This window comes from Vitis vinifera, chromosome 16 (assembly GCF_030704535.1).
Source record: "Vitis vinifera cultivar Pinot Noir 40024 chromosome 16, ASM3070453v1".
Classification (NCBI taxonomy): Eukaryota; Viridiplantae; Streptophyta; class Magnoliopsida; order Vitales; family Vitaceae; genus Vitis; species Vitis vinifera.
In genome coordinates, this window is record NC_081820.1 from 25749730 (window position 1) to 25821562 (window position 71833).

The following is a 71833-nucleotide window of genomic DNA, read 5'->3' on the forward strand; positions in this document are numbered from 1 at the left end:
AATAATAGACATATACCAAGGAAAGGTTTGAGCTCTCAAATTGTTCCTTCTTTGTTAATTCTTTCTCTATTAAAATGCAACTTTTGATTTGAGAGCCTGATTTAAAGTGTGAAGGGTAAGATCAAAGTCCTAATTAAATTTCAACAAGGAGTAGAAATCTATGAATGGAGAAATCAAAGTGTCCACTAATTCGAAGAACCATATATGGAATGGTGCAATCCAATGTCCAAGAATGTAATTGTAACCTTTAGAGGGCCCAAGGACACTTCTCTAACAAAAACTATATGGAATTACTTACAAAAGAAATGTTGTAATTGGCACTATTGTTCCTTGAAAGCCCAGATTACTACTAGCAACAAGTTATAACAAAATAACTTACTTGAACATCTACAACCCTAATAATTATTTTTGTAGAATACTTGAAAAAAAAATAGAAATTCAAAGGAAATGGAGGATTTTCTTTGATAATTTTACGGGCAAGCAAGAACACTATTCAAACATCTAAAATGATATTTTATTACTTGTAGATAACCTTTCTTACAAGGAACCAAACTATTGTTTGAAGTAGAAACTTTATTTTATTACATACACTGATCTCATAGAAACCTTACACATAAGACACAATCACACATTATTATTGGATTACAAAATAAGCAACTAGATGGAGTAGGACTACCTTCCATTTAAGCTGATTGTACCCATGGAATTGGATGATGAAATTGGTACCTCTACCATGGATTGCTCATGATTCTCGATAGACCATAGAGTTGGCTTAGGAGGCATTTTCAATAGTTCAATATCTCCTTCAAGCATCTCCAATGTTTTGCTCATTGAAGGACGATCCACAGGCTTCATTTGTACACACCATAGCGCAACTATCACCATTTTCCTTACATACTTTTTTTCATCCTCAGTGGCATCTCCCATTTCCATGTCCTCTCCTTGATCATATCTATCATAAATCCATGATGGGAAATATATTTGACTTGAATGCCTTGCAAATGCATTCACATTCTTCCTTTTTCCCACCATTGCCAATAACAACATTCCAAAACTATAAACATCAGCCTTAAATGATACACCTCCAATGTTTTTGTAGAACAATTCAGGAGCAATGTAGCCCAAGGTTCCTCTAGCAGCAGTGACTGATACAATACTTTCATCTGTTGAGTATAATTTTGCAAGACCGAAATCTGAAACTTTTGGTGTGAAGTCTTCATCAAGAAGAATGTTGTGTGGCTTGATATCAAAATGAAGAATTTGCATATCACACCCTTGATGTAAGTATTCGATCCCACGTCCTACTCCAAGTGCAATCTTGTATAATCTTTCCCAACTCAAAGGAATGTTGTTTCCTTGATCAAGAAAAACAAACTTATCAAGAGATCCATTGGGCATGTAGTCATATATAAGGGCCCATTTTGATCTCTGTATGCAAAATCCAACAAGTCTCACCACATTAACATGATGAATTCTTCCAATTGTAGCAACTTCATTGATAAAATCCTGCCCATTAGCCTTTGACATAACCAACATTTTTACAGCTACAATGCGGCCACTTCGGAGTTTTCCTTTGTACACAGAGCCAAAACCTCCTTGACCCAATTTATGCTTAAAATTATAAGTCATCTTCTTTATGTCTGAATATGTGTATTTGATTGGTCGAAGATTTTGGTAGTTATGTAAGAATTCTTCAATATCATCATCTAATGATAAGTGTCTCCGTCGAAACTTGTAAATTAAATAGGCAAAGAGGCACAAAATACCAATCACAGCTCGTCCGATGATGATCATGACTACATATAAATCACATGTTAAAGATATGAAAAACGTCAGAGGAAGATTTATAATCATCTAACCACATTCAAGCATCAAATGCAACAAATGAAAAGGTCATTTTACCTATATCTTAGGTTTTGGATTTCCACTCAAACATGGTCATGTGACTCTTTTTCTTTTGGGTGACAGCATGATATACATAAAGGATGGAATAATCAATTGAGAAAATTTGTTTTGTTGTACAAAATTAAGGAATGAAATTAGATGCCAAATTCCAACTCTATTCTTCAATTTCCTTGTACTCTAACAAATCTGGGAATAATTTGAAATCAAATACATCACAAATTTTTTTTTAAAATAATAATAATTTTATTTGAAAGAAAATTTCTGAATTTCACAAATTGGAATTTCAATTTATGATTCATTTTGTACAACCAAATGCATTGCCAAACTTGATTGTCAGCTTTTATCTTGAATGAAAGGGTTCCAAAAGTGCCAGGCAAAAAGAGGTATAAGACGTGTGCAATTATATACTTATTGAGATCTGGAAGCCTTACCCATGAGTTGAAATATCAAGACTGCCCCAGCTGCAAATATGAGAGGAACAAAAATTATTAAGTTCAAGAAAAGAAAGATTCATACATATGACAGATTTAAAAATAAAATTAAGCACATACCACATATTGACTATTGTGGGATTGAATGTGTAATTTAGAATAACAGTTCTTTATTTTATTCATTTATTGTGAACTCCAAAAATAAATTATCATTTCATTTTATCATCAAATTAATAATTTATTATTATTATTATAAAGAACTTCTCAAAGCCTTACCAAGTAAAGTTGTTACGCCTCCATCCGAAAGATATCCGAAGTCTGCAGGTTGAAATTCAGTAAATATGGTCAATGGTAAAAGTAGAAGAAGCTTTTGCATTTTGCTCTATGTGACTGCCAACTAGACAATGATATTAAGCAGCCCACAGGTACCATGTTGAAATTAATGGAATGAAAATAAAAAAATAAAAATCTCTATCTTTCTTCTACAACAAATGGAACTAATAAGCCTTACATTCGATAAAACGGTCCACACCTAATATAGATCCTGTTAACAGAAAAACAACATAAATTGAATTTAACATGAGAAAGATAATAGAAGTAAAAATGAACATGAAAGATAATAAAAGTAAACTCCCAAAGTCTCACTGATATAGAGAGAGAACCATTTCAGAAAGTTCCGAGCTGCAAGATCAAACCAATTAAGCAAATATTATTAGTTATAAAATGTTGAAGGGACTTATGCTTGCAAGCAAAATAAATGCATGAATGGATAAAAATAAACATTGCTCATACGTTTGGTGCACTGTACGGTATGATTGCTATAATTCACGTCGCAGTTTAGCCCTTTCACCTCGCATTCGCTTTTGCAGCGGAAGCTCAAAAATGAAAGATCAAGCCCCAGAAGCAGCACTTCTTGCAAATCTGACATTGAAAGATTGTCGTGCTTCAAGAATCGAGTAGCAATAGTCCTGAGGATGGTGCATGAATACTTAATATCTCCCACTTCCATGTATTTTCCTCCGACTAGTGCATAAAGATGTGCTTGTGAGGAAGATGAAGTCACATTGCTACTGTTGCAAGGAGTGATAGGAATATAGTTGTCATCACTTATTGGCTGCTTGCAGTTCATCAAAACCGTTGTATTGCTCACTCCCAGTACCGAATAATAATATGAATCAAAGATGTAATATGGCAAGGAATAGAGAGGAGTTGAGAAACAGTTGCCCTTTTTCACCCCAGGATCCACTACCCGAATGGTAGAGTGATCGTAGTTGATATCAGCAACATCGTATTTGTCACCATTCCGGCTGTTTATCATAGTACGATTGTTTTCGCAGACCAATTCATAATCAGGATCACCACACCCAGATGGATCACCTTTCAATCGGAAAGGGTAGCTTATGTTTTGAATATCCCCACAAGAAGAGGGCCGGCATGTCTGGTTTCCATTAGCAGCACAAATTGCAAGGAAGAAAGTGTGGAAGAGCGCTAACACCACAAGTTTTGCTTCTCTAAACATCATAACATTTGAGAGAGATACGGAGCTGGAATTCTTTTGTTTTATGTTCAATTTAAGAGAGAGATATCAAATGAGCCTTATTGACTGTTATAGTCAACTACTTTGATTTTTCTATGTATGGATAACTTCACATTGAAGAAACGCATACCCACCCTCTGTTCATGATCAGGTTCAATCATTAGAGGCTCCTGAATTAGCATAATGAAAATGAAAATCAAGAATCACTATATTTGAAATTAATTTTTTTTTTTTATTAAAAAAAGGATCTTACTACTGAATTAGCAACTTTCCTCGACATGGGCCATAATGTATACCAAATTAACCTTGTACAAATAATGAATTATGTACGGTATCATGCTAAGTTACCATTTTTCCAATAATTTAAACTTCTATATGTTTTATATAGTTTTTTATTATTTGTATATTAAGTTTTATTTCTTCTAATCAAATGCCTACTTTAACTCAAAATTTGATTTTTAAAAAACATACAAAATAAATTAAGGAGGATGGTCCATTTAGATTTAAATTATAATAAATGAAGTATTATTAAATTTTAGAGTAGGTAATGTGACTTACATAAAAATGTTTATATGTATAAATTAAATGGAATACTTACATTTTGAAAGTGACAAACTAAACATATACATGTGATACAGGGTGAAAGGACATTGTTATAAAGTGAAAATCTATTAGTAAAATGTACCGCCGCAGTAATCCTCCTTCCTACAATTCTTCTCTATAAATTTTCAGGCTAATCTCCTCGCGATATTTGTATCTCCCCTCCCACTTTCTTTCCTATCCCAGAGACTTCTGTCCTTGGCAAAAATCACAAATTCCTTCCATAAAAATGGATCGATATCTCTGTTTGTTTTTGTTCTTGTTTCTGACCTTGTTTGTGCAGATGAGAGGGGGCCGAGATGAGTGCATGACATCGAATGGTTGTGGCGACCAGGGTCCACTCATCCGGTTCCCTTTCCGTCTAAAACACCAGCCACACCACTGTGGATATCCGGGATTTGAGTTATCTTGCACTGAGAATAATCAGACCATGCTAGACCTGCCAGTTTCGGTAAAGCTCTTGGTGAAGAAAATAGTTTACAAATCCCGGGAAATCATTATCCAGGACCCGGATAATTGCATTGCGAGACAGCTTCGAAACCTCAATTTAGCTGCCTCCCCCTTCCACTTCAAATTTGAACGGGACTTCATCTTGTTCAATTGTTCCGCAGATAAAACAGAATCATCTCGTTTTCAGTCCATCCCTTGCCTTTCTATCCCTGGTAACCCAGTTTATGCTGTTTATTCCTCCAGTTATGTCCAATATACGGATCTATCCTCTTGCCACAGGCTTTACAACGCTTCAGCTCCAGGTAATCGAGATTATGGGGATTTTATATTCAATGGAAGTGCATTTTCTTTGAAGTGGTCGAAATCAGTATGTGGAAGCTGCCCAGAAGGAGGAAAAATATGCAGACTGAAGAAGAGTAATAGCACGGAACCAGAAACTGAATGTATTAAAGGTAAAGAGACTCTGCATCTTAATTCCCCATTCATCTTCTTTTCATCTTTCATGCTCACCTCATATCCTCTACTATGATTTAATATACAAATGCTCCATTTTGGAATAAAAAAAAAAAAACCATTGTAAAGGATATGAGCTGATAAATTCTGCTGATTGAATTTGCGTTTTATTGGGATTTTGAAAATCTGAAAAAAAAAAAAAAGAAAAAAAAAAAAGAAGAAGAAAGGAGAATAATTTGATTACAAGGGGTAAAATAATCTCTAAATCTGAAAAAATAATTTAAAATAATTAGTGAAAATAATTTTTTACATTTTAAAACTCCTGTTAGATGAATTTTTGGTTAAAGTAATATATTGTTTTTCTTGCATTTCACCTCAAAACATCGAGCTAAACTAATGGATCCAAACTAAGGCCTTTTCTTTTCTTTCTTTGAATTTTTAGCGCTCAATAAAATTAAGGGAAATTATTGAACAAAGAGTTAAATGTTTATTTGGATTTAGTTTTTTGAAAAATTAAAGAAATAAAAGAAAAATGTTAAAAGTTCTTTTATAATGGATTCTTTCCTACCTACTTACAATTAATATTTTTCTTTATTTTCTTCTTATTTTTCCAAGGACGTGAACCTAAAAATACAAAGTAATACAATTGATATTCATTTTCTAGTTTTAATGGTTATCCACATAGATGACTTTTCCCTTATACCTAACATGAGAAGTTTGATGTTAATGGTCAATCGAATCGCCAAGTGTCATCGTACCTACCAATTGGATCACTGTATATAATGGTATAGAATAAGGATAGAGATTTCTTCACATTCCTTTTACATAGAGTTTCATTTTTATTTTTGTCATAAAATTGGATGAATTTGTGTTTAGGGAGTCATGAAGACAATACGGTATTATAAAACATAAAACTATGATACATAATAGGGATTAGAAGGGTATGTTTTAATTTCCACTACAAGTTAGGATAGAGTTAGTAGTAGAATTGGTATTGCCTCAAAAATGAACCATAGAATACAAGAAAGGGACCCAAAAAGATAAGGTTGAAGCCTAGAATAAAATTAATTAGATTAAAATCATATCACATGAACATGTAATTTAGCATGTTTTTATTAATTCCAAGAGCATAACAAGCTAATTACTTTTTTTTTTCTTAATTTTTTATAGGTGTATCGAAGAAAATAATTGTGACAGGTAATATTCTATTTATACATATTTTATTATAGAGATAAAGATTTTTAATTTGGTTATTTTACCTATTTATTTAAATAAAAAGTTTAAGTTTTCTTCTTTTTATTTATGCAGGTGCAATCTTTGGTTTCTTTCTTCTCATGTTAGTAATTGTTGTGCCTTATCGAGTCTATAGCTCAAATAAAGTAGAAAGAGAGAATAGAGTAAAGGTTAAAAAGTTTCTAGAAGACTATGAAGCTCTCAAGCCCTCAAGATACTCCTATGCTGATATTAAAAGGATTACGAGTCAATTCAAAAATAAATTAGGGGAAGGAGGATATGGAACAGTGTACAAAGGAAAGCTTTCAGATGAAGTCTTTGTTGCAGTAAAAATCCTTAACAATTCTCAAGGAAATGGGGAAGAGTTCATTAATGAAGTAGCAACAATGGGTACAATCCACCATGTTAATATAGTTCGTTTAGTTGGATTTTGTGCTGATAGATTTAAACGAGCTCTAATTTATGAGTACTTACCAAATGAGTCATTGGAGAAGTTCATATTTTCAAAAGTTGTCAAGAACTATTCACTTAGTTGGAAGAAACTTCAAGAAATTGCTATAGGTATAGCAAAAGGAATTGAGTATCTTCATCAAGGTTGTGATCAAAGAATCCTTCATTTTGATATCAAACCTCATAATATTTTACTTGACCACAACTTTAATCCAAAGATTTCTGACTTTGGTTTAGCCAAATTGTGCTCTAAGGAACAAAGTGCAGTCTCTATGACAATTGTAAGGGGAACAATGGGTTATATCGCTCCAGAAGTGTTATCTAGGAATTTTGGGAATGTGTCTTATAAGTCAGATGTTTATAGTTTTGGAATGTTGTTACTTGAAATGGTTGGAGGAAGGAAGAACATTGATGTTAGTGTGGAGAGTACTAGCCAAGTATATTTCCCAGAATGGATTTATAATCATTTGGATATAGGGGAAGAATTGCATATTCGAATTGAAGAAGAAGGAGATGTTGAGATTGCAAAGAAATTAGCAATTGTGGGACTTTCATGTATTCAGTGGTGTCCAATGGATCGTCCTTCCATGAAAATTGTGGTTCAAATGTTGGAAGGAGAAGGAGACAAGTTAACCATGCCTCCTAACCCTTTTGCTTCAACAGTTCCAACAAACTTGAGCAAGCCAGGTAGAGTTTTTCAACAAGAGTTGGCAATAATTTCAGAACTAGAGTAAAAATAATTGTCTATATGTTCAACTTATTATGAATGTATAGTTTAATAAAAATTCATATTGTAGTTGTTCATCATCATAGCATCTTTATTTATATTTCTGTTAATTGAACATATGATTGTATAAAATGATTATACCAGTGGCTCAATTGATGTTAGATTCCAGAAGTTCTTATTCCCATGTAATGTATTTCTTGTGTATTAAATTTTAATGAATATGTCCAAGAATATTCTCGCAACCCAATTTATAGTTCAGCTACACACAACTCTATAGATCACCTTTCAATCAAGTAAGAGTAACTAATGTCCATCACATTCAAGATAGAAAGTATTGCACGAAATGGTAATAGAATTAGATCTAGGAAACTTGAAAATAAGAGTCCCATCCACTACACCCATATAGAGTTTTTTTTGTTTTTTGTTTTTTTTCTTTTTTGCCTTTATCACTTTTTTATTGGACTGAGAAGTAAGCCTAATTAGTTATGTAATGACTAAATTATACTGAATGGTGAAGGCTCGTTGGAGAACTTTGCATCGAATAAAATGGAGATCGATTTCGATGTGTTTACTCCTTGCATGAAACACTGGATTTGCTGCTAGCTAAGTACCACTTTGGTTATGACACCATATCAATGGTGAAGATAGGGCAGGTATCCTAACAATAAAGGAGTTAGAGAGTCAGGTGAATGCTTGATCTTGAACTTTATCAATACAAATTACCAATGGACCATATGTACTAGACCACAAAAAATATTAGATTGTGGGAGAAATGAACCATATGATCTGTGACCATGTAGTAATCATTGAGAAAGGAAAAAAACATGGACTCAATAGATTATGTAATAATAATAATAATAATAATAATAATAATAATAATAATAATAATAATAATAATAATAGACTCAAACTCTCTCAATATATGGCATATATTGTTTAACCTAAACAAAAAAAAGCCCAGTGGCTGAGGACCTTGATGCAAACAAGCTTGTCTTAGCCGAGAGGTCTGAGGGTTCCTCCATGTGTTTAAGATTAACTACATTTAGGCAGAACATCAAATCAATGGAACAATCTACTCTGTTTCATTGGGTCAGGCCCAATGGTAGGTCCATAGGCAGAGCTTGGATCATGTGCTAGTCAGGCTGGGTTAGGCCTGATACAGACCTAATTTGATCATGGCAGCCCAATAAGATAATTATTTTCCTTGTTTTGTGTTTTTCTAATTTTTTTTGTTTGTAGTAATTAATTATATTATAATCATAGCAATCATTGTAACTATTTTTGTTATTAAATTTTTTTGTTCCATTATTTCAGAAAATCTAATTTTATTTGATAAATTAATTCTTCTTTATCATCTATTAAATCTTTACTTAAACTTATTTTATTATAAATTTATTTATTTCTTTTTCTTCCATTTTCTTCTTACAACTTTCGTGTCCTTATTTATGTTTTCCATAAATATAACAATAATTTAAACAAAAATAATAATTACTTGGAGATATACCAAACAAAACATACACTTCTTCAATGAAAAAAGTGACACAAAATCAAGATATAAATTCTAAAGAATTAAGACTAATTTAAAACAAATTTAGAATTGTAGGATTTTAAAAAAAAAATTTATGATAAATTTTAGCTTTTTAAGCTATTAAAGTAAAATGAGGGTTTATCCCTTATTCTTTAATAATATATGAAAAATTATTTATATAATAATGAAAAAAACTTTGGAACATTTTCTTAGTTCTTTTAAAAAAATTTCTAGTTGAAAATTATTAAGGTAGTAATGAAAACTATAAATTACCATTCTTTCTTCTTCTTCTTATTCTTTACCCTATTGCAAATTCTTTATCTCCATATCCAGTGAGTCAATTCTTTTGAGGGTTTTTCTTTGCATTTGAAGGACTTTAATTCTTTTACAATGAGCAATGTGGAATAGGCTAGATGAGGGAAGAGGTCATGACCTTCTCAACTCAGCTTCATCTTTATGGAAAAGTAGGTAGTTTATTTCTAGAAAGGGAGAAGGAATTTTTTTTTTGCTTTTGTCTTGCTTAACTGACCATAAAGGCCACCAAATTGAAAAATGAAGCACTACGTTTGATGATGCATGTAATGCTGTTAGTTTGCAGGAAAAGGATAGCAAGGAATTAAGCTAAATTTATCAAAAATTATATTCAAAGGTTAAATCCCGAATATCATGTCTTTATCTTCGTGTAGGAAAGGAAAAAAAATGTAAAATGAATTTAAAATAACATATAAATATAATTTATTAATTTTAAATTTATTTTTAAATTTTTTTTCTCAATTTTCTTTTCATCTTGTTCTCTCAAATTTTCTAAGAACTAAATATTGCTTTAGTTTTAGGAGTTTCTAACTTTAGTTTTTATCCAAAAACCTCAGAAGAAATTGAGCACATGAAATAATGTTTTTCTTAAAAATTCCTCATATATACTAAGTGGTCATCATAGAAAATAAACTATGACTTGTAACTGAAGCATAAGCATTCCAACAGTAGAAATGAGCAAAAGAGGGGGACGGAAATTCCCAACCTAATCCTCCCCACAAAAAAAAAAGAAACAATAACAATTGTCCAATTGCTTCCTGCTTTCTTACTTTTAGGGTTTGCCTTTCCTGAGAGGGCTCCATTTGCAGACCAGATTTTCCGTTTTTAAAGACAGGGTCTCTAGAATTAATATGCAGTATTTGGTCCTTAAAGGCCCAGCAGACCCATGGGCTAGTTGGCAGGGCAGGGCTAGCTAGCTTGGATTTGGGCTAACCCAGCACGTTTGAGGCCTAGCATCATCAGAGCCCAATTTGGCCGAGGAGGCAACTTTATGGTCAACACAAACTATTTGGGCTAGAGCTTTTTGTTTATATGAATTGCTATTATTACTATGTCTATTTGTGCAATTAGAAATCTTGTGCATGAGATTGATGAAGACTTGACCATTATTGATATTGGAATATTAATTGAATTTATAGATAAAATAGAAATTTAATGTTGGGGATAATCACGTAGACCACTTGTTCATTCTTTTCGAGGTAGTTCCATATATTAAGTAAGGATTAAAATATCTGAAATTAGATAAATATTGGTTGTTGAAATCTATGTACAAAAATAAAAAGTATTTGTAGTAATTTTGTTTAAATTTAGATAAATTTTGATAATTAATTTTTTTATATTTACAAATAATATTTATATTAACTCAAGAAAAAAGAACAAAATACAATACTAATGGCTATGAATGTTAATTTCTTATTTTAAACTTAAAAATTATTAAAAAGACAACTTCACACTACAACATTAAGTTATTGGAGAAATACTCAATTTAAAAAAATAGCTTTCAAACAAGTCTTTCATTTTCTTGTTTTATAAAAGCAAAATAGGGTAGTAGAGCATATGAATGGAACTTTGTCAGAAAAAGTTCCATGTATGTTGTCAAATGGTAAATTGAGCAAAAAAAAAAAAACATTATAAATTCCCGCATCATTATGGTTGAGGGAGGAATGGATCGCTACTATAAAAGCTCATATAACTGGGGAAGGAATGGGTTGCTGCTATAAAAGCTCTTATAGGAATATATGGCCCAATAGGCACAACCACATGGGCTGGGTTGCTGCTATAAAAGCTCTAATAGCAATATATGGCCCAATAGGCAGAATCACATGGGCTTGTCCGCGACCATAGAGCCACGATATAAGCACAATCTCTCCTGCCCAATTTAGACTACTGAACCCACTGAGAGCCATGTCTTTTATCATTCACTCTTCTTAGCCACCATTAGAGACCATTGAACTCTTCTCCCAAAGCCATAACACCCATCCTCATCACTGTATATTTCTCCGACTAGATTGTTGTCGTCACTGACGTCCTCATCACTAATGGGGCTGAGATCAATGACCAACTCGCTTAACGACCAATTTCTTTAGCCACTTCATCGCCCACATCTTCCAAGTATTCTTTCGATTCCTTCCACGGCTTCACACTCTGTTATTTCTTTCTTTCTTTCTTTGATTTCAAATTAGGTTTCTTTTCATCACTTCTATTTCCCCCCATCTCTCTTTTTCTGGTTAGGGTTAGGGTTAGGGTTTGTGTTTGGATTCCCTGGTATATATTTACTAATTATTATGAGCATCAATCTCTCACCATACTTTCACATACCTCATCTCTGCACTCTTATTCTTCTTTCCATTTTCATGTGCATCGAAGCTTAGCTTGGAAGCAATGATTGCTCGTGCCCCTTCTCTTTTGTGTTTTTTTGTCTTCCGTGCATAGAGGAAGTTGAAAATTTTAGTGATATGAAATTCAATGGAGTCTGCTATTATTATAGTGCCTTGTCTGCAGCTAATGAAATCAAAGGCTATGGAAGCTTCGGATAGAGCAAAGCTCTTCATTTTGCACCCTAATTTGGATTCTACACTTTGACTCATCTTAATCTTGTTTCCTTTTTTTTTTTTCATTTTATTTATCTATTTATTTATTTTTTATTTTGAATCCATCAAAGTAGTAAACCCCCTTAGACTACTTTTGTTCTTCATGTAAACACTCAAAAGAAAGGGAAAAATGAATATTAAGTTTATCGATATTAATGGGTATCAACTAGAAGCATTTTGTCAAAAATATGAAAATTCAGATGTTGAAATTCATGTCATTTAACTATATTTATTTCATGTATAATTGCTATTCAGGAGAAATATTTGATAGGTTTTGGGGTTTATGCAATTTTGAAGGAGGGAAAAGGCTTCCTAATTTACCTCCCTCAATTTTCATTTCTTAGGATTCAAGTGGTAATCTAAAATGGACTTCAACATTTGTTTTTCACCAACCATTCTTTTACTTCTATACAAATCCTGTTATCTCATGTATGGGGCAAATGCAATTTTGTGATTTTCTAACTTCTTAAAAATCAGGAATTGATTTTTTAGGCTCATTTTTTCATTTTTAATTCAGCTGATTGACATAAGCTTGATATTTGTTCTTTGAGTGGAAATTTTGATGCTTACAGGAGAGACACTTTACTAATTTTATCTACTAGGTTGAAGGCATTTGCTTTTTCTTCCTGCCAATTTACTAATTATCGAACTCCTTTTCTTTCTGGTTGGTTTTTCCCTTTCCTTTCTGTTTTCATTTGAGGCCACCATATCTCAGGCAATTCACATCTTGAGAGAGTTAGCTACAAATCAAGGTATAATAGCCAAGATTGGCTTATAAATATCTGAGAATGATAATCTTACCATTCTTTCATTCTCTTTTATTGAGCACCCCTTTTCCTTAATGTAGAATATTTGAAACTCAATGGTACAAAGAGATACAAAATTCAGAAGCAGTTTTATATTTCACATATGTCATAGAGGTTTAATTGAAAGACCAATTGAAAGAATCAAACTTTGAATCTTAGGTGTTTAGTTATATGTTATAACATGTCTGACAGGTCTAATCCGCCTAATTTGGCAAATCAGATGTTAGCAAGATGAGGGTTAGCTTAGGAGGTCCCACAACACAAGACAAGCCACTTGTGAGATTAAGCAGTCTGATTTGGAATACATTGTTTGGCTTCACAAGTTAATACAAGGCAAAATTAAAACATTAATAATTTGATTTTAACCAAAATTGATGTCTTAACCACCATGTTTCCTTTCTAAATGGATTAAGATGGTTCAATTTGAATGGATCCTAATTAATTGGGAGATTCAAATAAGGTCACTTGTTGTTAGAAATCGTTGCAAAGAGGAACTAACACAAACTTTTGATCAAACTTTGCCCTACATCATGTTTGGCCCTCGAACCCATATTTCACCTAATTGATTTGATGGAAGAGGCTTCAATGTATCTATGCTAACTATTTGGGGTTCATCTTTCTTTTGTTAGATCATTCTCTTTTTTGCTTTTTTTTTCTTTGTTCCTTTTTGGTTTTCAAGTTACAAATCATTTAATCAAAGAAATGATAAGCAAATTTTTTTTTTTACTTTTATTTTAATGTACCTTCATTTTTGGGTGCTAGGAGTCTTGTCTAGTGTGTTTTTTTTTTTTTTTTTTCCTGTTTTTCATGTTTTTGGGTTTTCTCAAAATATAATGTAAACTTCAAAGTTCCATCAGAGAAAAAGAAAAAAAAATGCAATCCCCATCAAAGAAACAAAGATTCATTTAATGATTTCATCTTACTAGTCCCTCTATCCATATATCTGAAAGGGGTTTACTATTAAGCTTTTTGTTTAGCTATTTGCTAACATCAGCCAATTGCCAATTGTTTAGAAATTGGGGTTGCCATCTCTCCAACCTCATCATACAAAGGTGGACAATTTGATATCAGCTTACTGGTCTGGAAGAAACTCAATTTTTTTTCCCTTTTGTTCCTTTTTTTCGTTTTTGATATTGAATATGCTAAAGCTAAATGTGATTGCTATGATAGTGCATTACTTACAATAAGCATAAGAAAATTTAAAAAATGAATTTGTTTATTAACTTAATCTGTTCTATAGAGCAATTTTATCATGTAATGATTTTTCCTTTCTTTCTTTCTTTCTTTTGATCATTGTATGAATTATTACAATAATAATAGTAATAAATAACAAGTAATAGTTTTTATAATATAAAGTTTTATGTGAAAAGAAATGCTTAAGAAATTAAGTTTTTTCTAAGAAACAAATGAAAAAAGGAGTGAAACAGAAAATACTTTTTTTTTTTCTTGTATTCACATAATTGAAGTATCCTAAAAAGATAATGAAGTATATAGAGCATCTTCTTGAGTCAATTTTGGTCTTCAAATATTGAACTTGTGAATTTACTTGTTGGCTTTGTATTTAGTCTACCCTGAACTCGATGATTTGAATCTGAAATCCTATTCAAATTTCCATGTAGGTAGTAGTTTGATGCATTTCTGTGAGGTTATGATCTTTCCAAAATCCTCCCTAGTTAGATCATAAGTCGAATGAAAATTTTAGAGTCCTAAGTATGGCCTTTCAAAGGTTCTCTTTTAAAATACAAGTTAATAGGTTCATTATGTTGCATCACTAGTTTGTTATCTCTTAAATTCTATTATTATTATGTTTGCATTCCCTATTTTGACAAATTGAAAAATACCAATAGACATTGCTTTATATTTTTCTTATAAAGCAACCAGATTTTTTATTATACTAAAAACAATCTTTATATTTTGGTTTTTTAAATTATGTGTTTATTACATGTTCTAGGCCTAAGCAGTTTAGTAATTTATCCTTTAAAGATGGTTTGTACTTATAAGTAGCTATCCAAGTCAAATAATCAGCAAATTAAGCTTAAGGTGAAAATTTTCAAATTACAAAAATTTTACATTTGTCAAAAGAAATGAAAAAAACCAAGTTCTTATGTGGAATGTTTATTTTTATTGATCTTAAAGGCTAAGTTCTTGGCCTGACTGCTGAAAAAGTTGTTGGACAGGTCTAAGCAGGTGAAGTTTGAAGCATTTAAAATAAATTAGAAGACCTGCAGAATGATAATTATTTGCTAGTAATAATAGTTGTAGCCTCAACCTTCTTTTGTTTATGATATTAAGACAATCGGTTTTTGTTGATCAATAAAAACTTTAAACTTAATTTACAAATTTATGTAAGAAGATATTTTATGTATGGGGAAATTTTTATGGTACTAATATTATCATTCTAAAATTATAATTTTGGCTTTACCTTTGACTTCCAAACAAAACCAAGACCAAAAACTAACCCGAACTACATTTACGTAATTGATTATTACAATACTAGAATATTAAAAGCCCATTTAAAAATGATTTTGAAAGGGACTAAACACGCTTCTTAATGTTATAAGTGTTTTCTTACAAAAATCATAGGTAATATTTGGTAATTGTTTTTTTAAAACAGTTTTCTATTCTCATGAACAAAACAACTGAAAAACATATTTGACAATCAAAAAGCAAAAAACACTACTTTTTTGTTTTTAAAAACAAAAATAAAGGTATTTTAAATAACATCTTTTAATTATTTTTATTTGTTTTTTGAGGATCATTTTAAAAAATAATCATACAATGAAAAATGATTAAAAATAAGATAATAATATACATAAAGTTTATTTTTTAAACATATTTAAAAATATAAAAAATAAGTTAAAAATATTTCAATTACTACATATACTTTTGTTTTACAAAACATTAAAAAACAATTTTTAAGAACTGTTTTTCATGAAAATACTTTTCAAAATTAAATGGGATCATTTTCCACGGCATTATTGTTGGATTGACATGAGACTTTTCACTGAGGATTCATTAAGTTAATTAATTTCCATGGAACAAAGCTGAGGAATGAAAACATGAATTTCCATTCTTTGGCATTATAGCTAGGCATGTTCACTTTGATTTCATTAATCTCGTAGCATTTTATTAGATTAAAGTATGAATTCTGCCACCGACAATCAGAAAATTTAGGCTGTCTTCAATCATCCAGGAAAATTTCTTCACTCTTTTAAGAAAACAGTTCCTCTGTTGACTGACCTATTAATTCGTGTTATATTCATTGCTTTTTCCAAGGAAGAACAGATACTTGTTTAATTGTGTGCTTTTACTGATTCCCACTTTAGATTCTGGTGGAAGAACTAGATAATGTATGTATGTCAATGAAGAGGCTGCATGTCTTCTCATCCTGTTGTACTTAGCTGACTAAGAAGGCACTAGTCAATGCTCTTTGGCATCGTCTCCAAGTAGGTAATGTTGGACCCAGACTGACCAATTATGAGGAATTGCAGAACTGATTGTTTTTAATTTGAAGTCCAATAAAAGAGCAGAAAAGAGAGAGACCATCTTCAGGTATGTTGAGAAGGATCTTATTTCCTGGTTTTGCAGCCCTTCTTCTACTTCTGTTAGTCCCTATAACATGTAAAGCCAAGCGGAATCATCAGGTCTGTACCTCTTCCTGCGGGCATATTACCCTTCCCCACTGAAAGATGATCCACAGAGCTGCGGAGAAAGCGAGTATGAGCTGGCTTGTGAGAATAACCGCACAATCTTATACTTGTATCCAGGAAAATACAAAGCAGAAGAAATCAAGTATTTTTGAAAACACAAAAAAAAATAAATAAAAAAAAAATCTATTTTTAAGAACCATTCTAAAAACTGTTCCCAAAACACTCCCAAACAAAGCTAAAATTAACCTTTGTCATTTTGTTTCTTTATTTTACATATTTAATATCATAAATGACAAGAAAACTAGTATATTACTGGAAATCAACTCTAGCCAAAGAAGGGGATGTGGAATCGGTGGACATCAAGAAGGGCATTACTACAAGGGTAGGGCATATAATTACTAGGGAAAGCTGATAAATAATCTGTGGCTAACCTACCTTTCAATGTTCAAGAACAACTAAATACATGGGTAGAGCTTTATTGAAGTATCAATTTTCCTAAAAATTTAAAGCATGTAGAATTTGGGTTCATATTGTATATCACACTCTCCAACAAAGCTTGCACTATCATAGATGGGGATGGACATCAAGAAGGCTAATGTGGCGTACTCTTTTGAGTAGCTACACCAGTAGTACACACTAACTGATACTAATTCATGATATTTCTGTTGTGTTCGTTTTCTTTTCACGATCATCAACTTACACCTCTTGTGGAGTTAGAAAAGGGTTTGAAGGCATTTGCAGTTGGTCAACCTTTCCTTCAAGCATCTCTATAACTCTGTGCATTGAAGGACGTTCACTGGGCTTAAACTGTATGCACCATAAGGCTACTAGGACCATCTTTTTTTCAAGTTTTTGTTCTTCCTCTGTGGCATCTCCTATTTCTATGTCCTTTCCTTCATTGAATTGATCGTAGGCCCAGGAAGGGAAGTAAATTTGGCTTGAATGCTCAGCAAACACATTCAAATTCCTCCTTCTGCCTGCCATTTCCATCAACAACATTCCAAAACTATAGACATCAACTTTGTATGAGACTCCTCCAATGTTTTTGTAGAACAGTTCTGGAGCCATGTATCCCCTTGTCCCTCTTGCTCCAGTTAAAGACACGATGCTATGATCTGCTGGATAAGATTTTGCTAGGCCAAAGTCTGAAACCTTTGGAGTGAAATTCTTATCAAGAAGTATATTATGGGGCTTTATATCAAAATGTAGGATTTGCATATCACAACCCCGATGTAAGTATTCAATCCCGTGGGCCACTCCTAGAGAAATCTGATACATTTTCTCAAAGCTCAAGGAGATATGTTCTTCCTTTTCAGGAAATATGTACTTGTCAAGAGATCCATTAGGCATGAAGTCATACACAAGAGCTCGTTTTGATCCCTCAACACAAAATCCAATTAGTTGCACCACATTGAAATGATGAATCCTTCCAATTGTAGCAACTTCATTGATGAAATCTTGTCCATTAGCTTTGGAATTGGCCAGCATTTTTACTGCTACAAGATGGCCACTTGTCAGCTTTCCTTTATATACTGAACCATAGCCGCCCTCACCTAACTTTTCTGTGAAGCCTTTGGTCATCTTCTTAATGTTCGAGTAAGAGTACCTAATAGGTTTTAGATTATTGTGGGTCTGAATGAACTCTTCGATGGCATGGTACATGGATAAGCTCCTCCTTTTCCATTTGTAGATCAGAAATATTAACACACATGGAACCCCGAAGAAAATCTTGGCTGCAACAGCAAGAACTGGAAAGGAGAAATACAGAAAAATCATCAGGGAATCTTAAATTATTCTGTGCAATACCATTTTGTTAAGTTAAACTTAAGGTTTTCTTTTGTTTTTATTTTCCCTTTTAGTTATTGGGTAACAGAAAGATGCTTTTGAAAGGCTTGTGTTTTCTCCTTAGGTGTCCTATCTTTCAAGACCTAAGTCATCTTTCCTAGTCTGTTACAAAATTCATATTACCGTATTTCTTTGGTTCAAAACCTGAATGAGGAAAATACAACGTGTCTTACCAGTGAGCTGGCTTACAAATTCAACAAGGTCTGTTCAAAATAACAAAATAAATTAAACCAAGTTAGAGGTGATACTGAAACATTCTATAGACAAGCCTATAAAAGAAGGAAGCATTTGGAGGTGGAGAGAGAACTCTCACCTTCTGCAATGCAATATAACTTGTCCATCAAATTGTCCTTACCATCTGCCTCAGCATGATAAAAGGAGTAATTAAATCATAAAGCTGGAAAAAGTAGTTCAAAGGAAACAATACAGCATGTTAAGGTGGCAAACAGGTTTACACGATGTCACATTCAATTACCAATCGGAACATTTGCAACATTTTTTATAGTGCTTCTTAATTTCCCAAAAAAAAAATAATAATAATAATATTTTTAAAAAGTTTATTAATACATAGAAAAATTTTAAATTCTAACATCTCACCGCATGAAGGGCAGAGGAGGAAGCCGAAGCAATTGAACCATCTAAGGTCAACCCCATACAGCAGCCGGTTGTGGATGTCTGGAAGAGAATTATCAATCTTCTGCCCTCTGGTCGAGAAGCCAACAACCAAGCCTACGCTGCAAGAGTCCTCTAAATCTAACAGGGCCATGTGTCTGACTACAACATATGAATATGTTTGCATCGAAGATAAAGAAGAGTTGGAAGAACTGTTTCTACTGCAAGGTGCCATGTCGATGTAGAGAGGAGAATTTATTGGAGCTTCACAATCAATGAAATTTACATCTGAGGTCTCATAGGACAGCCGATATGGATCTCCGTAACTGAAGTTTGCATAAGTCAAAGAATGAAGAGGCAGAGAAGAACAATCATCTTTCTTTAGGCCAGTATCAACCACCCTTATTGTCTCCCTAGTATAATTGATCTCTTCTACATAGTATCTTCCAGAATTTAATTGTAAGATTGTGCGATTATTCTCACAAGCCAGTTCATACTTCCTCTCTCCACACCTGGGTCGGTCATCTTTTAGTCGGAAAGGGTAGCTTATATCCGGAATATTCCCACAAGAAGAGTGACAGAGATGATGATTCAGCTTGGCTTTGCAAGTTGTTGGGAGTAACAGAAGTAGAAAAATGGCTGCAAAACCGGCAAATAAGAGCCTCCTCAACATAGCTGGAGATGGTCTCTTTCCTCTTCGTCTCACTCTTTTATTAGACTATACTATAGATTAAGAACAATCAGCTCTGCTTTTCGTTATAAATGTTCAGTTTGGGTCCAACACATGGTTTAGGTAAAACATGACCTCTTACCCACTGGGAGAAAGTGCTAAAAAACATTGACTGGACACATCAACTGCCCCACAATGTTGGCGTCTTTGCAGTCAACTAATAGAACAGGATTTCTCCACTTCCTCAGATAATTTGCTTGCATCCTTTGCCTACAAAGCATGTAGCTTTACCTTAAAGAAAGGCCCCATAGTAGTGGATAACCTTTCTAAATGGTTATTTATAAAATTTTAATTTTCTATAATGCTGACTTTTCAACTTTGTGACCTTTATAGTCAGTCAAGCAAGATAGAACCAAAACAATAACCTTGTGCTCTTTCAAAAATACCTTGTCAACTTTTCTGCAATATTCATAGTTGAGAAAGTCATGGTATCATCGCTCTATCACATCTAACTACCTCATTGCATTTTTGTAATTGAAAAATAATCAATTGTTGTCAAGAAAATTAACTCAGTGGTTCCTTATTTTAAAAGTCATATCTAGTCATTAAAAATCAAGTAAAAAAGAATTAGGTGAGTTTATTGATACTACAAAATTTCGAAAAATGTATGCAAGTGATTTTGAAAAAATGTATGCAAGTGATATAACTTAGATGAGTTTATTGATCCTACAAAATTTTTAAAGAATGGTTGGCAATTTGAATTGTTTGGCTAATGCAAAACTAGATATTAAATATGGAGTTGGGCTTATAAGTAGATTTAGGATTCTCGATGTTAGTCTCACTTACAATTAGTAAAATAGATCTTATGATACATTGAAGGTTTGTAAAGCAATGATATATATTCTTTGTGCACATGCTAACAGAGTTGAGTTTACTGGATACATAAATAGTGATTCGGCCTGTGATATAGGTAAATGAAAAAGTATTTTGGGTTATGCATTTAATCTTTGTTTGGAAGTTTTCTTTTGGAATCAAAGAAACAATAAATGATTGTTTCATCAATAGTAAAAATGCAATATATTATAGCTACTAATGGTGCTAATTAAGCAGCCTGATTGCATTCAATGATTTCTAATTTAAAGCATACTCAAGAAGAATCTATAAAGATTTTGTGGGATAATAAATCAACAATAACATTGACCAAAAAGTCTAGTTTTTCATAAAGAAGTAAACAAATTGACATCACATTTCATTATATTCATGAATTGATGAAAGACAAAAAAATTATGCTTGAGGTTTGTTATTTTGAAAATTAAATTGTAGATGTCTTTACAAAATCAATCAAGGTGAAAGCAATGTAAGAGTCCTAATGAAATGAAGATTTATTTTATTAATATTTGAGTTGTTTTTTGTTGTTTAAGATTTGGAATCCTAGTTCTATTAGAAGTTGAGTTTCTATTAGAATTAGATTTTTTATGATTGGTCATATCTATATCTATATGTATATGAAATTAAGTGGTGTAAGGTAATATTTTCATATAATCATTTGTTTTCTTTTTATATTTTTTTTATCCCTCTTGTGGGTGATAAATCGTTCATCGGCTAAAAGGTTTTTTTTTTTTTTTTTTGCTCTTAATTTATAGTGACTTAATCAATATGAATTTTCAAGTAAGGACCCTCCATGTCACTGTTAACATTAAATGGAGGTTTGCCCTTGCATTTGGAGAACTTGATTCTTTTGTCTTTAGAAATGTGCTATAAGCTAGATGTGAAAGAGGAATGAAGGTGTGAACTTAATGGTGGATATTTGTGGAAAAGCTTTATATAAGAGGAAAGGAACAAACCGATTTCTTTTCTTTTTTATTTTACTTTATGTTTTACTTGATTGACTATAAAGGTGGCCAATGTTGAAAGATCAATGAACATTGGAATCTACCAAGCAATGTAGAACAAAAAATTGACTTGGCCTCTTCCTCTTGTACATAATACGCTTTTCCACAAAAATCCACAGTTGAGAAGTCCACACCTTTCCTGTATCACATCAAGCTCCTTGCACATTTCTAAGGAGAGAGGAATGAAGTCCTTTGAAGGTAAAGACAAACTTCCATTTAGTGCTAAGGAAATTAACTCAATGGTTTCTTATTTTAAAATTCAGCCAATAGAAATTAACATTGGACTACATATGAATTATTGAAGGAGTATGATCATTGCAACATACCATTTGAAAATTTTGAATTTTTATGTACTTTTAAAGTTTTACACCAATAATGAATTATTGAGAGATACTTGGGGGTGTATTATCCAAGGCAAAAAGAGCTCAATGATATATTTTGTAAATCTACTTACAGAGATTTAGAAGCTATACTAATGAGTTGTACCATCTAGAATATCCCATCTGTCAATACGAGAGGAGCAAAATCTATTAAATTATCCAAAAGTCAAGGCAACATCTTCATATCTTCATAGTAATATGGTGTTGTTTATTATTTCTCTATTCCTTAGAAAAAATATTATGACATTTTTTATTTATTATATTTTCATTTACCAAAACTTTTTCATGTGGATGGATAAAGATCACAATAAATTTAAAATAAAATACATAAATTATACTTTAGGAGACCAGAAGAGACTAGGGATATAGATTAAAAGCAAGATTAACATAGCTTCAATTGAAATTGGAAGCTTTATATTTTTACATATGAAAAATAAACTTTATATATTGATCTCAACTTGGTAATTTTTTCTTTATTTTTCAAGATAACTTATTTTTTCTACAAGAAAATACAATATAAGATATTTTGTGCAATATCTTTACCTAAACAAATAGAAATGAAATAAAATAATAATCTTATTCTTTTCAAGAATATAAACCATAGAATGAATATCTTAATTAAATGATACTTGTCAAGTTATCGAGAGTCCATAGAACAAATTAACTAGTTAAGGATTTCAAGTTGGTTTTATTAGATGTAATGGTTAGACTTAAATAAATGTAATGATCGGACTTAAGAGTTTCTTTCATGCATTGTTTTATCAACTTAATAAGGTTATACACAAAAAAAAAAAAAAAAAAGGAATTTTGCTTTTGATAAAAGGAGTTATAGCAAATTCTAATTAACCAACAACAAATTTGTAGCCTCATGAACCTTCAATAATTCCAATGACTTTTTGTTTACATATGGTCCATTATGTACATGTGAAGTCATTATAATGTGTGGTCCATTGTTCTTACATATGGCCCATTGTTAATTTATGGTGATGGAATCTATATATATGACTTTTCAAATGAAGACCCCCTAGTCAATCTTCACATTGAATTGAGGTTTGTCCTTACATTTGAAGGATTTAATTCCTTTGCCTTAGATTTGTGCAATGAGCTAGATGTGATAGATGGAAGGATGTGAGAACTTCTTAATGGTGGATTTTTTGTGGAAAAGTAGATAAATACATATAGGACAGGAGCAAGTCAGTTTTTGTTGTCTTGCTTCACTATTCAACATTGGCAACCCTTATAGTCTACCAAGTAGGTGGAATAAGAAATTAGCTTACCCTAAAAATCCACGGATGAGAAATTCACTCCTTCTATCACATTAAGCTCATTGCATATTTCTAAAGAGAAAGAAATGAAGTCCTCCAAATGTAAGGACAAATTTCCATTTATTACCAAGAAAATCGACTCAATTGGGTTCTTACTTTCAAAGTCAATTTAATCAATATGGGTTCTTATTTTCCATATAGAAATTCTTGAAGGAGCATGATCCTATGTTGAAGGCCATTTGAATATTTTGAATTTTTTTTACTCTAAAAATTTTACACTCAGAATGAATAATAATACGACTTTTGACTTGATAGCATGATTTATTCTTACATGGAGTGGAAAACTAGTATTTGAGAAACCAAAGCATCCATTAATCTCAAGACCATGAAATGATGCAATCAAACTGTCCATGGATGTTATTGCAACCATTGAAGAAACTTAAGCTATACTAATATACTTCTCTAAAAAAAAGTATTTGTATTTCTGTAGATTTTTTCTTGGATTATTAGAAATACTAGAAAAGAAAGCAAATAAAGTAAAGACAAATCAAAATTTCCTTCTTTAGTTTATCATGTAAAGTACAAAGGAAATCATATATAATAATAGTAATAATAATAAAATTTATACAATTTTCAAAATTTTTAATCTTTAAGTAAAAGAGAAAAGAAAAGAAAAGAAAAGAAATATATTTATATTATTTTTGACTTTTTTTTTCTTTCATCTTTTCACATTATTTTTTTGGTCACATTTTCTCTCAAACTTCTATAATATAAATAATTAAAAGCCTTAAGGCTTATATATCCTATTGTTAACAATTAAAAGCCCCAATTCTTAAGCAACACTGCTCATCTCCAGAGTTTTTCCACTGTTTCTCACCCACTTTACACACACTAGATTTGAAATTTTGAAATTTATCCAATAAATTATGACATGCTATTGAATCTATAACGGAAAATCTTGTTAGAAACAGAACAATTTTGTTTTTTCCCCAAAGATAGACTGCTAGACTTCTTGCTGAAATTTGGTAAAATAAGCTGCCCTTTTGCTAGTCAAAGGTGATCCACAAAGCTTTGGGGAGCTGAACTGAACTAGGTTCAGACTAATCATATATTTTTGCTTATACTACAGAAAACATTATGAAGAAGATAAATCAATTATGTGAGAGAGAACTTTTGAAACATATTGTAAGTTGAGCCTCAAAATGAATATTGTAGTAAAATTGCTGGTACATGATAATAGTAAAATTATAAACCTACATTGATGAAGGATTAGTACATCATATTTAAATTACACACTTCTAAAAATTGAAAAAGACGGGATGACATCTTTTATTCAATTTCTGAGATGACTGTTAACTCTTGTTGGGGGTATCTTTTAGATGTGCTTGCATTTGTTTTTGTTGGAGTAGTGCAAGTGAAAGGATTGGGAGGCGTGGATAAATTATGTTCTCCTTCTAACATTTGAACCACAAGCTTCATAGAAGGACGATCCGCTGGGAACCATTGAATACACCAAAGTCCAATAATTGTCAATTTTTTTACTATTTGAGTATCTCCTTCTTCATTAATTCGAATTTGTAGCTCTTCACCTTGATCTAGATGATTATAAATCCATTATCGGAAGTAAACTTGGCTAGTGTTCTCCACAGTAACATCAATATTCTTCCTTCCTCCTACCATTTCAAGTAATAGCATTCCATAGCTAAAAACATCTGACTTGTAAGACACATTTCCTAAATTCCTGGATAACATCTCTAGAGCAATATAGCCCATGGTCCTCCTAGCTGTAGTCATAGAAACTGCACTTTGTTCCTTGGAACATAATTTGGCAAGGCCAAAATAAGCTATTTTTGGATTAAAATTGTGATCAAGTAAAATATTATGAGGTTTGATATCAAAATGGAGGATTCTTTGATCACAACCTTGGTGAAGATATTCAATTCCTTTGGCAATACCTAAAGCAATATCTTGAAGCTTTTTCCAACTAAGTGAATGGTTTTTAATTGTTCTTGAAAATATGAACTTTTCTAGCGACTCCTTTGGCAAGAACTCATAAATAAGAGCTCGTCAAAATCCATCAGCACAAAAGCCAACTAAGCGAACAACATTCACATGGTGGATTCTATCCATGGTTCCCATTTCATTAAGAAACTCCTCCCCATTTCCATTGGTGTTGTTCAGGATCTTGACTGCAACATGAACTTCGTCAAACAACTTTCCCTTATACACTGTTCCATAACCTCCTTCACCCAATTTATCTTGGAATTGGTTTGTGATCTTCTTAATATCAGCATAAGAGTATCTTGTAGGCTTGAGAGCTATGTAATCTTCCAAAAACTTTTCAATCTTTATTTGATTGTTTCTTTCTAATTTCTTCCAGCTATATACACGATGGAGTGCAACGGTTCCAATAATAAGAAGAATGAAACCAAGGGTTATACCCATGGAGGAAAAAATCGCGAAATATCGGCGAAATATCGCCGATATATCTTGTATCGGACGGCGGCGACACGGCATATGGAGGAGAAAAATCGAAGGAGGAAATTTCGCCAAAAATCGCCAATAAATCGGCGATAAATCGGCGATATATCGCCGAATCTCGATAAATCGGCGATTTTTTCATTAAATCGCCTGTGGCCGCGGGAAATCGCCGATAAATCGGCGATATTTCGGCGATAAATCGCCGATTTTTTGCCGATTTTTCGCTCCTCTCTCCAGCACGATCTGACGGCTTAGATGTCCCCCGCGTTGATCCAATGGCCCAGATGCGATTCCAACGGTAATAATGTGATCCAACGGCCAGATTTGTCCCAGATTGTGATCCAACGGCCAGATTTGAATTTCAACGGTAAATTGGTGTTCCAACGGCTATTTTGGCCCAAATTTCTTCTATAAATTGCCATTTTTCCATCAATTTCACCCATTGTTGCTTTCATTCTTCATTTGCTCTCTCATTACTCCAATTTTAAGGTATGTTTATTTTAAATTGTAATTAATTTGTTTGCAATTATAATTAATATGGATGATTTAATGTTATTTTTATATTCAATAGTAATTAATTTGTATATTTTTATTGAATTGACTTAGGTTAATTTGATTATTTAATTATAAATTGATAAGTTTATTTTAGATGATTATTTGTGATTTAGTTTCACATTTAATTAATTTAATTAACATGCTAAATTATTTAATTAATTTAATTAACATGAACTAGTATATTTTGAATATGAAATATGTTTATTTTTATGATTATTGGGATTTTTTTTCATATGCAATTATGATTAATTTTTAATTTAGTAAATTTATCATAGAATTAGATCTAGATTTAAAAAATTAACTTAGCTAAATTATTTAATTAGTTTAATTAACATGAACTACTATATATGGAATATTAAATATGTTCAATTTTTATGATTATCATGATTTAGTTTTATATCCAATTATGATTAATTTTTAATTTAGTAAATTTTTCATAAAATTATATTTAGATTCAAAAAATTAACTTAGCTAAATTATTTAATTAGTTTAATTAACATGAACTAGTATATTTTGAATATGAAATATGTTCATTTTTATGATTATTGGGATTTTTTTTTCATATGCAATTATGATTAGTTTTTAATTTAGTAAATTTATCATAGAATTAGATCTAGATTTAAAAAATTAACTTAGCAAAATTATTTAATTAGTTTAATTAACATGAACTACTATATATGGAATATTAAATATGTTCAATTTTTATGATTATCATGATTTAGTTTTATATCCAATTATGATTAATTTTTAATTTAGTAAATTTTTCATAAAATTATATTTAGATTCAAAAAATTAACTTAGCTAAATTATTTAATTAGTTTAATTAACATGAACTAGTATATTTTGAATATGAAATATGTTCATTTTTATGATTATTGGGATTTTTTTTCATATGCAATTATGATTAGTTTTTAATTTAGTAAATTTATCATAGAATTAGATCTAGATTTAAAAAATTAACTTAGCAAAATTATTTAATTAGTTTAATTAATATGAACTACTATATATGGAATATTAAATATGCTCCATTTTTATAATTATCATGATTTAGTTTCATATCCAATTATGATTAATTTTTAATTTAGTAATTTTTTCATAAAATTAGATTTAGATTCAAAAAATTAACTTAGCTAAATCATTTAATTAGTTTAATTAACATGAACTACTATATATGGAATATTAAATATGTTCAATTTTTATGATTATCATGATTTAGTTTCATATCCAATTATGATTAATTTTTAATTTAGTAAATTTTTCATAGAATTAGATTTAGATTCAAAAAATTAACTTAGCTAAATTATTTAATTAGTTTAATTAAATATATGGAATATCAACTATGGTCATTCTTTATCATTATTTTGTACATTTCTCATATATTTAAATTTAAATATTGACTTGATTTTTGTTTACATTGAAATCACATTCAAGTGTATTTTTATTGCAATAGATTTAGCATGGCTAGTGAAGGTGGTTCTGCCCTGCCAGGGCGAGATCCGGCTTGGAAGTATTGTTTACCGATTGAGGGTAACCGAAATGGAACAATTTGTAATTTCTGTGGGTTGGTGATGAAAAGTGGAGGCATCACGCGATTCAAGTTTCATTTAATGCAAAAAGACCCGCATAACAACACCAAAAAGTGTCCGAGAGTGCCGCCCGAAGTGAAAGAAGAGATACGATTCCTAGTGCATGACAAAACAAAAGCAAAAGCAAAGAAAAATGCAGATATTGAAGAAATTCGTGCTCAATTACGTGGCACAATGGGGACTCATCATACACATTTGGTAGACGAAGATGATGATGATGAAGATGTTGAGAATGAAGATGTGTATATGTATCCGGCAGATATGAACCCAGATGAGCGGGATGCATATCGATCTGCAGTTCGTGCCTCGAAAGCATCAGAATGGGAACGTGAACAATATGAGAATATTGTAGGAAGCAAACGCAAAACAGGGGAGTCTTCACAGTCTCCTGGATTACCGTCGATGATGCGAAAATCACATAGTATGCGACATTCGCAACAATCACCCCCTCTTGCCCCTTCACTTTACAAGTCTTCTGCAGCAAAACAAAAAAATATCAAAGATATATTCAAGGGTGGTGCAATTAAAGAAACGATGGGACGCTTAATTAGCAAATTCTTCATTTATGAGAGCGTCGCACCCGCAAAAGCAAAGTCTCATCACTTCAAGAATATGATTATTGGTGCACAACAAGCTGGTAATTACTAATTTTTTAAATGTTATATTGTGTTATACTTTTAGTAAGTATAGTCTTTTGTGACATGTTTTACATTTTTTTTTTATATGAAGTGCAGGAATGGGAATCGAACCTCCATCTCCATTTGACATAAAGAACAAGTACTTGGAAATGGAGTACAGAGAAATGGAAGCTTATGTGAACCAACAAAGAGAAAAATGGAAGACATATGGGTGCACAATAATGTCAGATGGATGGACAGGGCCCACGAAATTAAGTATTATTAATTTCATGGTTTATTCTAAAGGGAGCACGGTCTTCCTTAAGTCAGTTGATGCATCGAACTATATCAAAGACCACAAGTATATATACGACCTATTGAAGACTGTTATCAAAGAAGTCGGTAAAGAAAATGTGGTCCAAATTGTCACAGATAATGGGTCGGCGTTCATGAAAGCAGGGAAACAATTGATGAAGAAGTACAACTTATACTGGACTCCGTGTGCGGCGCACTGCATCGACTTAATCTTTGAAGACATTGGTAAAAGACCCAGTGTTATCGAGGTGATAAACAATGCTCGCAAGATAACTAACTTCATTTACAATCATGGTTGGTTACTAGCACAAATGAGACTGTATTGTGGTGGAGACATTGTTCGACCAGGAGCTACAAGGTTTGCTACCAATTATATTGCTCTTGACAGTCTTCTTAAAAAAAGGGTTGATTTGAAAAAATTGTTTATGAGTGATGATTGGGCACAACACAAGCTGAGTCGAACAAAACATGGACGAGAGTTGGAGCAATTATTGTTTGACCATGCGTATTGGGACAGAATGACAAATATAGTTTCATTATATGAGCCATTATACGTGGTGCTTCGACTTATGGATTCTGAAGTTGTTCCCACAATGCCATTTGTGTATGAGCTTATGCACGTGATGAAAACGAACCTTACGCGTCAAGGAGCTGGAGATTGGATGTTCAAAATAATACAAGATCGTTGGGAGAAAACACTAAAACATCCACTTCATGCAGCAGGTACTTAAGTACTATATATCTTTATAAGTTTTTACTCTGTATTTAATTTTGTTTTAAAAAATACTAACTCTACTTAATTTTATTGTAGCATACTTCTTGAATCCAAGATTTCAATATAGGCGTGGAGTTGGTAGTGATCCAGAACTACTTCAAGCGGTCCATGATGTTTTTGCAAAATTAGATCCAACTACTGAATCACTTGGTCAATTTGGAAATGAGGTAAATAAAAAACTGTTATTTGTCTATAAAACAATAATTTCATTCATCAATTTATTTGAACGTTTACTAACAAATATGATATTAACAAATTAAATGTTGAATACATAGCTTGTGCTTTTTCGAGATGCAAAAAGAGGATTCGGTGATCGAGCGGCAATTGCAGCAAGGTCAACCATGGTGCCCGGTGAGTCTTTGTAGGAAAAAATTGATTATCATTATTGTAAATTCACCACATAAGTATTTATATGATTATCAAATTGGTTGCAGCTGAATGGTGGTTTATGTATGGGAATCAAACACCTACATTGAGAAAGTTAGCCATCAAAGTTCTCTCACAAACTGCGTCATCTACTGCCTGTGAGAGAAATTGGAGCACGTTTGCTCTCATCCACACAAAGCAACGAAATCGTTTGGCTTACTCTCGATTGGAGCAATTAGTTTTTTGTTACTATAATATGAGGCTAAAGTTACGCGATATGGAGGCAGAAAATGATCGAGTTGCTGAAAAAGATTATCTTGATCTTCTTGACATTTCAGCCGAGGTGGGTGAAGAAGAAGATAATCAGTTGTTCCAATGGGTGAGGCCTATACATTTGGATGACGAAGTTGGAAATCCCGATCCACGAATTGCTGCTCATGCTCGAGAATTTGGAGTTAATGTTGAACGTGTGTTGTCTGAAGAAGTTCACTCTGAAAGTTTTAGCAAAGATACTGATGATTCCCACCAAGAGATTGACTCCACAAGTGCTGGCCATAGTAGTAGACCTAGTGCTGCAGGTACTTCTGCTTCTGGTTACGATGGTTCAAGAGGTGGAACTGATGATGGAGGTGATAATGCGGGAGGAGATATTAATGAACGTCAACATAGTCAATATCCAGTCAGCCAATTCACCTGTGAAAATACTTTCACACACTGCACACAGGATGAAGACCATGGCTCTAGAAGAGCTGGTCCAGGCATAGGAGCTATTGGGAAGCCTTATAGAGGAAGAGAACGAATGATGGAACCATATAATGAGGAGTTACTTTCAGGGAGTTTTGAATCTATGAGTATAGGAACTCAATTTAGTGACTCTTCGAATGAGACTAATGTCTACCCTCCTCATGTGATGAGTTATGGTCAACCTTCAAGTTCAACAGATGAAGAGTATGGTATGTCGCGTTATTCACCTTCTAGACAAATGTCTTACCAAATTCCATATCAGATGGAAGGAGGATTGGGCATTAACACATGGGTGAACTTTGAGTATCCTATCCATGTAGAGGCAGTGGGCAGGACTCAAGAGATATATGCATGGCATGTTAGAATTTTTAACCAATATTATCGAGGCTCATTGAGTTGGTACCAATATTGTCTCCAACAGCAAGACGGCGTTCCTTCATCTATCAATCCCATTGAACCACATCGATCCTCATTTTGGTATTAAAGGGACATTGTAATGTAATGTGTACAAATTATTGTTATTTAATGAAATGAAGTATTTTATGTGACTTTATAATGAGAACAATTACAAAATTAACATTTCTTATAGATCGACATGATATAATTACATTTAATATCGCAAATTATATCATATGTATATCAATTTTTTCTACAAAACAACTTTAAAATGTCTATTATACTTCTAATTATATTATTATGAAGTTTTCTTTACATTTCCATGAGTTTTTAACAATTTTAAGCCTATCGATATTTTTTTCCAAAATATCCGCCGATATATCTCCGATATATCCGATATATCCGTAAAATCGAAGTACCGATATATCCGTGATTACCGATATTTTCTTCCATGGTTATACCTGCATAAAGAGAAAAATATCTTTTTCTAGTAAATGAAAGGGAAAAATATGCAAGTTGTGAAACCATCATTTCTCTATTTTCTCATGACAGATAAAGCATGAGCAAATAAAAATTACTTGTAACCATTGGTTTTTTTTATGCACCTGCAAAAGATGTAAAATTATCAATTACTTGTGGTGATAATTTCTATCTTATTAAAAAAAAGTAGATATCTCATGGGTTTAATTTTCTCCATTGGGTATGGACTAGAAGCATTTTGTCAAAAATATGAAAATTCAGATGTTGAAAATCATGTCATTTATCCATATTTATCTCATGTATAATTGCTACTCAGGAGAAACATTTGATAGGTTTTGGGGTTTATGCAATTTTGAAGGAAGGAAAAGGCTTTTTAATTTACCTCCCTCAATTTTCATTTCTTAGGATTCAAGTGGTAATCTTAAATGAACTTCAACATTTGTTTTTCACCAACCATTCTTTTACTTCTATACAAATCCTGTAATCTCATGTATGGGGCAAATGCAATTTTGTGATTATCTAACTTCTTAAAAATCAGGAATTGAATTTTTAGGCTCATTTTTACATTTTTAATTTAGCTGATTGACATAAGCTTGATATTTGTTCTTTGAGTGGAAATTTTGATGCTTACAGGAGAAACACTTTACTAATGTTAGCTACTAGGTTGAAGGCATTTGGTTTTTCTTCCTGCAATTTACTAATTATCAAATTCCTTTTCTTTTTGGTTGGTTTTTCCCTTTCCTTTCTGTTTTCATTTAAGGCCACCATATCTCAGGCAATTCACATCTTGAGAGAGTTAGCTCCAACCAAATTGGCAAGAGAGTTAGCTATAGATCAAGGTATAATAGCCAAGATTGGCTTATAAATATCTGAGAATGAAAATCTTACCATTCTTTCATTCTCTTTTATTGAGCACCCCTTATCCTTAATGTAGAATATTTGAAACTCAATGGTACAAAGAGATACAAAATTCAGAAGCATTTTTATATTTCACATATGTCATAGAGGTCTAATTGAAAGACTAATTGAAAGAATCAAACTTTGAGTCTTAGGTGTTCAGCTATATGTTATAACATGTCTGACAGGTCTAATATGCCTAATTTGGCAAATAAGATGTTAGCAAGATGTGGGTTAGTTTAGGAGGTCCCACAACACAAGGCAAGCCACTTATGAGATTAAGCAGTCTGATTAGGAATACATTGTTTGGCTTCACAAGTTAATACAAGGCAAAATTAAAACATTAATAATTTGATTTTAACCAAAATTGATGTCTTAACCACCATGTTTCCTTTCTAAATGAATTAAGATGGTTCAATCTGAATGGAACCTAATTAATTGGGAGATTCAAATAAGGTCACGTGCTGTTAGAAATCGTTGCGAAGAGGAACTAACACAAACTTTTGATCAAACTTTGTCCTGCATCATGTTTGGCCTTCGAACCCATATTTCACCTAATTGATTTGGTGGAAGAGGCTTCAATGTATTCACACTAACTATTTGGGATTCATTTTTTTTTCTTTGTTCCTTTTTGGTTTTCAAGTTATAGATCATTTAATGAAAGAAATGATAACCAAAATCTTTTTTACTTTTACTTTAATGTACCTTCATTTTTGGGTGTTAGGAGTCTTGTAGAGTGTTTTTTTTTTCCCCTCCAATTTTTCATGTTTTTTGGTTTTCTCAAAATATAATGTAACTTCAAAGTTCCATTGGAGAAAAACAAAAAAAAAAAAATGCAATCCCCATCAAAGAAACAAAGATGCATTTAATGATTTCATCTTACTAGTCCCTTTAGCCATATATCTGAAAGGGGTTTACTATTAAGCTTCTTGTTTAGCTATTTGCTAACATCAACCATCTTCTTCATCCATTGACTACCCTATGTATCAATAATTTAAAAAACTCTCCTTTCAACACTTCGTTGTGTTTTGCTAGCATAAAAACAAGTTTATAGCCTAACTCTCCACATGATACAATGAGCTATAATTCATTGAATTCCAATCTCCAATCCTTTTACTTTCTTTTATGTCATGTTCATTTGATTTTTCTTTTTCATTCTTTGACTTGGTGGGGGCAATAGGCATCTCTCTCATTTGGCTCCTACATTTTGAAGATAAGGCATTTCCTTTTTCTTTCTTTGTGTGGATGCACCTTCTATGCCTAGGTTTCTCTTAAGTTGAATAAAAAGCCAGTCTCCAATAGGGCCAATATCATCACTCCAACGACATGTTTGCTTATTGGCAGGGTGAACAAAGTGAGACTTTGGCAAGACAACAGTAAAAAGAAAGCATAGAAAAGTTGAAACCTTCGGAGTAGCTTTATTGTTATCTTGAAAAAAGAAGGAAACAACAAGATATTAATGAAAAAAAAAAATCTTTCCTATTTTTCTTAGAAAATGTGATAGAAGTTTGATAAAATTAATAATTAATAGTTTCCTATTTTCTTTCTATAGAAAAGGTAACAACATAAAACTGTTTCAGAAGTTTTACTATTAAGTCTGGATTTTATCATGCAGGGGATTAACCTTAAGCATGATAGATAACAAGTAAACCCTTGACTAAAACAATAGGATTGCAAATGAGGCTGCCATCTCTCCAACCTCATTACACAAAGGTGAACAATTTGATATCAGCTTACTAGTCTGGAAGAAACTTAATTTTTTTTTTACCTTTTGTTCATTTTTTTCATTTTTGATATTGAATATGCTAAAGCTAAATGTGATTGCTATGAAAGTGAATTACTTACAATAAGCATAAGAAAACTTAAAAAATGAATTTGTTTATTAACTTAATATGTTTTATAGAGAAATTTTATCATGCAATGATTTTTCCTTTTTTTCTTTCTTTTGATCATTGTATGAATTATTACAATAATAGTAGTAATAAATAACAAGTAATAGTTTTTATAATATAAAGTTTATGTGAAAAGAAATGCTTAAGAAATTAAGTTTTCTCTAAGAAACAAATGAAAAAAGGAGTGAAATAGAAAATAATTTTTTTTTCTTGTATTCACATAATTGAAGTATCCTAAAATGATAATTAAGCATATAGAGCATCTTCTTGAGTCAATTTTGGTGTTCAAATATTGAACTTGTGAATTTACTTGTTGGCTTTGTATTTGAACTGCCTTGAACTCAATGATTGGAATCTGAAATCCTGTGCAATTTTCATGCAAGTATTAGTTTGATGCCTTTCTTTGAGGTTATGATCTTTCCAAAATCCCCCTTGGTTAGATCATGAGTAGAATGAAAATTTTAGAGTCCTAAGTATGGCCTTTCTAAGGTTCTCTTTTAAAATACAGGTTAATAGGTTCATTATGTTGCATCACTAGTTTGGTATCTCTTAAATTCTATTATTATTATGCTTGCATTCCATATTTTGACAAATTGAAAATACTAGTAGACGTTGCTTTATGTTTTTATTATAAAGCAACCAGATTTTTTATTATACTAGAAACAATCTTTATATTTTGGTTTTTTAAAATTAAGTGTTTATTACATGTTCCAGACCTAAGCAGTTCAGTAATTTATTCTTTAAAGATGGTTTGTACTTATAAGTAGCTATCCAAGTCAAATAATCACCAAATTAAGCTTAAGGTGAAAATTTTCAAATCACGAAAATTTCACATTTGTCAAAAGAAATGAAAGAAAGCAAGTTCTTATGTGGAATGTTTATTTTTATTGATCTTAAAGGCTAAGTTCTTGGCCTGATTGCCGAAGAAGTTGTTGGACAGGTCTAAGCAGGTGAAGTTTGAAGCATTTAAAATAAATTAGAAGACCTGCGTAATGATAATTATTTGCTAGTGATAATAGTTGTAGCCTCAACCTTCTTTTGTTTATGATATTAAGACAATCGGTTTTTGTTGATCCTTAAAAACTTCAAACCTAATTTACAAATTTAAGGGTTGGCCAAAATCTTTGGGAAAGTAATAATACACTTGGAGACTTAGTTATCTCCTTACAAGGGTTGCAAATGAAGTAATTATCATTCTTAGTCTATTTCATGCCTCATTTCAAATCTGAATTTTTCTTACTTGCTTTATTGTTGCCCAAATTTCTTAATCATTTTTCATTCTCTAATTATTCTGCCCAAGAATTTGAATAGAACTTCCAAATAATCATCCAAATTTTCAACTCTAGACAAGCAACCACACTTGGACACTCATAGTTCCACTCTCCTTACAGTATAAGATTCTAAACTTAAGGAATTTTGATTTCTTGTTCAGTCTTACTGTCTACTTTGCATGTTATTGGTAAGATTATGGTAGCTCCACACAAGTGGAATGACATGAGTAAGGTACATGTTGCTACAAGGATGAGATGGAGACCAAAATTTTTTTGTCATGATTTGAATTGTTGCCCAAAGAAGGTTCTCTAATTGCCAGGGTATAACTCTCAAATTAAGCTCATTTGTAATGTATGGGAAAATTATATGCTAATAATGTCTGAAAGCTGATGGCTAGTGACGTTTGTGTCTATATGAATGTGCTTTTGAGTTTGGACCTTAATTTTCAATTTAGAGATTAAATATGGAATCTTGTTTTTTCTACAAATGTTGGAGATGTTACAATATTAGAACTATTGATTTTCTATGATGCCTTGATGTCTTTTGATAAACTTAGAATGAATTGTGGACTTGGGAAGGGAGGATTTCATCAATAAGCATGTAAGAAAACACCATAAGCACACGTCAGTATGAAAATGACTAAACTGGGGCATGGATACCAAAAAATGTAAACCTTGGACCTATAGTAAAATAATGGAAGTTCAAACTCTGGAAATCATGTGTTTTTCCTTTTTAAACTGATCCATGCATGGAAACATGAAAAAGATTGCTGAGGTTGTGGCCATTAACAATATATCCCTAGAGGGATAAAGCAACATCATGAAGAGAAAATTTGGAAAATGTACACCCTTCGGCTAACCTAGAACTACAAGCTAGAACAAGAATTGGTAATAACCATGTACCTACAAAATCTACTTATAATTTCTAGGGAACTTCAGAGTATATAACACATGTGTGTGTGCATGTTTGGATGTATATATATGTTTACAAGATAAAAACAAAACCTTGTACTAAATGTAGGCAAAGGTATTCACTAGATATGAAAATTTCCTTGTGTCATTTGTTGAGACCAAATAAATACCTATTTGGATGTGGTGATTATATTTCAACATAGCCCTCTTGATGGTTTGGTTCTTGAATTATGAGGCGGTGGTGTCTGTTGTACCCGTAAATTTTACTCTGTATCAAGTAATTACTAATTTATGGAAGCAAAAATTCCTTGTATCATGAAAGTAATATCAGTTTCTTGTTCATACTATTTTGTTTGGATGTTGGGTTCCTATATTGTTCAAAATGCGATTTTGATTGCTTGATTGTTGCAACTCATATTTCATATGTTGTTTGTATTATGCCTACAGGGTAATAAGATACCATCAAATATTGGACTTGCTGAGAAGCGAATATATCATTCTACTCTCAATGCTAATAATAGTATGCCTAGTGTTTTGCATCAGAAACACAATTGATAATATCATGGCCTCGCCTCCTAGTCCCAGTTGGTTTCTTTAGTTTTTGTCCATGAATGACACTTTATTCAAACAAGCATTGGTGTGTTGTTATTCGTGTAATCTTTTTTCTTATTCATAGAAAGAAGTAACTATTTAAATATGTTGTTCTATATCCTCATGGATCTCTATTAACAAAACATCAAATCTCAGAGCTTCTTGGCCTTTCTTTTTAGTGTCAAGTCACTTTCTCAATATGTTGATCTAAAAAATCTCTTTTGTGTTCTTGTAGGTTTGTTTTGTCCATGCTAATTGAGACTCACCATCAGTGTATATCCACTGTATGATTCTATTATTTTTTTGTGGAAAAAAAGGTTTATAATAGATATCATGTTCAGGAGAAACATTTTTGTTGACCTATGAGTTTTGTATTTCTCCAAATTTTGGAATATTACCATGAAGCTTTTGTGCCAATCTTGAAGGGGTTAGCCCTTTTCTTTTTTTGTTTACCCAATCTACACTTGCTATTGGCGTTGAAAGGGATCCAGAAAAAATTGCCATTCAGTTATGAGGTGGTTGGTATAAGGTCAAGCTGCTATTGCAGCATGAAATTGAATGTAACATCAAAAGAAAGATTATGCTTACTCAAATTCTCAGAAGAATTTTTTTTCTGATCCACACCATTTTTATAGTGTTTTGAAGGATTTAATGGGCAACTTCAGAAATGAGCCTAAAAAAAACTTAATAATAATAACCTATAGCTGCGGCCAACTCCAAAATGCAACTATATGCCATTTACTGGGGGCCAAAAACAAGATGTAGTTGTAAGAACCATTTGCTGCACTTTACTGTAGCTGCTACTATTGCTTTGACTTTTGTTGCACTTTACCTGTGGTTGCTACTATTACTTTAACTTGTGTTTACGGTCACCTTCACAACTGCAACTATAAGAAATAGTTGCACCACCTATGGCTATGCCATGCGGTGGTCAGCTTGGTGTGCAACCATAATTTGCAGGCACACCATTTCTGACCTCTAGTGAGGGTCACTAGCCGCTGCTATAAGACATTATTCCTGTAGTGCTCCTTCTTACTATTTGGACTTGGTTAATATCCTACAAGTTTGAAAATTTTGGGTATATGGTTTCTAGAGATGCATTTAAAGTTCATTCGTTGGAGAATATTTGAATTTTGAGAGTTGGTAGTGGAGTATTAATTTTTCAAGGTTGAGATTTGTTGGTTTTTGGTGTAATTAGTATTCGTTAGTTTAGGGATTCCTTGTCCCACATGGATTATGAATTGGTTTGGTCAATGCTTGGAGGCTTACATATAAGCCCATGTCCTTTTAGCTATCTTAGTGGCTTTAACCAATATTAGTATAAAGAAAGCTCTTTGCCAAGTAAAAGCCTCCTAGTTCGATATTCTTCCAATTGTGTAATTTTCTAATTTAAAAGTTAATGAATTGATTGCTATTTCCCATGGACATAGGTAAGACACTCGTATAGCACATCATAAATATTGTGTCCTTTCTTTTATCTTTGTTAATCTTATTGTTTTTGTTTCTATTTAGAGTTAGTTTACTTTGTTTTCTATTATATATATTTGGTGTTATTTAAGTCATGTGAGATTATGCAATACAACAATAATCATTTGAGTCCTTTGGTGTGCATTAAAGCAATAATCATTTGAGTACTATGGAATTAGGCCTTAAAACATTAATTGGTATTCCTGTTTGGTGCTATTTGAATCATATAGGACATAGGTAATAATTATTACATGTTTATATGCTTGTTGCTAGGGTATGGTGCCAATGCCTCGAGACAATATTACATTATATGGACCTTGCAAGAGGAGTTATAACTCATACATCTAATCCAAATTACAAACATATGATGTCATAGGAGATAGCATGCAAATGGAAAAATGCTACACTACCTTCCATCTAATGTAATTGTACCCATGGAATTGCACAACGAAATTGGTGCTTCTATTGGATTGCTCATATAATCCTCAACTAACATTTCCTCAGAGTATAGAGTAGGCTTCGGAGGCATTTCTAATAGCTCAACCTCTCCTTCCAACATCTCTAAGGCTTTGCTCATTGAAGAACGGTCTATGGGCTTCATCTGTATACACCATAGTGCAACTATTACCATTTTCCTAACAAGCTTCTTTTCATCTTCGGTGGCATCTCCCAAGTCTATGTTATCCCCTTGATCATATCTGTCATAAATCCATGACGGAAAATATATTTGACTCGAGTGCGCTACATTTGCATTCACATTCTTTCTTCTCCCCACCATCTCCATTAACAACATTCCAAAACTATAAACATCGGCTTTGTACGAGACACCTCCAATATTTTTATAGAACAATTCTGGAGCAATATATCCCAATGTTCCTCGTGCACTAGTGAGAGACACCATGCTTTCATCTGTTGAATACAATTTTGCAAGGCCAAAATCTGAAACTTTTGGTGTAAAGTCTTCATCAAGAAGAATATTGTGTGGCTTTATATCAAAATGTAGAATTTGCATGTCACAACCTTGATGTAAGTATTGAATCCCACGTCCCACTCCAAGTGCAACCTTATACAACCTTTCCCAGCTCAAAAAAGTGTTATTTTCTTCTTTAAGAAAAATAAACTTATCAAGAGAACCATTGGGCATGAAGTCATATATAAGTGCCCATTTTGATCCTTGTACACAAAACCCTACCAGTTTCACCACATTAACATGATGAATTCTTCCTATTGTTGCAACCTCATTGATGAAATCTTGTCCATTAGCTTTTGACATGACCAGCACTTTCACAGCCACAATGCGACCACTTCGAAGTTTTCCTTTATATACAGAGCCAAAGCCTCCTTGACCTAATTTATTTGCAAAGTTATGAGTCATCTTCTTTATGTTTGAATATGAGTACTTGATTGGTTGGAGATTTTTGTGACTCCGTAAGAATTCTTCAATACTATCATCTAATGATAGATGTCTCCGGTGGAACTTGTAAATCAAATAGGCAAATAGGCAAAACATCCCGAGCATAGTCCTTCCTATAACTAAATACAAATCAAATGTAAAAAAAAAATGGATATTTTAAGAAAAAGGAACAAGATATCAAAAACAAAGTTAAATCCAACAAGTACAGATGGTAGAAAAAACTATTCTACCTTCATATCAAGTAAAACACTAAGTTGTTGTGTTGTTAGAGAGCCATATGAAATAGCTACTTTAACAATCACTTTACAATGTACTGTTGCTTGGGGAGCAATTTGACGGAACTATTGGGGCCTTGGATAAGAAGACCCCAGTTTCAATTCCTTTGTTTTGACTTCTTTATATGTTAGTGGAGTTGAATTACACTTAAATTTGGGAGATAATTTTGAATTACATCTAAATTGATTTTGCTTTGTACAGTCAAACAAAGCAAAATCAATTTGAAGTTCACTGTACAACCTTCAAATGCAAGAATTCCAAGAATTTTCATATCAACTCTTTACAATATTGTTTTTACAAAAAATTAGTAGTTGGAATTTAGGAGGCTTACCAATAATACGCAGTATCCAGCCGCCTAGTAAGGAAGAGATGTAACAAATTAAAATTATGGACTAGTATAAGTGAGAGACATAAATAACATTAGAAGAGAAGACATGTAAGTGAAGAAAGCCTTACCAATCATGAAGGGGTTGCAGGAGGGATAGTAAAGATTGCAATGACTAAGTTCTTCTTGAAGTCCTATATTAAACCATCCGTGCCATGTTAGTCACAAGGAAGAATGCCCTCGATTGCCTAAATTTTAAATTTTTTGAGAAGCAAGAAATGGTGAGATTAATTAAGATGAAAGAACTCTAAATAAATCTTTTGTCTTATTCTGATGAGAAAATAATAATTGCAAGTAGCAACCTTACCTCGGAATTTTAAGGTTTTGGGATAAAGTAATCCCCCTGTTAACAATGAAAGTTAGATTTGTAAAAAATTAGGAAAAATGACAAAAATAAAGATTTTATTGAAAAGCAACTTCTAATTGGAGCCTTACTAATAAAGGGAAGGAATAAATCATTGGTTATAAGGAAATTAGGGATCAAAATTGAAGACTTCTATAAGGAAGATAAGATGGTTAGTATAAAATCACAATTCCACGACAGCATGCACTGTAACCCCAACTCCAAAGATCAAGTATGAAATCAGGCACTCTAAGATTATAAGATGGTTATCTTGTAATTTCTTTACTCACAATTTTTCTCTGAAGTGTCCGGGATATGTTCGTTCCTTGATCGGTGGCATCCAAAGCCGACATTCCCAGTGGAATCTGTCGATATAGTGGAGCAAACTTGCCCTTTCATTTCGCATTGGCGCTCGCAGAAGAGAGGCAAAAATGAAAGCTGAAGCCCCAGAAGCATATAATCTTGCAAATCTGACATCGAAAGATTGCTGGGCTCTGGAAGTGACTTCAACGGTTGAATAATAATAGATGTGCCGATGGTGCATGAATACGGAATATCTCCCACCGACACATATTCTCCGACAACTGCATAAGCGTATGTTGGTGAGGAAGAGGAAGAGCCTGTAGTGTTGCATGGAATTATATGAATGTAGTTGTCGTCCCTGATTGACTGCTCACAGTTCATCAAAACTATTGTATAGAATATTGATTCAGAAGGCGAAGAATAAGCAGCACTCCATTTATAAGGCAAATAATATGGAGATTGATATTCAGTGTAATATGCACCAATGGAATGAAGAGGACTGGAGATCAAACAGTTGTCCTTCTTTTGCCCAGGATCCACTACCCGAATTGTATAATTCTGGTAGTTGATCTGGGTAACTAAGTATTTCCCACCATGAAGGTTTATCATAGTACGATTGTTTTCACAAATCAATTCATACTCAGGGTAACCGCAGCTGGGGGGATCGTCTTGTAATCGAAAAGGGTAGGAAATGTTCCTCATATCTCCGCAGGAAGAGGGGCTGCATATCTGGTACTTGTGATGCTTAGCAACACAAACTGAAAGGAAGCAGGCATGGATGACTACTGTCATGAGGCCTACTCCCACGAGTTGTGCCTCCCTTAACATTATCAACTGAGAGAGAGAGAGAGATGCTCTGTTTTTGGGTTGTGAGTTCCACAGAGAGAGAGAGAGATACTCTGTTTTAATTGCAGCTTTCTTCAACATATTATTCTTCCCCAAACTGTTTGATTTTTCAACAGGGACCACACTTTCATCCTATCACATCCAGCCAACTGTGAGCTTCCCATTATTTAGAATCACTATGTTAAAAATGATGCTTGAAGTTATTATGGTTTATATTCGAATTGTTTATGTTTTAAATATTACATAATTTTTAGGTTTCAACAATGGGAAAAGGATAAAGAAGTAAATAGTGATAGACCAATTTTCTACAATTTTTTCAAGTAAATTTTAAATTCTGAGATAAAACTAAATTTTTATTGTAGCAGTCCTCCATCTTTTTTGTATTCCCTAAAAGCACCTGCTTCCCAAACAAACAAAGTTCTTCTCCCTTTGCACAAAATTTTCAAATCTAATTACATATATATAAAGTAGGGGAGAAGCAGTGCAAATTACAACTATAGAGATAAGCAGTTGCTTAAAAATGGGCATCTCTTTATTCTTCTTCTTCTTGTTTATGAGATTGTTTGCAGAGATTAATGGAGGGAGCCAAGATGATGAGTGCAAGGCGTCAAGGTGCAGTCACCACGGTCCAGTCATCCGGTTTCCGTTCAGGCTAAAACACCAGCCAGAACACTGTGGATATCCGGAGTTTGAGTTATCATGCTCAGAAGAGAAGCGGACCATACTAGAGCTGCCCTATTCAGGAAAGCTCTGGGTGAAGGAAATAAATTACGCTTCTCAGGAGATATTTGTCCATTACCCGGATGATTGCCTTCAAAGGCAGATTCTAAACTTTAATTTATCTGCCTCTCCCTTCCAGTTCACAGGCGACACAGACGACTTCTCCTTCTTCAATTGTTCTGAAAATAAAACATATGAGCTTTCATCCATCCCTTGCAATTTTCTCTCTAGTAACCCAGTTTATGTCACTTCGTCCTTTCGGTCTCTCGCTAAAGTGAACTTATCCTCTTGCCGGAAGATTTTCAATCCTACACTCCCATATTATCATACATATGGAGGGGAATACGATACTTTCATGAATTGGTCAAAACCTATGTGCGGAAACTGTGAAGCAAAAGGAAACAAGTGCCAACGGAAGAAGAATAATAGCACGGAACCTGAAATCGAATGCATTGATGAACCAGCAAAAGGTACTAAATCCCGCTTCTTCATCATTTTCACCTTGCAAGCCCTTTCTTATCTCCTACTATGATTTTAATATGCAAACGAAATTTTCTATGATATTTCTTATGTATGCTCTGTTTGCACCATAAAATTGGATTGAATCCTTATGGATGTGAACCAAATTAACTACTATAGTAATGGATGTTAACATGCAATATTATTTATTCATTACAAGCTAGCTACAACAATTAGGCTTAGCTAAAACAATCAAACCTGTAGAAAGGACTGCAAGGGCCTAGGCTCAAATCCAAATACACCAACAATAATTATACGCATGTTACGGCGTGATGTAATCTATTATGATTTTACTAATTAAAAGAATGCAAGAAGCTGATAAGTTTATTATCTTTTACAGGTGCCCCAATAGATAAAGTACTGGTGCCTACAGGTGATTTCCTATTCATCTCCTTTTCAATGATGAGGGTGATGTCATGAATCATGATGATGATTCTTAGTTTCTTTCTTCTTTCTTATTTGCTTACAAAAACGCTTTTTTTTCCCAATGTGCAGAAGTAGTCCTTGGTTTCCTTCACTTCACTTTCGGAATCCTTATAATCTTTATTATCTATCGCTGTAATAAGTTGAAAAGAGAGCATAGAATAAATGTTCAAAAGTTTTTGGAAGATTATAGAGCTCTAAGGCCCTCAAGGTACTCCTATGCTGATATTAAAAAGATCACAAATAATTTCAAGGACAAACTAGGTCAAGGAGGCTACGGGATTGTTTATAAAGGAAAGCTCTCGAATGAAATTTTTGTTGCAGTGAAGATCCTTGATGATTTCAAAGGAAACGGAGAAGAGTTCATTAATGAAGTGAGAACAATGGGTACGATACATCATGTTAATGTGGTTCGTTTGCTCGGGTTTTGTGCAGATGGATACAAGCAAGCTTTGATTTGTGAATTTTTACCAAATGAGTCACTAGACAAGTTCATATTTTCAGCATTTGGTAATAATTATTCTCTGGGTTGGCATAAGCTTCAGGATATTGCTATTGGCATAGCTAAAGGTATTGAGTATCTTCACCAAGGTTGTGATCAAAGAATCCTTCATTTGGATATCAAACCTCATAATATTTTGCTTGATCATAACTTTAATCCAAAGATTTCTGATTTTGGTTTAGCTAAATTATGCTCTAAGGAGCAAAGTGCAGTATCTATGACAACAGCAAGGGGACCATGGGTTATATTGCACCAGAAATGTTTTCAAGAAATTTTGGGAATGTGTCTTATAAGGCAGATGTTTACAGTTTTGGTATGTTGTTGATTGAAATGGTAGGGGGAAGGAAGAATATTGATGCTACAGTAGAAAATACAAGTCAAGCATACTTCCCAGAATGGCTCTATAATCATTTGGATCAAGAGCAAGAGGTACACATCCGAATTGAGGAAGAAAGTGATATTAAAATAGCAAAGAAACTAAGCATCATAGGGCTTTGGTGTATCCAATGGTATCCAATAGATCGTCCTTCCATGAAAATTGTGGTTGGAATGTTGGAAGGAGAAGAAGGCAATTTAGTTATGCCTCCTAATCCTTTTACCTCTATGGGACAAACAAGGACAAGTGTTAGAAGACGCAAAACATCTATCCAACCAGAGTTGACAGTCATATCAGAAATAGAATAAAAAGTTGTCTATTATGAGTGTTTAATTTAGGTAATGGTCATGTTGTAATAAATGGTGATAATGTAATCTCGTTATTTATTGCTATAGTTTAACAAAATAGGCTGCTTTTGAGGCTCCACCTTTATTAATTGTTTCTTTCCTTGCACTAATTGAGATCTTCCAGTAAAGTTCGTAGATGGATTTGAAAAAATAAAAAATGCGAAAGACTCTTGTTCTCCGAGAATAGGCTTTGAGGTTAGGTAAACAACTATAAAAGAGCTTATTAAACAACTAGCCTCAAACAAATAGCCTCAGTCATTATGTTTTGCTTTCTTGGGAGAAGCTTCAGTACTATTAAGGTGGCTAGGAGGAGTTGAGAAAAAAAGGAAAATTTTATGTGGACAAGTTTTCATCTTGGAAACTAGAGCTTTGCATCATGGAAAGAATAAAATGAAACACTGAGAAGTTTTCATAGACTTGTTCTCATGTGATTTGTTGCCTTGTTACTTGTGAAGATCTCGCAATATTATTTTGCATCTTGCAAATTAGACCTAGGAAACTACAAGGTTAGGTTCTCACAAGAAAATTTGAGGCATGGTGGATAATATTTTCAAAAATTATTTTTAAAAATAAGTTTTTGAGAACAATTCATAAAAACAATTTTATATCATTTTTAGGAATAAAATTCTATTTGAAATTCTAAAAAATAGTTTTCTTTATTAGTTCTTGGTGAATGTAATTTACCATGCAAAATGCAATAAAAAAAAAAACACCAATCACTCTGTTTTTCATGATATTTTTATTCTAAAATCTGTTAGATGTATTTTTGAGGTTGGAAAATAATTTGTTTTAAAAAATAAAAACTAATTTTAAAAATATTTGCAAAAAAACCTTCAATGTGTTAGTTGAAAGTACGTCTTTCCTTATCGGAAACCACTTAAATTAGTTCTTTCGGGGTTAGGGTTTGTTATTAAAAAGTTTCCTAACTCAACGATGGATATAACTACATTGTTGAATCATGTGAACCCTATTGCTATGTGTCTATTTTCTTTTTCTTTTTTTAAATCTTTAAAATTTTTAAATCATCCCCACAAGCATCATCATTTCAAGAGGTCTATGAATTTTTATAATCGACTACTTCTCACTAATGGTCATGGACCATATAGTCCATTGTATGTATGTGACCAATTTCTCACTATGTTTCATTCTTTGTGTGATCCATTATATATAAGGTCTATTTTCAATTTGTGTGGTCCATACAACTATATAGTGCATTATATATGTGTGACCATTGTCTCCCTATGATTCATTCTTTGTGTGGTCCATTGTATATGGGGTCTATTTTCAATTTGTGTGGCCCATTGTATATAGGGGTACTCGTCGAGTTCATTTTCTTGGCACTAAATGGAGATTTGTCGTTGCACTTGGAGGGACTTGATTCCTTTGCCTTCTGAAATATCCAATGTGCTGGATGAGATAAAGGGAAGAACCCATGAACCTCCCAATTATGAATTTGTATGAAAACATAGAAAATGAATTTTAGAAAGAGGATACATTAATTGATTTTTTGGTTTTGTCTTGTTTGATTGACATTAAAGCCACGAAGCTAGTTCATAATATAACTAATTTTTATGAATTTCTAAACCTCCAAGCTAGTTTAATAGGTTCTATCTTATCTATACAACTTTTTCCATGGAATATTAGGTACCAATCAATTTTTTGAGCAACATGTTGTCCTTTTCATGGAATATCTCAATCACTGTGTTACGAATCTTATCATATTTTTTGGATATTGATTATGACAATGAATGTCAATTGGCGTTCAACCTCTCAAACTTGATTAGTTTAGTCTCTTATGTCCCTAAGGGCCCAACGAGAAAAGAAACTGATGCATGTATCATTTTTTAGGTAAGGGACTACAACTTGGACTCATGAGAGATCATTTTTTGTTTGTAATTGTATATCTTTCTCTACATGCCTACCTTGAGAGTAATTTAGATCAAGTGACTTTAAATTATTCTATTTTTTGTGAGTTTAAATTAGCATTCTAGTTACCTTCATGGAATTTGCTTTTAATAGTGAAACCTAACTTGGTATCCCTTGCATTTTCCAATTTGGAAAAGGATGCTTTTAGTTAATTAATGTAAGGCTGTCTAGATTCTAATTTTAGTTTTTATTAATTTCCTCATAAATTGTATGATTAGTTTTTTTATTATTTTTTTATGATTTTTCTCTTAATAATAAGGAAACAATAAGTTCTCTAGAGCATCTCATTACTTAATAAGAAAATTAATGGTAAAAAAAAGGAAAATTGATGTTGTAAGCCTCAATTTTTTGAAAGAGATTTGTTTAATTTATCTTAAAACTAAATAAATTGTAATTCGACTTACGTTTAAATAGAACTTAATTTTATTAAATATTTTATTATATTTTAAGACTTATGTTAAAAGATAAGCATGACCTGAATTCAAAAGTGAGCCTAAAAAGCAGTCTATTGTACAAACATTGATCTCATTCATCATGAACCATTGATTACAACATTTGCTAACTACACATTCATAAATAATAATAGAAAAGAAAAATATTGATTTGGCTTTAACAATTGTCTTAACTTGTCAAAGGTTTCAATGAAGGATCATACACTCATCACGTAATATAATTTCATCTAGATTGATTTGAAGTAGGATATAGGATAACCATAAAATCCTAACAAAATTTATTTTCCAAAAAACATTTTTAGTAATTTCAATCCTCACCTTAATCAACTTGCATGAGTTACGCTTTCTATGGAATAACAGGTTTCTAGGCAAATACTTCATTTTTTAATTGAATCATAACTTGTTCATGTCTTCATAGAATAAGACATTTGTTAGAACCTTGATACTAGTTTAATGCATTTGTCCTATGTATAGACTTTTATTTTTTATTTTTTTATTATTCATAGAATAACAAGTATGAACGTGGATTGTCTAATTTTACTAGCATTTTAAAAAAAATTAATTTATGAGAATAGTCATAACATATTTCTTTATTATTTTCTAGAAAAAAAGTATTTGTGAACTTAATTTAAAACAATTTTCTTATTCTATGTTTCCTCAAAGTACCATACTTTTATGTACATCGCAATATTTTGAGTTCAATCTTTATATATATGTCTTTCAAAGTGGTTTTGAGTTTAGTATAATGATCTTTTGAGTAATAATTGGTGGAATTTATCTTTTATTTTATTTTTAGTAATTACACATCTTTATGATATATATCCCATCTCAAGGTTATTATAATGATTTCCCTCCCTTCTTTGTGGGTTTTCTTTCTATATCTTGTATTTTCTAATCCAAGACCACACTTTTGTATGTTAACCTTTCATCCAACTTAGGGCACCATATTTTTCAAAATAATTGATTCATATTTTAGTTTTACGAGCAAATCATGACAATCTTCTTATTTTCTGTTTACTCTATCTAAGGGTGCATGCTATGCTTTTAAGGTCATATTAACTTTATTAATTCTTTTTATCATATCGGAATTTAACAATCTCATGAAAAAATGGAATCTACATATATTTTGGATAATATATTTATTTCTTATATTTATTAGATATTTCTTTCAAAAAAATAATCACTTTGAATAACCAAAATAAAAAATTAAAAAATCTAATTTTAAAATGATAAAATTTTGGTTCCAAAAAGGAAAAAAAAACATATATATATATATATATATATATATATATATATATATATATATATATATATATATATATATATATTATCATATTTCATTAATATTTTGTCTTGGTCTAGACCGTAAATTAAATATGTTCTTAATTTACATAATTTCATCATTTACATTTACATGTGTTTAACATTCAAAAGAAGATTATAAATAACATTTTGTGTTTTTTCGACAATGATAGTGCAAACCAAGCAAATTTAAATATTGAATTTTCCTAGTTACTTAAAGAAGTTGCCAAGGAACCTTTGCAATTGGATTAATTAATATCTTATTTGGTCAGTCAAGCAAAACAAAACCAAAAAAAAATATTTATCACGTTCTTGAAATATTCTACCCACTTTTCCACTAAAATCCATATTTGAAAAGTTCATAGATCCTTCCCTCTGTCATATTTCTTAATGCAAAGGAGTCAAAGTCTTCCAAGTCAAGGTTCATAGATCCATTTATTGCTAAGAAAAGTCATTGGTAGGCTTTTTTTTTTTTTTTTTTGAAATTGAGATATGTATAATGGACCATATGATTTAGGACAATATAGTGGTCAATATTAATAAAACCAGTCTTGTTGGAGTTGTTGAAGGAATATGAGGTTATCCATTTATTGCTAACAATATTCATTGGTAGGCCATTGTTTGAAATTGACACATGCATAATGGACTGAATGATTTATGACAGTGTGGTGGTCAATATCAACAAAGCCGGCCTTATTAGAATTATTGAAGGAATATGATGCTTGAAAGCGACTAGCTAAGAATTTTGATCCATGTAGAACGGTTGTTGATGTAGTAATAGGCATTTATATTCTCCATAATAATTGATTTGCATTTTAGTTTTATTTGCAAATCATAATTACCTTTTTATTTTTTATTTTTTTTGTTTTTTTTTTATCTAAGATACATGCTATGCTCTTAAGATCATATCAACTTTATTTTATGTTTGGTTGAAAAATAAATAAAAGAAATGATTATTCATTTTATTTATCATATCCCTTTATATGAGATTTAATAATCTCATGAAAAATATGGAATATACATGCCTTTTAGATAATAAATTTATTTCTCATATTCATTGGATTTCTTAAATATTTTTTTCAAAATTTTTTTCATTTTAATCACTTTGAACAAAAAAAAAAAATCTAATTTAAAAATAAATCCAAAAAGAAAAAAATAAGAGCATATTTATATTATAATACAAATTAAAATTATATATATTTATATATAAAAAACAAATTAATATTTTATCCTAGTCAAAACCCTCTATTAAATATGACCTTAAATTATATAATTTTATCCATTTCCATTTGTTTAACATTCATAAGATGATGATACATAATATTTGGCTTTTTTTGACTACTTGAGATCAATCAATATCTTATTTGGTTAGTCAAGCAAGACAAAACCAAAAAGATTATTTGTCGCCTTCTTGAAATATATCACCCACTTTTACACAAAAATCCATATTTGAAAATTTCATAGATTCTTCCTCTGTCACGTATCTTATTGCAAAGAGTCAAAGTCTTCCAAGGCAAGGACATCCATTTATTGCTAAGAAATTTCACTTGATAGGCCATTGTTTGAAGACAACACATGTATAATGGATCATATGATATATGATTTATGATAATATAGTAGTCAAAGTCTTATTGGAGGGCTATGATTTATGATATTATTGAATTTAACAATCTCATGAAGAAAAATGGAATATATTTATATTTTGGATAGTAAATTTATTTCTCATATTCATTGGATCTCTAAAAAATTTCTTTTCAAAATATTTCATGTTAATCACTTTGAATAACAAAAAAAAAAAAAAAAAACTAATTTTTAGAAGATAAAATTTTGGTTTCAAAAAGAAAAAAAAAAGTATATTTATATCATAATATAAATTAAAATATTACACACACACATAGATTTCATTGATATTTTATCCTAGTCTAGACCATCAATTAAATATGACCTTATTTTACGTAATTTCATAATTTGCATCTGTTTAATATTTTTAAGAAGATGATAAATAACATTTACCTTTTTCTTGCAATGATAGTACAAACTAAGCAATTTTAAAGACCGAACTTTCCTAGCTACTTGAAGGAGTTGCTAAGGTACCTTCATAATAAAGATCAATCAATATTTTATTTGGTTAGTCAAGCAAGACAAAACAAAAAAGATTATTACCCACTTTTCCACAAAAACTTGTCGTTGAAAAGTTCATAGATTCTTCTTCTATCACATGTCTTACCGTAAATGTGTTAAAGTATTCCAAGGTGAGGAAAAATGTCCATTTATTGCTAAGAAAATTCATTGGTAGGCTATTGTTTGAAATTGACACATGTATAATGGACTATATGATTGTTTGAAATTGACACATGTATAAGAAAAAGAGAAAGTAAAACGGCCCATACAATACTCATGCACCATGAAACACTAAAGTAAGGAAGGATTTTAAAGAGGGGGATTGGGGTGTGGTTGGGAAGGTGGAAAAGTCATGGAAAATGGGCGGTTTGGCATAAAATGTGGGGTGCTACATGTTTCTCTCTCTTTTAAGGTCATATTAACTTTATTAATTCTTTTTATCATATCGGAATTTAACAATCTCATGAAAAAATGGAATCTACATATATTTTGGATAATATATTTATTTCTTATATTTATTAGATATTTCTTTCAAAAAAAATTTCATGTTAAACACTTTGAATAACCAAAAAAAAAAAAAAATATCTAATTTTAAAATGATAAAATTTTGGTTCCAAAAAAGAAAAAAAATAAAAGCATATATATATATATATATATATATATATATATATATATATATATTATCGTATTTCATTAATATTTTGTCCTATAGTCTAGACCGTAAATTAAATATGTTCTTAGTTCACATAATTTCATCATTTACATTTACATGTGTTTAACATTCATAAGAAGATTATAAATAACATTTTGTGTTTTTTTGACAATGATAGTGCAAACCAAACAAATTTAAATATTGAATTTTCCTAGTTACTTAAAAGAAGTTGCCAAGGAACTTTTGCAATCAGATTAATTAATATCTTATTCGGTCAGTCAAGCAAGACAAAACCAAAAAAAAATATTTATCACATTCTTGAAATATTCTACCCACTTTTCCACTAAAATCCATATTTGAAAACTTCATAGATCCTTCCTCTGTCATATATCTTAATGCAAAAGAGTCAAAGTCTTCCAATTCAAGGTTCATAGATCCATTTATTGCTAAGAAAATTCATTGGTAGATATATATATATATTTTTGAAATTGAGACATGTATAATGGACCATATGACTTATGACAATATAGTGGTCAATGTTAACAAAACTAGTCTTGTAAAATTAATCCATTTAAGCCAAAACATTAACATAAAAGGCTTGTAAACAAGTTTATCAACTCTTGGCTATTTCATTTAGTTCCAAAATGCTCATGGGGTAAGCCTAGTGATCAGCCCATACACAACTAGGCTATTTCATTCAATTCCAAAATGCCTCTCAAAGGATCAACCCCAACAATAGGCTCATGGGTCAAGCCTAGTGGTAAGCCACAACTTAGGCTGGTCCATGTCCATACACGACTTAGGCCGAGTTAGGATCATGGGCTGGTTTTTGGGCTTGTCCCCATAGAAGGCATTTTGGAACCCAATGAAATAGCCAGGAATATTTGTTTATGAACTTATTTATAAGCCACTAAAAGTTAAATGTACTAACTTGAAATGGAGATAATGTTTAAATTTCTGGAAATAATAGTACCATAAATTATTATTGCATTTCCAGAGATAGACTACTTTAGCATCTAATAGTAACATAAATTATTATTGAAACTCGCTTTATTTGATGACTATTTTCTAACTATTTCTAATCCTTGGCATATTCCATAGGCTATCTAGCGTCTAATACCAACTTAATATTGTAATATTGAATGCATAGCCACCAGAAAATAATTTAATATTGTAGTGATTTTTATATACTATTTGGTCATGCATGTGATTCTTCTTAAAGCACATGAAATAATGTTTTTCTTAAAAATTCCTCATCATGTGGTCATCATAAAAGATAAACCATGACTTGTAACTGAAGCATAAGAATTCCAACAGTAGAAATTTCGTCCAACAACAAAAAAAGAAACAATAACAATTGTTCAATTGTTTCTTGCTTTCTTACTTTTAGGTTCTGCCTTTCCTGAAAGGACTCCATTTGCAGACCAAATTTTCAGTTTTTAAAGACAGGGTCTCTAGAATTAATATGCAGTATTTGGTCCTTAAAGGGCCAGCAGACCCATGGGCTAGCTGGCAGGGCAGGGCTAGCTAGCTTGGATTTGGGCTAGCCCAGCACGTTTGAGGCCTAGCATCATTAGAGCCCAATTTGGCCGAGGAGGCAACTTTAGGGTCAACACAAACCTATCTGCGCTACCCCTAAACTAAGATTAAATGGCTAGGACCCAAAGGGAGAGCTCAAATGGGTCCATATTTGCCATAAGATGAGGAATATATCAGTCATTGCTAGATTCTAGCATGCTATATTTTAAAGATTATCTCCAAGTCTTTTTATATTTTTTCCTTTTTTCTTTGTTCTCACATCTCCCTAACGTGGTTGAGACATGTTTTTTCATTTTAGCTCATGTGGTAAAGTGGTGAAGTGGGGTTGTTGCTTTAGTTAATCTTAGGATACGTGGAACTTTGATGATAAACTTTAAATTAAATAAAATTTAATGTGTTGGAATCATGGATAAATCTAATATTTTTTAAAAATAATTTAAAACTCAAATAATAAATTCACTAATACTAGAAATTTATAGATTAAAATTATTTCACAATAACTTTATTAATTCTTTTCTACATATAATTACATTTTTATAAATTTTTCTATTAGAAAAATGAACTTCAAAAGTGATATATTATGAGTTAGACTATATTATTTCTCCTATACAAACTACCATATATATTTTTTTTTTCTTACTAGGTAAATAGATTATAAATTAAGGAATACATAATTAATAATTTAAATATTTTAATGAATCTTTTGATTTTTAAGAATAACTTGATAATAATAATTTTTAAGAATAATTTATTAATTATTATTTTTAAATTATGTTTTTTTAACAAAAAAAAATTACAAAGATGTTAATATCCTTATATTTCTAACATAAATTAAAATAGTGTATTTCTTAATAAAAAAATATAACTTATGATTTTATCATAATATTACTATTTATGTTCTACTAAAAGCTATTCATTTTTAGTTTATTTGTAATTACAAAACTATTTTTATTTTTAATAAGATTTGAATTAAATTTAATTAACATTATATAAATTAAATTTACAATATTTTTATAAAATCGAAACAAAAAAAAATTATTTTGAAAAACAACTTATCCAAACAAGTATTTTGTTTTTAAAAATTTATGAACATATTAATTTCATTATGCTTCTAACATATATTGAAATAATGTATTTTTTAATAAAAATATATAACCTATGATTTTATTATAATATTATTATTTATGTTCTACTAAAAACTATTCTTTTTTATTTATTTATTTGTAATTTCAAAATTATTTTCATTTTTAATAAGATTTGAATTAAATTTAATTATTATTATATAAATTGAATTTATAATGTTTTTTTATATATAAAATTAAAACAAATTTTTTTTAAAAAACTAGTTTGTCTCCACAACAACTAGTTTGTGAAAACAAGCTCTAAAGTTCGCATGATCAATCAAAGCTTTCACCAGCACAACACAAGCTTCTCTTTCTATTTTTTGTTCATTTAAAACATTCAAAGGAATGAAGCAGCATAAAGAGAATAGGGCTTTTACTAGAAAATTCAAAACTACTCTTATGATGGGAGACACCTAAGCAGAAAGTTGATACAAACAATGCCAGCAGTATCAAGACACCAAAGCAGAAAGTTGAAACAAAAGATTGCCAGACTTCTTCATTGGAACAAAACACTGCCATAAAATGCTTAATCAATATAATTTGTAAAGTTTGGACTTCGACAAAGTCCTCTCTTTTAAGTGTGCTTAAGCTCTTCTGGAGCTCGAGTGCAACACTTCAAGTGCCTTTTTTAGTTGATCAAGTATACTTGAGTGCTTATTTTATGTTATCAACAACCTTAAATATAGCAAATATTTTGTTTTTCTACATTGATACGTAAATATTAGTCTAACAAAATAAATAATTTATTTTTTTATTTTAAAAAATTAACAAATAAATAAACATGTCACATGGTGTTGTTATTGTTTTCTCTTGGGGTATGTAGCTAACATGATATTTTGTTAATTGTGACTGGCGATCACCAGAGCAGGTAACATAATATTTTATCTCCTAAAGTATGAATACAATTTTGTGAGATGAGCTATTTTCCTATGCAATTATTTTCTTGCTAGAAACAAACTACTTTTGGTAGTTTTCCCTCTAGAATTCACTTTAGAAAATAAATAAAAAAATAATAAGAATTTACTTCACAAATCCGAAGATGTATGATGCCTCATTAGCATTAAGCAAACTCCTCCCTGCATCTTCTTCCAATGCATCTTGCTTTCTTACTTTTAGGTTCTCCCTTCTAACTCCATTTGCCCTACTCCTCCCTGTTGAACAGACCCAATTTTCAGATTCTGAAGATGATGTCTCTAATATTGGAATGCAGTAGCTTGTCGATCCATAGGCTGGCTCGGATTTAGCCTAGCCCATCACGTTTGAGACCCAGCATCAGAGCCCAATTGGGTTGAGGAAGCAATTCTGGGCCCAACGCAAATCTATTTGGGCTATAGCATGAGGAATTATGGCTAGGACCCAGTGCGAGAGCTCAAATGGGTCCATATTTGCCATAGCATGACGAATTATGCCATGGCTGGTGGTGAATATCACTTTTAAAGAGAGGCAAAAATGTGTCTCACCTTAATATAAACTAAGTGCACATGGGTACCATGATAAGTCTAACTAATTCCTGAGTACACTAATCCATGTTTTTCCCCTCCTACTTTCTCTAGAGTGCTCAAACATCATTTTTCCAGATTTGGACCCGATTTGTGAATAACTTGTTGAAGTTGCAGCCCGACCAGTCCACCTTTTGCTTCTCCTTGCACTTGGATGATGGTTAAACATGGGAAAATACAAGTTTGAATCACAAGTTCAAAATCAATTAAGTGAAATGTTCTATTAGCTAGGTTGTGTTCAGAGCATTGGGGCTCATCAGTGGAAGATTCAAAACACCACTCTAATATCTTTTCCTCACTTATTGACTTTTCCATGTTTCTCCTCTATCATATCATAATCCACAATGAAAAGTATATTTGAGTTCAGTGTTGTACAATGCATTCACATTCCTTACTACGCATAAGGACAATAATTTTATCTAATATAATTTTGCTAGGCCAAAGTCCCAAACTTTTGTGCAAAGTCTGTTAGATTATTGGTTCTAAAATACTAGAGGGTTCAAACGAAATGACAATTGAAGTGAGCCCAAACGCACTAATATTTTTGCAGAAAAATTATCAATTTTCTCTATGCTTGTTTTAATTTTTAATATTAGAATTTAGAATTTAAAATTTAAAATTGAGCACTAGAATAGAAACTCTCCTCAAACTGAATCATGCTCATCAAAAGCTTATGAGTTTGTAATTATAAATTGGTGGGTTATTTTGGACATAATTAATAAACTTGAACAAAACTAAACCAGTGGGTTATTTATCCCTTGAAGATGTCACATTTAACTTTTGCGGTCACAATTAAAATAAAAGTAAGATGGAAGCTTATATCACCTAATTATCCAATAATTACTATAAAAGAAATTATTTTAACTTCTCAAAATGATCAAAGCAAACAGATTATATTAATTGGTTTCATTCCTAACTTTTCAACTTTCAAGAATTATTTATGATATTTGTGTTCAGGTGTAAATATAACTCAAATTTTCATTAACTCTTTATGGCTCCTTGGCTTTCATGGTTAAAACTAAAAAATGATCAATAATATCATTTTTGATTATGAAATGAAATTCCTTTTCCTTTTCAGCATTCAAAGAGTTCATTAGTACATTTTTATTTATTATTGAAGTATAGAAGATGATGCCTAATCTAAGGCATGTTGCCCTTCACCAATGACCTCTCAAAAATGTGTATGTCAAAGTGTGGTTCCGCAAATATTGAGAGTTGACTATAGTTTTAAAATCTCAGTGAGTGGGGATGTCGAACATCAAGAAGGTAACTTTGAGATAAACTCTTTCGCTTTGAAACAAAAGGGGATTGATGAATTATTGTAAAAACAAGAGAAAATCTTAGGAAATCAAACTAAAATATATTATACTATACTAAAAGCTGTTTATTGAAGGAGTAAATATTAGAATAAAAAACATATCTCATCCTAATGTTTCACAATTGTTTAAATGATATATGAATTGCACCCAAACATTTATTATTAAAAAAGATATAATCTCTCTTACTATTCAACGTTATTTAGAGATCTCTGAATTGTTTATTTTAAAATTGTTCTTTATAAAGTCTTATATGTATGAAATTATTACATGTTGTTAAACGACATATATTAAGTTGATATATGTTATATAAAATCATTTTTTTATATATGTATTACAAAAAAGAATTTATGGTCCATTAGATATATATCCCATCTTTTTATGTGGTTGTTAAATATCATGTGGAGGAGATACAAGAAAGAAGGTGAATGTATTATCTCACCTTTTATCTTTATTCTATAGTATATTCAACTATTTAAACATTAATTAAAGAGCATAATATTTTGGTTGATTAAAGTTAATAACAAACCCTTTCAAGTAATATGAATGAAGGTTAGCTCCTCAAAAATCAGTCTTGGACAATGGAAATATGAGATAGAAATAAAGAAAGATATAAAATCAATTGAAATTTAGAGAAAAAATTGTTTAGAAAATGCTACATCAACTTGCCCACTATATTTGATTTTTCTATAATATTGACTATCATAATCAGTATTGAAGCCTAGTGTTTGATTTTTCTATAGCATTGAATATCATAGTTAGTATTAAATTATGAGGGTGAATGGGTACATCAACTCAACTTGCTCACAATGTTTGATTTTTCTATAACATTAACTATCATAGTCAGTATTGAAGTATGAGGGTGACTAGGTACATCAACTTGTCCACAATGTTTGATTTTTCTATATTAATATTTTGTAGCTAGTCAAGCACGACGAGCTATCAAATTACAAGACATACGCACATGCTTGTGAAATGAGGAGGTCCTTGCAAGTTGTTACCCTATTTAATAGGTGAAGGATTAGAATTGCTGAAAATAATTGTCTTAAGTATGTGTGTATATATATTTTTTATTATATTAAATACATGTTTTAGACATTGTTACTAAATATTGGATTAAAACATGAATTTCCTAAGTAATTAAAATGACTACTCTTGAACTTGAATTTCCTTTTTTCTCATTTTAGCAAAAAAAAAAAAAAAACTCCCTCTTATAGACGATAATTACTGCAAATTGTTAAATTGTTGGAAGATGCATGTTTTGGGGTTTTGCTTTGATATTTTGTTGCTACTAAATAGATTGAATCAATTTAATAGTCTTTTACGCTCTCCACCTAAGACAATTATATGTTATTTAATGGGGATTTAGGGTGGAAATTTCACTTCAAGGCATGATGAAAGGTTTTTGTATATTTTTTTCAAAGAATTGACATAACTAAAGTTGATCTCAAAAGAAAATCCAGAAATTTATTAAAATCAAATCTGAAATTTAAAGGAGGGAAAAAAATAACAAAGAAAAAAAAACTCATATTTGGTGTAAGTATATAATATAACTAATTTTTATGAATTTATGAACCTCCAAGCTAGTTTAATAGGTTCAATCTTATCTGTACACCTTTCTCCACGGATTATTAGGTATCAATCAATTTTGTTAGTAGCATGTTGCCATCTCTACTTTAAGTCATATTTATGTCTGGACATCTATGGATAGACCTTCTACCAATGCAAAGCAAGTGGAGTAGCAAAATTTCTTAGTCATTGTATGACGAATCTTATCATCTTTTTTCAACTTTAATTATGATAATGAATGACATCATACAATCAACCTCTCAAAAATTGATTAGTCCTTGTGGGGCCAATGAGGAAAGAAATTGATTCATGCATCATTTTACATAAGGGACTGCAACTTGGAGCCATGAGAGATCATTTTTCTTTTTTTTTTTGTAATTATATATCTTTCTTGATGCATCCACCTTCAAACTTTCAAATAATTCTCTTTTTGTGAGTTTCAATTGGAATTTTGCCTTTGTGGAATTTGCTACTACATTCCTAGTGAAACCTAAGTTGGTATCTCCTGCATTTTCCAATTTTAAAAAGGATGCCTTTATTGACTAATGTAAGGTCTCCAAAATCTGATTTTGATTTTATTTATTTCATCATGAATCATATGATTAGTTTTTCTTATGAAATTTCTCTTAAGAATAAGGAAATTAGTAACTCTCTAAAGCACCTCATTTCTTAATAAGAAAATTATTGGTAAAAAGGGAAATTGATGTTGTAAGCCTCAATTTCTCAAATGAGATTTGTTTAATTTATCTTAAAGCTAAATAAAATTTAATTTGACTTAGGTTTAAATAGAACTTTATTTTATTATATTTTAAGACTTAAGTTTAAAGATAAGAATGACCTTAAAACAAAAAACGAGCCTAAATAGAAGCATATTATATAAAGATCACATTCATCATGAACCATTGATTAAAACACTAGCTAACTACATATTAAAAAATAATAACAGAAAAGAAAATGATTTTTTTCTTCACTCTAATTATGAGATGAATGTGAAATTTACTTGTAATTAGGTGAATAATAGCATAACTTGTTCTTGGTAGGTGAAACATTAATGATTATTGTGCATAAGTTATCAGTTTTAAAATTTCATTGAAATTGTTTACTTGGAAAGGGGGTGGTACCACAACTAAACATAACAAAACTATTTATTTAGAAGGGTGGAAGGAAAAACTTTATGGAGAGAAAACCAATCTATGAAAACAATCAATCAAGAGATCTGGATTTAAATTTTGCTTTAATTGCTATCTTAACTAGTTAGAGGTTTGAGTAAAAGTTACCACTTACAATCACAAACAAATGATGTATTATATTTTCATTCATGTTGATTGTGAAACAGGATATATGATAACCATAAAATTATGAAAAAATTTATTTTAACAAAATATATTTTCTATTGTAAATTATTGAAAAAGTGGTGTATATATAATTAAAATAACAAGTAATTTTCTATTGTAAATTAGATTATAGAAAAAAAAATTGAACAAAAATTGAAAATTTTAAGTTTTTGCTTATATATTTTTATTATAAATATTTTTCTACTAAAAAAATAAGGTTTATAGTAGAAAGTCAAATATATGATAATTATTCTTACGATAGTTTAAAAATTGAAATGTAAATTAATGATTGAAAGTGGTATTTTGCCACAAATAAATTTGAGGTAAAAAGTGGAGTTCATGGCACAATGTTATATACTGTGCAAAAATTATTCTCACCATGTTTTTTACAATAAAAAGTAACTTCTTAGCGATATGTAATATTTTCAAAAGAATTTTGGGAAGTATATTTTAGGAAGGTATCAACAAAGACACATTAAACATTGTGGGGTAGTTAATGTATGTAACAAGAATATAAACAAAGGTAGAAAAGCTTGATTAATTCCTTTGGTAATTTCTTATTTCACATAGCAAGTAGGCATTGAAAAAATTTTCACAAAATTTATGAGGGAGGGATAATGTCCAAAATGAGTCAATCAAATGGACTAAACACTATGTATATAGATATATATACAAACACACACATATATATTGTTTTCCATAAGAAAATGGGTGCCATTGTTTTTAAAAGAATTATTGAGAAGGACCTTTTGGGAATGTGTCAATATAGAAACATTAAAAATTGTGGGGTAGTTGATGTATCTTACAAGGATTGAAAGGATGGTGGAAAAGCTTGACTGATGGTTAGATGGTTTCTTATTTTCCATGGAAAAACTGGCTTTGAAATTTCCCCACAAAATTTATGAGGAACGAATAATGTCCAAAATCTGCTGATCAAACAGACTAAACATGGTGGAGATAACCAATATATATATATATATATATGATGGGTGTCATCATTTCAAAAGGATTATTAAGAAGGACCCAACAAATTCTAGGATACCAACAAATTCTTAACTAAATTCGTATAGATCAAGCTTGACTAATTCTATGATGGTTCTTCTTTTCCATGAAAAGTGGGAGTTATTGTTTTAAAAAAAATTAATGGGAAGGCCATAAAAAATATCAAACATATAGAGGACAATTTTAAAGTATAGTTAAGGAACAAAGAGATTTACTAATTTATTTTATTATGTTCTTCAATTGTACTATGCATAGAAGAATAAATACATGCAAAAATATCTATAGAACACTAATTCTAGTATTTTTCTACTTTTATTTTTTTCATGGAATCAAAGCCATTTGATTTATACCCTCTATAATTTCTTAACAACATATTTAAGTTCCTTTTCTTCCATTCTCTCCTTTTCAATTAATGGTATTTCTCATCCCATTTTTATTGAGTTAGATATGAAGGATAAGGTTTCCTAGAAGCATTCATGTATCCAAATACATTTCTTGACATGATATAATATGATGCTTAGGCAAGCCACATCATATGTCTTTCTTGATGCTTAAAAAGCGTCATTGTTTCCTTTTTCCTTATAGTGGTTTCTACAAGTTCTTCATAGATGTGACTTACTAGCTATTGTTTATGAATTGAAACATGCCCATCTAAGCTCATCCAAGACTATAACGGAGAAGAAATAACATAACCACAATTTATAACTCAAATAAGTAGGATTATAGTACATTCTTTGTTATCTTAAGAACATTGTATGTGAAATTTATTTCTTCCTAAAGATATAATTTAGTTGTGGTTTAATTGAGATGAACTTTATTCTTCCTAAAGAGGTTTAGGGTGCGTTTGATAGTGTTTTACTCAAAGTGTTTTCTCTAAAAGTGTTTTTATGAGAATCACCCATCAACTGCTTCTCCAAAAAACACTAAAAATGATTTTTCAGATTTTTAAAAGTTTTTCATAAATTTTTTCAAACATTTGTTTTTTTTTTTAAAACACTTTTTATGCTAAAAACATTTCCTATAATTACTATCAAATGAATTCTTAGTGTTGTTTTATAGTATATGCTATGATTGAATTATATTGGATATATTGGAATACTACAAAACGATCTATGTATATGCTCTTATCCTCTTCTATTTTTACCTTATCCCAAATGCAGCGCATTAAAAATATTGATTACCATTTATTGGAGAAGAGGTTCTGTATGTTGACATTTCTGCAAAATGCATATCAGCTGTTGATCAAGTGGCCTATATTTTTATGAAATGCCTTACTTTCTATCTGTATGTTTACTTGAGGAGGCTCTTCAGGAAGAAGTAGCAGACTGAATACATGATCCTAAGTCAAGAGGGTTCAATGAAACAATCCCAAATTCCTTACTTTCTATCCATTTACTTGAGGAGACTCTCAAGGAAGAAGTACCAGACTGAATACATGACCCTAATTAAGTTAAAGGGCTGGGTTAAATTAAACAATCCCAATGACATAACATCTGACTTATCAACTCTACGAATGGATCAACAAGTCTATAGAGACTAATTTATGTCAAAATACGAACAAATAAAATGAAATTATGTCAAAATTTCCATTACCATATCAGGGTGCAAAGGAATATGGCATGGGCTAATATCCTCTGTCGTAATTTCTCCTTTCAAAATGATATGGAATATTGTGTAGTACGTACCTTTTGTTGGCTTCTTTATGCACTTGATTTCAGGTTCCGTGTCATTACTCATCTTCAGCCCGCATTTCTCACCTTCTGCTTTGCAATTTCCACACAAAGGTTTTGACCAATTCATAGAAAATCTAGATTCCCCATATGCTATATTTAATGGGAGTGAAGCGTCGGAAATCTAGCAAGCAAAATAAATTTATAAATAAATTAAAATAGACATCATTCCTCATGCTTATGTTTGGAATAAAATGCATGGTATTATCGGCATAATTCATATAGTATTATGGCCTTATCACATCGAGGGCATTGCACATTTATGAAGATAAAAGAAATGAAGTCCTCTAAATGTAAGGACCAACTTTCTTTTAGTGCCAAGAAAAATTGTCTTGGTGGTTTTATTTGAAAAGTCATACGCAATGAATAAAGTATCAAAATCGACCAACATTTGTGTTGCTAAGAGGATTTGAACCTGGGACAAAAGGCTCAAATTAAATCTATAGCAGCCACTAGAGCATGGTACCCTAACTAGGAGATATGCACCAATATATATATATATATATAGGAGTACTAAATATTATTTTATTAAATAACTTAATTTTAATTATTTTATTTTTGCATTTGATATAATTTATTGCCAAAAATATAAAAACATAATTTTCTATCTATTTCATATAATCTATATATTTATTAAAAATAAAAACTATAAATATTAAAAAAAATTATACATATTTTAGTATTAATTGGATATCATTGAATACATTTAAATTAAAATGAATCATATTTTTAATATTAAATATATTTTAAAATTAAACATGGTATCATAATATTGTTGTAAAATAATACATAGTGAAACTTAATAATTAATGTACACTTATAAAATTTATATATATATATATATATTAAAATAACTTTAAAATGTTACTCCTTATATCATTTTTTTGAGTTTTTTTTCTAATATTTTTAAAATTTCATTAATTTTTATGTCATCAATATTTTGTGTTAAAATATCTATTGATATATCTTCGATATATTCACAAAATCAAAATACTTATATACCCATAATTACTGATATTTTTATCTTTGTGTACAATGAATTACAGAAATTATTGGAGTGTGAGAGTTGTAGGAGACCATTTTAAAATTTTGAATATTTATTTGCTCCTACAATTTTGTGCTGATAATTAATTATAATAATAGACATACCATGGAAAGCTTTAAGCTCTCAAATTGTTACATCTTTGTTAATTCTCTCTCAATTAAAATGCAACTTTTAATTTGAGAGACTGATTTAAAGTGTGAAGAGTGAGATTAGAGTCCTAATTAAATTTCAAGCAGTACAAATCTAAGAATGGAGAAACCAAAGCGTCCATTAATCTAAAGAACCATACATGGAATGGTGCAATCCAATGTCCAAGAGTGTTATTGAATTGTAACATTTGGAGGGGGCAAGGATATTTCTCTAACAAAAACTACATGTAATTACTTACAAAAGAAATGTTGTAATTGGCACTATTGATCCTTGAAAGCCCATATTACTACTGGCAACAAATTCATAACAAAATAGCTTACCTGAACATCTACAACCCCAATAATTCTTTTTGTAGGATACCCAAAAAAAAAAAAAAATAGAACTTAAAAGGAAATGAAGGATTTTCTTTGATAATTTTAAGGGCAAGCAAGAAGACTTTTCAAATTACATCTAAAATGATATTTTATTATTTGTACATAGCCTCTCTTACAAGGAACCAAACTATTGTTTGAAGAAGAAACTTTATCTTATTACATAGACCGGTCTCATAGAAACCTTACACATAAGACACAATCACACATTATTATTGGATCACAAAATAATCAACTACATGGTGTAGTACTACCTTCCATTTAAGGTAATTGTACCCATGGAATTCGATGATGAAGTTGATGCCTCTACCATGAATTGCTCATGATTATCAATAGACCATAGAGTTGGCTTAGGAGGCATGTTCAAGAGTTCAACCTCTCCTTCAAGCATCTCCAATGCTTGGCTCATTGAAGGACGATCTACATGCTTCATTTGTATACACCATAGTGCAACTATCACCATTTTCCTTACATACCTTTTTTCCTCCTCAGTGGCATCTCCCATTTCCATGTCCTCTTCTTGATCATATTTATAAATCCATGATGTGAAATACATTTGACTTGAATGTTTTGCAAATGTGTTAACATTCTTCCTTTTCCCTACCATTTCCAATAACAACATTCCAAAACTATAAACATCAACCTTAAATGATACACCTCCAATGTTTTTGTAGAATAATTTAGGAGCAATGTAGCCCAAGGTTCCTCTAGCAGCAGTGATGGATACGATACTATCATTTGTTGAATATAATTTTGCAAGACCAAAATCTGAAACTTTTGGTGTGAAGTCTTCATCAAGAAGAATGTTGTGTGGCTTGATATCAAAATGGAGAATTTGCATGTCACATCCCTGATGTAAGTATTCAATCCCACGTCCCACTCCAAGTGCAATCTTGTATAATCTTTCCCAATTCAAGGGAATGTTGTTTCCTTGGTCAAGAAAAACAAACTTATCAAGAGACCCATTTGGCATGAAGTCATATACAAGAGCCCATTTTGATCTCTGTATACAAAATCTAACAAGTCTCACAACATTAACATGATGAATCCTTCCGATTGTAGCAACTTCATTGATGAAATCTTGCCCATTAGCTTTTGACATAACTAACATTTTTACAACTACAATGCGACCACTTTGGAGTTTTCCTTTGTACACAGACCCAAAACCTCCTTGACCTAATTTATTCTTAAAATTATGAGTCATCTTTTTTATCTCTGAATATGAGTATTTGATTAGCTGAAGATTTTTATGGCTATGTAGAAATTCTTCAATACCATCATCCAATGATAAGTGTCTTTGTCAAAACTTGTAGATGAAATAGACAAGCAAACACAAAATACCAGGTATGGCCCTCCCGATGATGATCATGCCTATAAATCACATGTTAAAAATATCAAGAAAAAAAAATAAAATTAGAGGAAGGTGTATCATCATCTACATTCAATTATTGAATCCAAATAAGATTGTTTAAAAAGTCATTTCACCCATATAATTGCTTATTGGTTGACTCAATAGAAAGATGTTTTTAGGTTTCCAATCAATATTGTACAGAATGAAAGAGAAAATTTGTTTGATTGCTTAAAATTGGGAAATGGAATTGGATGCCCAATTGTCAATTTGGTTGTACTCTAAATAAATTTAAAATTCAATACATAACAAATTTGCAAAAATATATGATTTCATTTGAAATTAAAATTCTGAATTTCATAAAAATGGAATTCCAATTTATATTTGTACAACCAAATGTAGAACAATAAAACTAGGCACCTTTATACAATCTTCTTTGAAAAAACTTCTAAAAGACTAAGGCAAAATGAGTTCTAAAAGAAAAACATAGTATCCTTTGCAGCAATCTATTTATTGAGATTTGAAAGACTTACCTATGTATCTTATTATCCAACCTGCAAAAATAAGATTAAAAAATGATTAAATTTAAATTTTTTTTTTTTTTTATTTTTTTTTTATTTTTTTGCGCATGCTCTGATCATCAATAAATCAAACTCCAATGGGAAATATATAAGGAATGAACAAACTCTCTCAAATAACTGATGAACACACGAAGCCCCATCCTATGAGACAACCTCTAGAGCCAAAGTCTCTGAATCAGTGCCAAATGATGGAATGGATAGGGTGATACAACTACCCAATATGCATCAATATGTGAAGAATTAACATTCCAAACGGAGAAAATATGAAGTGTAACAACAAATGATAAGAGTCGGGATCGAGATGAAAATGTGGAAATAATGGAGTATAACAGACAGAGTGATGAAGTGATAATAGAAAAGATGAGAAAAATAAATATATAAGTCCACAACTCATCAGGCTTTCTTAGCAAAGCATAACTATACAGCGAAGGGCCCCAACCCGGGTATAGAAATGGTAATCAAGGCTATAGAAGAGAAAAGGCTATAGCGTACCACGCGAGGCTCAATGGGCTAGCAACGGTCTAATATATCAATAAATGTGACAAGGTGTAAGGCTAACCGAAATGACGGCCACCCATCCTACGACCATAATCTCAAACGTAATACTTCTTCAGCTGATCCACATTGGTAGGCTCTGAGAATTGGTTTCCATCTAAGTCGGTCAACCATGCAGCCCCTTCTGGAGTCAACTCCCGAATAACGTAACACCCACTCCAATTAGGTCTAAACTTTCCTCTGGGGTCTCCAATCAAACCTCTGAGAATCCGCAAAACTAAGTCCCCTTTTTGCAATGGTCTAGGCTTAACTCGTTTCTTGAAGGCACGAGCCATCTTTCTCTGATAGGCCTGAACATGATCTGCTGCTCTCAATCTCCTCTCATCTAAAAGGTTAAGCTGATCAAATCGAGCCTGAGCCCACTCTGTCTCAGAAACCTGCTGCTTAAGGGCTACTCTCAATGAGCCCATCTCTGTCTCGACTGGCAAAACAACCTCCATACCATACACTAGAGAGTAAGGCGTAGCTCCTGTAGAAGTACGAAAAGAGGTACGGTATGCCCACAATGCAAAAGGAAGCTTCTCTGACCAATCTCGAGAAGTCTCAACCATTTTCCTCAAAATCCTCTTAATATTCTTGTTTGTAGCCTCTACTGCCCCATTGGTCTGTGGCCTATATGCAGAAGATCTATGATGTCGGATGCCATACTCCTGCAACAAAGTGTCTACCTCAGCTCGGAAGTGCGCCCCTCTATTGGAAATCAGCTCATGAGGAACCCCATAGCGACAAATGATGTGTGATCTGATGAAACTGGCAACCCTAACAGATGTCAACCTCGCATATGATGCAGCTTCCACCCACTTGGTGAAATAATCTATGGCAACCAGGATGAACTCATGACCACTAGAAGATTTTGGTGAAACCTTCCCAATAATATCAATGCCCCATACTGAAAATGGCCATGGCGAGGTCAAAGCGTGTAACTTTGATGGCGGTGCATGAATGAGATAACCATGAATCTGACACTCTAGGCATTTCTGAACAAACTGACAACAATTTGTCTCCATAGTCAACCAAAAGTACCCTGTCCTCATAATCTTACGGGCCAGCATGTGTCCCCCCATGTGTGGACCACAAACTCCCGCATGAACCTCTCTCATCGCTCGATCTGCAGAGGTTCGATCAAACATAATAAAAGCATACCATCAGCTGATCGCCTATATAAAGTCTCTCCGCAAATCACAAATCTAGTGGCTAACTGCCTCAATGCCCTACGATCCTTGGCAGTGGCAGCTTCTGGGTATATGCTAAATCCAAGAAGCTGATAAATGTCATGATACCAAGGTAAATCATCCTGGGTCTCCGTCTCTCCAATCAAACAACAATAGGCGGGGGCAAACCTCGACTCAATCAGCAATGGACGTATAACCACATCAATCGGAATATCCACGGAAGAAGCTAAAGTAGCTAAGGCATCAGCAAACTGGTTTTGTGCTCTAGGTAGACGAGTGTATCTCAAGTCATCAAATCTCCCAACCAGTAACTCTAAATAAGCATGATACGACCTAAGCTTTACATCCCTAGTCTTCCAATCTCCCTGAATCTGCCTGAGTACGAGATTGGAGTCACCAAATACTTCCATCTGTCTAATGCCAAGCTCTAGTGCAGTCTCTAAACCAAGGATACAAGCCTCATACTCAACTATGTTGTTCGTGGCGGGATGTCGATCTGAAAACACCAAACGAACTGACCTCGGAATATGATCACCTTGGGAGGATATCAACAAAACGCCTATCCCAAACCCTAATTGGTTGGCTGCACCATCGAAGTACATGCGCCAACCTGATAAGCTAGTCATGGCAATGAACTCCTCATCTGGGAAATCATCATCAACTGGTCTATCCTCAGATATCGGTAATGAAGCCAAATGATCGGCGACAATACTTCCCTTAATAGACTTCTGATAAACATACTGAATATCAAACTCTGTCAGGAGTACGAGCCATCTCATCAATCTACCAGTCAATGCAGGTCTATCAAACAGATACCTCAAAGGATCTAACCGAGAAATCAAGCACACCGAATACTCAGTCATGTAGTGCCTCAATCTCCTGGTGGCCCAAGCTAACGCTAAACACAGGCGCTCAATCATAACATATCTCATCTCATACTCTAGCATCCTCTTACTCAAATAGTAAATTGCTCGCTCTTTCCCGGAGTCATCGAGCTGAGCTAGCATGCATCCCAAGGCCATGTCTGAAACTGACAAATGCAGAAGAAGTGGACGTCTTGGCATAGGAGGCACTAAAACAGGAGGAGAAAGCAAATACTCCTTGGTCTTCTCAAATGCAATCTGGCAGTCGTCATTCCAAACCGTTGGTTGATTCTTCCTCAAAAGACGAAATATGGGCTCACATATGTCTGTCAATCTGGCTATGAAACGACTAATATACTGTAACCTGCCTAGAAAACCCCTGATCTCTTTCTCAGTCCTCGGCACAGGCATGTCAAGTATGGCTTTGATTTTATCTGGGTCGACCTCTATGCCCCGATCACTGACCATATGCCCCAACAGTTTCCCAGAAGTCACTCCAAAGGTGCACTTCTTGGCATTTAGCCTCAGTCTGAATTTCCGAATCCTCTCAAAGAATCTCTCTAGGGCCGCTAGGTGATCTGCTCTACCTCGGGATTTCACAATCATATCATCCACATAAACTTCCACATCCTTATGCATCATGTCATGAAACAAAGCGGTTGCGGCTCTCTGATAAATAGCTCCTGCATTCTTCAACCCAAATGGCATAACTCTGTAACAGTAGGTACCCCACTCGGTAATGAAGGCTGTCTTCTCCATATCCTCTGGAGCCATCAAAATCTGATTATTCCCCGAGAATCCATCCATGAAAGACAACATCGAATGGCCTGCGGTGCTATCAACCAACAAATCAATATGTGGGAGGGGAAAATCATCCTTAGGGCTGGCTTTATTAAGGTCTCTGAAATCGACACAAACTCTAACCTTGCCATCCTTTTTAGGAACTGGGACGACATTAGCCAACCACTCTGGATACTCAACTACTGATACAAACCCAACATTGAGCTGTTTTTGAATTTCCTCTTTCACCTGTAGACTCCAACGTGGGTGTAATCGCCTCAATTTCTGCTTAACTGGTCTAACATGTGGTAGAATAGGCAGATGGTGTTGGACTATAGAGGGATCCAAACCCGGCATGTCCTCATAAGACCATGCAAAAACATCCAAGTATGACCTGAGTAAATGAATAAGTCTATCTCTCTCATCTGTAGATAGGGGTGAACCAATCTTCAGCTCTCTAGGATGATCCTCTGTGCCAAAATCAACCGTCTCAACGTCCCCTGTAGCAGGTGAAACTCTCTTATCCACGGGATCAGAGTTATGATCAGAAGAGTCTCTATCCAAATCGGGCCATGCAACTTCATCATTTATATCAAATATCTGTGAAGTGGGTGAGTGGGGTGCAGATATAGAGGTACAATCAAAAGAGGCAGGCGAATACTCAGAAATACTCAAATCCATAAATGAAGCAACAGAGACATCGTCAGAACGGGAGACAAATCCCGATAAAACATCAAAAGAAAGAGGTGGGTCCCCAAGGTCGGACGCTCCCTCAACTGGGCTAACAATGCCCTCAAACAAGCTACTATCATCCTCTGGAAGCTCTGGAACAGGAAGAGTCCCCTCAAAAACCTCAATGGTAGACACCCCGAACATATCAAATGCTGAAACAGGTTGAAGCTGAACAATGCTGGTAATCTGGCTCATGGTCATCATGTCCATCTCATCTCGGTACTCATCATGGGAAACAACTCCATCAATCATCTCAGTAGAATCAACCATCAACCCATCACCAGTGATCTCCTCTGGAAAGCATAGAGACAACATGCTAGCTCGATCTGGAGACGTGGGAGTAATCGTCAAAGGGAAAAGAGAGTCGGGAGCCCCATCACTCAACTGTAGCTGGTGAAATAGATGCTGAAGATCGGTCTCTCTATCTGTATGAACCACACTATCAATCTCCTCTAGACGAGGTCGAGTCTCTGATCCTCTGATCCTCTGACAAAGTAGTCAGCCAAACTCATCCTATAGGGTCGAATAGGATAATCAAATGGTGTGTGGGATAAACGGGCTCTCACCCTCTCCTTGCGCAGCCGCGCCATGTGACGGTAGTCGGCCTCAGTAGGGATGAATCCAAGTTCAAATGTCGTATCATGGTCAATGGCAGCTATGAACTCGCTCGGTCCCTACTGACGTCGTCCTAACCCCATGCCAGGTAGAAAGGTCATACCCCTCATCATATCAAGGACCACTATGCTGTTGTGCTGATTAAATGACATAGCCACAAAGTCTCTACAAAAATCCTCAATCTCGAGAGTCTGTATCTCATCAAAAGTAAACCTAGTCAGAAGTAGGTCGTCCTCACTGTGACTGATCTGAAGTACTAGCTCAGAAGCAGCAAATATATCCCTGGTAGAGCGAACTGTGATGACCTGCCCATCATGAATAAACTTCACCTTCTAATGAAGGGAAGATGGAATAGCCCCGACCCTGTGAATCCATGGTCGGCCCAGAAGCAGGTTGAAGGATGTGGGAATCCTCAAAACCTGAAATAGGATGGGAAATGTAGTCGGACCAATCATCAACTCTATCATCAGAGTACCCATGACCTCTCTCTTAGTACTATCATATGCTCTGACCGTCTGTGTAGAGGTACCGAAGTCTGAAGGTGCATAACCAAGAGCAATAGCAGTAGCCAATGGGCAAACGTTCAAGGCTGAGCCATTGTCCAATAGGACGGATGGAACTCTGTGGCCTGAACAACCAACTGTAATATATAAAGGGCGTGTGTGGTCTGAACCCTCTGGTGGTAAGTCATCATCTGAAAACACAATACATGTGGCCCTGTCGGCTGTCATCATGTGAATCAACCCCTCCGAGGTAGTGGTGGTCTCTACGCGGATCTGGCTCAAAGCCCGAATCAATGCATCCCTATGAGTACTAGAAGATGCTAACAAACTCCAGATAGATATGCGGGCCTGTGTACTCTGTAACTGCCTCAATATCTCATCATCCTCTCTCCTGACCTCCTCATGAGAAACCGCGC

General features: G+C 32.3%; 7 protein-coding genes and 1 pseudogene across 9 annotated transcripts; 4 read left to right on the top strand and 4 right to left on the bottom strand.

Moving 5' to 3' along the window:
- Positions 1-437: 437 nt before the first annotated feature.
- Positions 438-3949, bottom strand: LOC100854816 (rust resistance kinase Lr10). Its single transcript, XM_010664697.3, has 6 exons — positions 3129-3949; positions 2982-3017; positions 2848-2880; positions 2613-2654; positions 2337-2366; positions 438-1796 (listed from the first exon to the last, which is right to left on the bottom strand). The coding sequence occupies exons 1-6, from the start codon at positions 3856-3858 to the stop codon at positions 673-675; spliced, it is 1995 nt and encodes a 664-aa protein (XP_010662999.2). The 5' UTR covers positions 3859-3949; the 3' UTR covers positions 438-672.
- A 659-nt stretch (positions 3950-4608) lies between these two features.
- LOC100854786 (rust resistance kinase Lr10-like) lies at positions 4609-7957 on the top strand. The gene is made up of 3 exons (XM_010664698.3): positions 4609-5375; positions 6547-6573; positions 6685-7957. The coding sequence occupies exons 1-3, from the start codon at positions 4703-4705 to the stop codon at positions 7791-7793; spliced, it is 1809 nt and encodes a 602-aa protein (XP_010663000.2). The 5' UTR covers positions 4609-4702; the 3' UTR covers positions 7794-7957.
- Positions 7958-16963: 9006 nt separating this feature from the next.
- On the bottom strand, positions 16964-20007 carry LOC132252641 (rust resistance kinase Lr10-like). The gene is made up of 4 exons (XM_059733766.1): positions 19116-20007; positions 18832-18876; positions 18692-18721; positions 16964-18421 (listed from the first exon to the last, which is right to left on the bottom strand). The coding sequence occupies exons 1-4, from the start codon at positions 19801-19803 to the stop codon at positions 17370-17372; spliced, it is 1815 nt and encodes a 604-aa protein (XP_059589749.1). The 5' UTR covers positions 19804-20007; the 3' UTR covers positions 16964-17369.
- A 7823-nt stretch (positions 20008-27830) lies between these two features.
- LOC132255334 (uncharacterized) lies at positions 27831-29143 on the top strand. The gene is made up of 4 exons (XM_059743430.1): positions 27831-28113; positions 28219-28596; positions 28694-29077; positions 29130-29143. Exons 1-4 carry the CDS (start codon positions 27831-27833, stop codon positions 29141-29143), a joined length of 1059 nt encoding a protein of 352 aa, XP_059599413.1.
- LOC104881726 (uncharacterized) lies at positions 29070-31379 on the top strand. Its single transcript, XM_059733845.1, has 4 exons — positions 29070-29614; positions 29703-29833; positions 29942-30017; positions 30101-31379. Exons 1-4 carry the CDS (start codon positions 29203-29205, stop codon positions 31258-31260), a joined length of 1779 nt encoding a protein of 592 aa, XP_059589828.1. The 5' UTR covers positions 29070-29202; the 3' UTR covers positions 31261-31379.
- Positions 31380-38916: 7537 nt separating this feature from the next.
- LOC100258805 (rust resistance kinase Lr10) lies at positions 38917-42415 on the bottom strand. Of its 3 annotated transcripts, none has more exons than XM_010648465.3 (5): positions 41391-42415; positions 41065-41100; positions 40829-40891; positions 40704-40727; positions 38917-40209 (listed from the first exon to the last, which is right to left on the bottom strand). In XM_010648465.3, exons 1-5 carry the CDS (start codon positions 42328-42330, stop codon positions 39089-39091), a joined length of 2184 nt encoding a protein of 727 aa, XP_010646767.1. In that variant the 5' UTR covers positions 42331-42415; the 3' UTR covers positions 38917-39088. The 3 variants fall into 3 exon arrangements, with proteins under 3 accessions (XP_010646767.1, XP_010646766.1, XP_010646768.1); XM_010648464.3 differs by having other exon boundaries at positions 38917-40215; XM_010648466.3 differs by having other exon boundaries at positions 38917-40029; positions 41391-42414.
- A 236-nt stretch (positions 42416-42651) lies between these two features.
- On the top strand, positions 42652-45222 carry LOC100263974 (rust resistance kinase Lr10-like; annotated as a pseudogene).
- A 19296-nt stretch (positions 45223-64518) lies between these two features.
- LOC100853093 (rust resistance kinase Lr10-like) lies at positions 64519-65370 on the bottom strand. The gene has a single exon (XM_059743431.1). It carries the CDS (start codon positions 65368-65370, stop codon positions 64519-64521), a length of 852 nt encoding a protein of 283 aa, XP_059599414.1.
- Positions 65371-71833: the final 6463 nt, after the last annotated feature.

Excerpts from the sequence above, each read along its gene's own strand:
- LOC100854816 (XM_010664697.3), bottom strand. The coding sequence starts at position 3,858 with ATGATGTTTAGAGAAGCAAAACTTGTGGTGTTAGCGCTCTTCCACACT. Across the intron at positions 2,881-2,981 it reads ATGGTTCTCTCTCTATATCA|GATCTATATTAGGTGTGGAC; the intron begins GTGAGACTTTGG and ends TTCTGTTAACAG. Across the intron at positions 1,797-2,336 it reads CTTGATATTTCAACTCATGG|TCATGATCATCATCGGACGA; the intron begins GTAAGGCTTCCA and ends ATTTATATGTAG.
- LOC100854786 (XM_010664698.3), top strand. The coding sequence starts at position 4,703 with ATGGATCGATATCTCTGTTTGTTTTTGTTCTTGTTTCTGACCTTGTTT. Across the intron at positions 5,376-6,546 it reads AGAAACTGAATGTATTAAAG|GTGTATCGAAGAAAATAATT; the intron begins GTAAAGAGACTC and ends AATTTTTTATAG. Across the intron at positions 6,574-6,684 it reads GAAGAAAATAATTGTGACAG|GTGCAATCTTTGGTTTCTTT; the intron begins GTAATATTCTAT and ends TTATTTATGCAG.
- LOC132252641 (XM_059733766.1), bottom strand. The coding sequence starts at position 19,803 with ATGTTGAGGAGGCTCTTATTTGCCGGTTTTGCAGCCATTTTTCTACTT. Across the intron at positions 18,877-19,115 it reads CCTCCTCTGCCCTTCATGCG|ATGGTAAGGACAATTTGATG; the intron begins GTGAGATGTTAG and ends ATGCTGAGGCAG. Across the intron at positions 18,422-18,691 it reads ATTTGTAAGCCAGCTCACTG|TTCTTGCTGTTGCAGCCAAG; the intron begins GTAAGACACGTT and ends TCTCCTTTCCAG.
- LOC132255334 (XM_059743430.1), top strand. The coding sequence starts at position 27,831 with ATGGCTAGTGAAGGTGGTTCTGCCCTGCCAGGGCGAGATCCGGCTTGG. Across the intron at positions 28,114-28,218 it reads TGCAGATATTGAAGAAATTC|ATATGAACCCAGATGAGCGG; the intron begins GTGCTCAATTAC and ends TGTATCCGGCAG. Across the intron at positions 28,597-28,693 it reads TATTGGTGCACAACAAGCTG|GAATGGGAATCGAACCTCCA; the intron begins GTAATTACTAAT and ends TATGAAGTGCAG.
- LOC104881726 (XM_059733845.1), top strand. The coding sequence starts at position 29,203 with ATGAGACTGTATTGTGGTGGAGACATTGTTCGACCAGGAGCTACAAGG. Across the intron at positions 29,615-29,702 it reads ACATCCACTTCATGCAGCAG|CATACTTCTTGAATCCAAGA; the intron begins GTACTTAAGTAC and ends ATTTTATTGTAG. Across the intron at positions 29,834-29,941 it reads TTGGTCAATTTGGAAATGAG|CTTGTGCTTTTTCGAGATGC; the intron begins GTAAATAAAAAA and ends TTGAATACATAG.
- LOC100258805 (XM_010648464.3), bottom strand. The coding sequence starts at position 42,330 with ATGTTGAAGAAAGCTGCAATTAAAACAGAGTATCTCTCTCTCTCTCTG. Across the intron at positions 41,101-41,390 it reads GGACACTTCAGAGAAAAATT|GGGGATTACTTTATCCCAAA; the intron begins GTGAGTAAAGAA and ends CATTGTTAACAG. Across the intron at positions 40,728-40,828 it reads CTGCAACCCCTTCATGATTG|GCGGCTGGATACTGCGTATT; the intron begins GTAAGGCTTTCT and ends CTTCCTTACTAG.
- LOC100853093 (XM_059743431.1), bottom strand. The coding sequence starts at position 65,370 with ATGTCAAAAGCTAATGGGCAAGATTTCATCAATGAAGTTGCTACAATC.